This window comes from Hydra vulgaris, chromosome 06, assembly GCF_038396675.1.
Source record: "Hydra vulgaris chromosome 06, alternate assembly HydraT2T_AEP".
NCBI classification, from domain to species: domain Eukaryota; kingdom Metazoa; phylum Cnidaria; class Hydrozoa; order Anthoathecata; family Hydridae; genus Hydra; species Hydra vulgaris.
This window is the reverse complement of record NC_088925.1, coordinates 51,409,132-51,481,220: the sequence shown is the minus strand read 5'-3', so window position 1 is coordinate 51,481,220 and position 72,089 is coordinate 51,409,132. Positions and strand designations below refer to the sequence as shown.

Here is a 72,089-nt window from a genome sequence, read left to right as displayed (position 1 = left end):
GCCCTTATTATTAATACTATTAAAGATTCTCCAGAAGTCACGAGAGCCTAATTTTTGAGATGAGATACGAGATTTCATGACCTAAGAAAAGTGGGCTTTGGCATTAGACAAAACCTTTTTACAATGGTTTCTAGCATTTATAAACAGACGTCTGTTTTCTGGAGAATTGTTTTGCTGATAGATATGGAAGTAACAGTTTTGATTGGCAATCACAGCAGCACAATGTGAGAAAAACCATGGCGGAGAGTGAGGCTTGACCTGGAGTCGTCGAGAGAGAACAAAAAATCCATGCCAGCCTGAATCCACGAAGTTATGTAGGAAGCACATTTGTCGACAGGAAGGTGAAAGATTTCTACCCAAGGGCCATCACGAAGAAAATCATGGAAAGAGTCCCAGTCAACTTTAAGATAGTTGTAAGAGGTACAATGATAGGGGGATTCTGATAATGAAGAAGAATGATATAATAGTTTCAGAAAGATTAAACAATGATTAGAAACACCTAAGGGTGAATGTGGAGAAACTGAGCACTGACTAGGATCAGAAACAAGACATATTTCGAGTAGAGAAGCTAAATGATTTGGGTTGTCTGGAAAGCGAGTTGAAAAGTTGACTATTTGAGTTAGGGATTGAAAAATGCAAAAGTTGTGGGCTTTAATGCTTGCAGAATCACTGACACTAGAGCCAAGCCATTCAGAGTGGTGGCATTAAAGTCACGGACAACAACTATATTAGCTGATGGATAAAGAGAGAGGGCTTGGTCAATATGATCAGAAATAATATCAAAAAGAGTGCAGTCTTGAGATGAAGGAGAGCGATATAGAACAAAGAGAAAGGCAATAGAGTGAAGTGGTGCTAAGAGAAAGCACATGAAAGAATAGTCTGTGGATTCAAATCTAGTTTCACGACAAATGGGTGAATTCTTACGAATGTAAATGGCCAGGCCAAGCATGTGACTTTTGGAGTCTTTATGAATTAAAGGAAGATAACCATCAACACTAATATGGCAAGATGAGACAGCTGAACTCAAATTAGTCTCACAAAGAGCAAGTAGGTCTGGTGAACTTTGCAAAAGATAAGACTCAACAAAAGAAAAGTTACTTCGAAGACCACGAATATTAGTGAACCATAGGTTTAGAGAACTTGGTGATGACGATGGTTTTTTGTGTTTTATAGCTTTTGGTACTTTATTCATTTTAGATTTGATTGAAGAACTTGACTCAATGCATAGATAGTACTCAGAACACTTTTTAATAGCCCAAGCAATCGCCTCATTACTATTAATAAACCCTAAGCCGTAACAAAGGGCTCCAAATGTGGCCTCCGCAATGCACACCAAAAGTACAAACAGGGACACCAACCATGCGCAACATGGCACTGTTAATACTTTGATATTTTTCAGCTGTTGATGGAATCAGCCTCTCTGAGAGCTACCACAGAGTTCAAGAAACCTGACTACCAGCCGGCCTCAGAACCATAGAACTGTGTTTTAGAGCTGTACCCTCGTTAAGAGATAATAGAATGATTTGCCTAGTCATAAAAACAGAGACACAAGCAAAACCCATGCATTGAGTCAGGAAGATCCAGCATTCAACATCCTAAACTGGAAACAATGTATTAAAAATACATCTGCGCTAGCCCAACAGATGAAGAAGAGGTGCGAGGCTGGTCAACAGAGAGAATCTGTTTACCCCTTAAGTATATATATATATATATATATATATATATAGCGTGCAAAATTAACCTTGGCACTCAGTTTTTGCCGCGGGTTTTGTAGTATTTCGATAATTTGCTGAGGCAAATAAGTGCCAAGTCAATTTATCGAAATAAGCCTATCTGTAAAGCGCGACTTATTGCAATTTACAGACAGGTACCTCATTTTTCTTTTTAATTTTTATGGTCATTAACTAATATGAAGTTAGTAAATAAAAGTTATTGAATAACTTTTAAGGAAAAGGAGGGCAATATTCTAATATAAAAACTATAAAAGAAATCATTTCTAAAACCAAATATAATACTATGTAATAAAAACCATTTTTCATTTAATTTCATTCATGAAATAATAAGAAAATAATTTATTAAAAGCGCATAACTTTAATTCAATTTTAAAAATGTTGCTAAGGTAATGCCGATGTAAATGATACTTTTGGAGTCAAATTATATATATATATATATATATTTATATATATATATATATATATATATATATATATATATATATATATATATATATATATATATATATATATATATATATGTGTATATATTTATATATAAGCCTCAGTGGGAGTAAATGAGTGCAAGAGTGGAGAAAAGCTCCCCTAAAACAAACATGGCAAGCCATGTGAGCTGATCCTCTAAACAGCTTCTTACAAGAATTTTTGCACAAGCTATCTCTTTATTCATTGAAAAAATTGCTTATTAAATAAAATATTTGGTTTTATATTCGCTACAAGCATATGTTTGTAATGGTAATGTCGCAAAAATATATACATAACAAGCATCATTTATTGCGCGGTGAAAATTTTTTTTGACAAACGTTGTCTTTGGGTTTTCACACTAGCTATCTATTTATTAACAACATTATTTATTTGATAAAAAAAATTTGATAAAGAGCTATAAAAGTTTGTACTGCTTATAAAAAGTGTTTTATATTTTCTTATTGTAATAGAATGCATTCATTTTAAGAAATATTACAACAATTAAAAATTCTACAATTAAAGTGAATTATATATTAGTAATTGATATCTAAAATGTATAATTGATTACATAAAATAAAGATTATATTGCAATAATTTAGAGTGTAATAATTTAATATTTATCAAACAGTTCAATCTAATCAAAAACATTTTGCATTTAAATCTGCGCTCTTTTTTTTTTTTTTGGAACAATCATGCCTTTTAAAAAGCATTGGGTTTATTATGATTTTATTTATTTATAAACATGACTTGTATTTTTTAGTTACAATGATAATTGTACTTTTAAGAGAAAAATTATACTTTTGCGAGAGTCGTAAATTACTCCCATAATCCGTTTTAGGGGAGTGTGAACGAAAGCTAAAGCTCTCACTCACACTTCCCTATAAATATGATAAATATATATATATGTATATATTTATATATATATATATATGTATATATATATATATATATATATATTATATATGTGTGTATATATAATATATATATATATTATATATATGTGTGTGTATATATATAATATATATATATATATATATATATATATATATATATATATATATATATATATATATATATATATATATATATATATATATATACAGCATAGAATTCTTATTATAATAGAAAAAGCCTTAACTCAACCATCACCTTTATTTAGACATATTCCAGTCATATCTCATCAGCCCAAATTACGAAAACCTATCTAATAAAGTTTATCACTAACCTCATTTTTTGGGGAATTAATTCATGCTCACTAAATCAAACAAAAATTAATGAGCTGAAAGCCTGAATACAATCAACCATTGATCATACCCGCCCACATCCTATTTTTCTTGCTGAGACCTGGTTTACTGAGGCTTCAGATACTGCTATTGCAGAATCTAACATTCACACATCAAACAGGTTCAGAAAGATGGGAAGTGGCATAACTATCTATGTTAAAGACTCGAGTGCACACTCACAAATATTGAACAACTTAACAAAAATTCCATTGAACAGTTGTGGATAAAGTTGAAGCTTAAAAAAGAATCATTCTTTTTAGGGTGCATCTACCATCACATAAAGATAAACAAGTACTCCTAGAAATAACCAAATCAGTTCAGATTGCCACAGAGGCCCTCAAAACAATTTATTACTCTACAGTGACTTTCATTTTAGACACATTAGCTATGAAAGTGTCGGCGTTAGAGGAGATGTTTTGGCAGCAGTCAACATACTTACCAAAAGCTTACCTGTCATTAAGTTCAAGTCTTGTTTAGAGAAAAACCATCTTACGCAACTTGTCACTTTTCCAACCTATCAAAACTCGTGTGTTAAAGAATCAAAGTCAATCTTAGGCTAATTAGTGAAGACAGCAGTGGATCAGTGACTGATAACTTATATAACATAACCACAAAGACTGCTACCTCATTTTTCAAACCAATTTTCTGTCACTTGTGACAACAGAGTTGATTTCATCACTTATGAAATAGCCCAAAACAGATAGCTGAAACTTGATCCTTCTAAAGCAATGGGTTCTGATGGAATCCATCCTAGAGTCTGGAAAAATTGCACAGAAACTCTATCCCTTTAACCATTTTATTTAGGTCTTCTATTTTAACCTCCTTTGTTCCAAATGGAAAAAAGCAGAAGTAACATCTAACATGTGATTACAAAAAATCTGGACAAATTAAATTCTAAAATATTTTTAGAAAGATGACTTAATTTTTAAGTTTTGAACGATGTTTTAAAAAGAGCAATGTTCATAGAGTAATATTACAAAAAATTACAAATTTTCCATTCCTTGTCTGCGAACTGTATCAACTCTTGTAAAACTCTCCTTACCAAGTTGATGTACGCGCTCAATGTCGACATGTTTGAAGCAGTGGTTGATACGATTCCTCAGTTGGATCAATTTTTTAGCTTCCCAACAATTAGCATATACTGCTCTTTTGATTTCATTCCAAAAATCTTCAATAGGTCGCAATTCTGGTACGTTTGCAATATTTTGACTTCTGGGCACATATTCGACATTTTTGGACCTCAAAAATTCTTGAACTTTTTTTGAGTAGTGAGATGATGCAAGGTCAGGCCAAAAAACCATTTCATCATCTTTATGAACAGTCTCTATAAATGGGAACAAACATGATCTCAAACACTTGTCTATGTACACATTTTCATTGTCAGCTTGACCAGAAGCTGCAACATAATGCTTTGACAATCCCTTTGGAGAAATTGCAACCCAAACCAATAAGTTTTGTTCAAATTTTAATTTTCTTTTTAATTTAACATCATTTGGTGCCGTAGTAACATCTGATGAATAAAATCCACTGTTTCCTGAAATATTACAATTACTTAATCCAAAATATGATTCATCGTCAATGATCACCTGTTTTTTTCGAAAAATTTCAACCAATTTAGAGCACTTTGGATGAACAAGAGATTGTTGTTCAGGAGTTCTTTGGAGCCTTAATTTTTTTATGATAATGAATGATTGTCTTCTGCTTTATCGTTTTGCATATGTATGATTGATTGACTTGAATTTTTTAGCAAGAGAACGTTGACTGATTCCATGTTGATGGTCGATTTTTTTTTCCAATTGGTTGATCTTCTTTTTTGTCATCTTAACTGCTTTCCTACTGCTTCCTACTTGTCGTTCAGGTAATATGTTGTTGTCTTTTCGTTTTAGAATATTGTAGAGCGTAGATCTTGGAATACTTTCCATCATAAAATGTTTTACAATTGCGTTTTTTGAAAGTTCTGGTTTAATTTCAATAAACTCGCTTTCTTACGTCATCTTGTTTCAAAGTAACTTTTTTCATCATTTCAAATTTGTTGCTCAGTATAAAATTAATGAGTTTTGTAGAGAATTTAATTCTCTACAAAATGGCGTGCGAGCCAATCAAAATTGATAAATTTATGCAGAGAAAAAATTGGCGGGAAGTTTGTCCAGATTTTTTGGAATCACATGTTATATTCAAAAAAGGAAGTTAAAGGTAAGCAACTACCGACCAGTTTCCAAAACCTCAGTATCTTGTAAAGTGTTAGAAGGTTTAATTCATAATTGTATTATGCAGTATTGTTTCAAAAACAACCTTTTTATACCAGCTCAGCATGGCTTTCACTTTCACTCAAAAGTTTCAAATGTAGACTTCAATAGTACAATTTATCCAGGGAATTTGGCTGGTGCAACTATAATTGCAAATGTTGTCAGAAAAGAGGGGTCTTAACATGCCTCTCTCCGTCAGTTATCAGGACATGCATTTTAAGCAAGTATATACCACAAACTGTTTTTATTATGCACATTCTTATTTAATTTGCAAATAATTACTATTGATAACGGAATACATATATATACATACCTACATACACACATACATACATACATACATACATACATACATACATACATACATACATACATACATACATACATACATACATACATACATATATACATACATACACACTCTATGACATGTTTCCGTTAGATGATCAGGTATGTGAATTATGAAAAGATGAAAAAAACTAAAATGATAAATTTTGCAGTATCATAAATATAAATGTTTGTAGCAAAAAACCCAGACCGAAGATTCTTTTTTAAAAAAAAAATCTTCACTATCACTTGTCCAAATTTGAATAAGATTTTAAATAAATACATTTTTTAGATGAAATGAACATCTTAATTTAATAATCTGTTCTGATCGTTTTATTCATATACCCAGAAAAGTACTTCATTCGATCTGTTCTGATTGTTTATTGGCAATTTTTCTTAATTATTGATAGAAATATTGAATTTCAAATAAAAGAATTAGAATAATTTGTAAATCACCTTAACTACACCGAGTACATACATAGTGTCAGTAGATTCCTCAAATGTGTGAAAATATATATATGTGTATATATATATATATTTTTATTTATATATATATATACACACACACATATATATATATATATATATATGTGTGTGTGTGTATGTATATATATATATATATATATATATATATATATATATATATATATATATATATATATATATATATATATATGTATATAAAACTCCTAACTGGTTGTCAGAAAGTTTTGTTGACAAAAGTAAAAATTAAAAAGCAAGACCGGAATTTTTTTTTTGTAACTTGATAGACTGCCTACCCCAACCAAACCCTCAGTCAATGTAGCAGCACTCCCTTGCGAGTCAGGTTATAAGGTAGTCGATGTAGCAACACTCTGTTGCGAGTCAGGCTTTTTGTCAGTCAATGTAGCAGCACTTTGTTGTGAGTCAGCCTATAAGATTGTCGATGTAGCAACACTCCATGCATGATTTATAGTAAAAAAAAAAAAAAAAAAATTTTTTTAAAAAAAATAAAAATAAAAACATTGTTTATATTATAAAAAATATTCAGAATGTTTTAAAAACATTCAGAATGTTTTTAAAAACATTCTGGTCAATTAAATTTGCGTTTTTGCGGGTTTTTTAAAAAACAATTAATTTGTAATTAAATTAATGGTTTTAACTTGCTGACAACACGCAAATGTTGGACAAAAGTCAAAAGTAATTAAAAGTGACGTATTTATTGACATAAGAATCATTGTTTTCTTTCTGTACTCCCAAATGCAACAATCTATAGAACTATATATATATATATATATACACACACACACACACACACACACACACCCACATACAAATATATAAATATGTATGTATGTATGTATGTATGTATACAACAGATAATATGTAAGGATGCAATTTTCTAATATATTTTATGTGTGTCTTTGTGTGTGTGTATGGGTGTAAGATTATAATATTCCTGTATTAAATTTTTTTTTACTCTACTTTTAGTTACGATTGACTTGGATTAACCCTCCTTGGTTTTCAAATGGTGAAGTTAAATATTACTTGTTAAAAGCATTAAGTGTTGCCTCACCTTTTGCAGTGGATGTTCCACACAATACTAGTTTGCTTTTATTGGACAATTTGCCTAGTGATATAAGTAAAACTTTAACTATAATGAATAATGATGATCTTTTTAAGTTATGGATGACCTCAACAACATCTTTTGGAGAAGGACCTATGAGTAACTCTTTTCTTGTATCTAAGAATTCTTTGTGGGACAAAGGTTTTTAAAATGTTTTGTTTGTTACATTTACAGCTGTGTTCTTTTTATAAATGTTCATGTAATATGTGTGTATAGGTGTGTGTTAGGTTGGAATGCATAATTTAAAGTTGGAAATTTGAGACAAGCGCAAAAAGTTTTCTCAACTAAAAAACAAAAAGTTATCAATTAATGATTCAGGAAAGTGTTAGGTTTCAAGGATTAAACAATATCTTCCAAATTTTATTGTACAAAATTACTGGGTTCCTAATATTACCAATATAAGTTTTTCAAAAGTATTCATTCTTAGCGCCATACTCAGGGATAGTTAGGGCGGTGCAGGTCATGAATTTCTCCCCCATAGCCCCCTTCTCAAAAGTGACTGTTTTAAAAAAATAATTATGTATCTAAAAAGCCCCAACTCTAAATAGATTTTTGAAAGCGGTTTGTTTTAACCAGTTTTAACCAGTCACAGGCCTGTTTTTAAATGTCTAAAATTTATTTTAGACATCTTGTGCTTCTACTTAAGTTCAGGCCTTGTTAAGAAACATTACTCAGTATGCATTTTATGAATGTAATTTAACTAAATGTTCAGCAATTTATGTTTAGCAAAAACTTTTATCCATTGGAATATTTAAATTGTTTTTTATATTGTTTATGCAGCCTTTATTTAGATTAAATTAATTATTGTTAAAACATGTTAACCGCATTTGTGAAATAATTTAATTTTTTGTTTAAAATATAAAAACGGTTAAATAAATTTTTTTTTCAATTACAATTTTATCAATTAATATGATTTTGAAAATTAAAAATTTATATTTAACTATGAAGAAATGTAAAATGATTTTGCAATGCTTCTTAAAGAAATAATTATTTCTTTTTATTTGTCAACAAAGTCATTACATAATAACATTAAGATTACTGGTATTCTAAATTTTCTGAGGCTAGATTTCATAAGGCTCTCATTTTATGTGTGTAATAAATCCCATAGCTATTTTCCTTAAAGAAGTTTCTATATTATTAGTTACTACTATTACAGTACCTTGCAGCTCCACCAGAATTTTATGACAGGATTTGTTTTAGTACAAGGAACTCTTTTAATAAATTTATGGCCTGATTTTGATGAGTGTTTGAAGTCAAAAAATTTTTTTTAGAGAAGTTGCTAAGGTCAACAATTTAGAGAGTTGCAGTGTCAACAATTCATTAAACATATTGATGAGTTAGAGCTTGTCATTAAAAATACTTATTATCATCTCAATCCTATTGTTGAAGTTTTAACCAACCTAGTTTAGATATAAAAGAATGGAAGTTCAATCATGGCAAAAAAAATTCTTAGCAAATCTTGAACATTTTGGAAGAATTATCCTCTTAAAATCTTTTTTTGTTATTATTTTTTTTCCAATTAAAACAGTAGAGCCTTTTATTTTAGTGTGTGACTATATTACAGGGAGTCCACTCGCTCGAAAAACAGGAAAAACTGCAAAGTTTTTCAAGCGGGTGGCCACCCTGTATTATCACTTTTAATGTAAAAAAATTTAAAATAACAAAGAGAAAATTAAAAGCTCTTTTTTTAAACTGTTATTTTAAAACTGAAAAATAATGGCAGACTTTTTATATACTCTTTTTCTGACTAAATTATAAGAGGTAACCAACCATAAGTTATTTATAACAACTTATAGATATATCTCTGATGTTTGGTTGCCTCACACTTTAAGATAAATCAGAGTTGCCCTAACTTATTAATTTAGTCTCTAAAGTAGTGAAGAAAAATTAGGTAACCAATATGCAACAGTCATTGATTTTAAAAACAACTTCTAAAGTTGTTTCTGTTATACTAAAGCACAATTTATTTGAGTGACACAAACTTTTTTTGCTGTCAAAGTAAGAAACAGCAACACTAGTATTACCTAAGTACTAACATACTTGTACTTAAGGAAACATATATTCTCGTATTTAGTCAATTGCTAGTTTTCAGGTTTTTTAGTTAACAAAAATAGAGATAGCAAAGTTTATTTTGTATTATGTATATATTTATATTTAATTTTTAGATGTTTACAAAAGAGATTCATCAGTTAATTGGGAGTCTCCATATGATCAAAAAGATTGCAATGCTGTCGTTGAATGGAAACATGAGAATTTTTTTCCAAAGAACAAAGTTATTGTTGCTTGGTTAATATATTATATACCAATACCCTTTTCCAACTATTGGAAGTCTGTAAAAATTAAACGTTATAATAAAGATAAAAATTATGTCATTCTTCGTAACTTAAATTGTACTGTTTCATACAGAGTTACCATAGCAGCTGTATTGGAAGAAACACTACAACTTAAAAAACTTGAGTTTTTAGGGAATGTAACACATTTAATACTTGAAAAGGTTAAGTTTAAAAAATTTAATATCAAAGATAAAAAAGTGTTGATTCAGCCACCAAACTCTTTAAAATGTGTCGGTATTAATGAGAATGAAATCTTGGTGTCCTGGTCAAACCCTCCAACAATTCATAAAATTTTATATTATATTGTGTATATTTCCAATGAAACATATATGAGTTTTAAGACCATTTACCAGACAGATGATCATTATTTAAAAGTTGATTCTCTTCAGCCGCATACATTTTACACAATTAGAGTTATTCCAAAAGGTATCCTGACACAAGATTCCAATATTTCCTTTTTACCAAGTCAGTATATATCATGTCAGACGAAAATTTTGGGTTAGTTTTTCTATATTACTTTTATATGTTAAGTTGTATTTCATGCATTTTAAAAAAATAAGTAATTGGTTTATACTTGTTAATTATTTTTATGAGCTACTAGTAACTTTTAAATACAGTACAACTACAACAATATACAAATATTACTATTTTTATATTTCATAAACACTATAATTAATATCTTTTAACCATAATTAGTTCTGTTGTTTCTGTTTAAATAGTATTATTAAGTTCATGATGTATGGACTAAATAACTTTTAATATTTTTAGTTTCTTCTGCTGTGACACAAGCAGAATATTATTTTTCTCAAAGAAATACAGATGGCTGGTACAAATTTTATTTAATTGTACGTTGGAAAGAGCCTTTACTTACTGGAGATGGGGTTTATATTTATAAAATTTATCTTCAACCTTACACACAAAAGCATATTCAAAAATATATATTTGATCATGAAATCTATTATGTCTTTGCTAATAAATCTATTGATGGCTGGATTTATTCTCCATCCATTATTGTGCATCCAAAAACATATGCAGAGGTTTCAATTATTCCTATTAATGGAGCTGGGGAAGGGATTTCATACAAGTTAACTACAAGAGGTTGTTTATTTTTAAATATTTTAAAACATTCCTTTTTTAATTTTTGTTTTTTTGTTAATTAGATTTTTTTTTAATTAAAGTTTTTTCATAATAAGTAATGACTGATAGTGATTAGTTAGTAATGACTGGGAATGATTAGTAAGTTATAACTGATTATTATATAATCTTGATTCACTCTTAAAAGGCTGCAAGCAACCACTATTAAGTTGCGAGTTACTAGAAAACAAAGATTAGAGTTAAAGAGTACGAAAAAGGTTAATAGAAGACTTAAAAAGTTGTAGCTTGTTTGAGTCAAGAAAACATGAAGTTGGAAGAGAGTTTCAAAAGGATGAAGTGCAAGGAAAAAACTAGACAAATAAAAATTTTTAGAGCATGCAGGGACAAATACAATAAAAGGATGAGACTTTGCTGAATGATGTCTTACAAGAATGAGTTTTGTTTGATGGAACTAGAGATGATAGAGATAATAGCTTATTTGAGCAGCAACCATAATAGAGTTTGTAGAAAGAAATTCATTCTTGTGTTACTCGCATTCAATTAAGTCTCATTCTTTTATGTGATTGTTCCTAAGTGCTCCAAATCTTATTCATTTAGTTTTTTTCCTCGAACATCAGTTCTTTGGAATTCGCTTCCTTCATCTTGCTTTCGTGATTCATATAATTTGCAATCTCTTAAGTTGTCTGTCAATCGTTATCTTGCTCTACAATCTTCATCTTTTCTCTTCCAGTAACTTCTAACTCTAATAGTAGTTGCTTGCAACCTTATTGGAAACAAAAATGTTAAAATATATATGTACATACACTTATACTGCTGATTTAGGTAAAAAGTGTGATGTCATACTGAAATAGCCTGCTGCTGGGGGCTTCAGTACATACATCAACTGACAAATAGTCTGACTTACAGTAAAGTGCTATATGAATCAGGAAAGATTCATATAGCACTCTACTGTAAGTCAGTCCTTCATCTTTCCTGATTCATATAATACAGTAGAGTATTATATGAATCAGGAAAGATGAAGGAACCGAATTCCAAAGAGCTGATGTTCGAGGAAAAAAACTAGACGAATCAGCGTTTTTGGAGCACTTAGGAACAGTCACAGAAAAAAGATGGCACTTAATAGAATGACGAGTAACACGAGAATGAATTTTAGTAGATGGCACAAGAGACGCTAGCTCTTTAGAGCAGTGCCCATTATAGTATTTGTAGAAAAGAGAAACAGAAGCAACATTACAATGATGTGATAATGGTTGAAGGTCGGCTGCAAGAGCAGGTCCAACTATGTTTACAATGCGTTTTTGTACCTTGTTTAAAAGAGAAAGGGCATCATTAGAAGATTCGCCCCAGATATGGCAATAGTATTCCATGCAAGGCCGGATTTGAGATTTATAGAGATAGAGAATAGAATCCGAAATAAAAAAGTGACGAGCTCGATAAAGAGATGCAACCTTAGCAGATGCTAATTTTGCAACTGATTTGGTATATAGTTTCCAAGAAAGATTGGAAGTAAGAGTTAATCCTAGAAGATGAAGAGTAGGTGACTCATCGAGTACATCACCGTTCATAAATATAGGAAGATCTAAATTATTGCGATGATGATTGGCTGAAAAAATTGAGTTTTATCTGAATTAAAGTTCACCAGCCACTGTGAGTCCCATGCTGTAGCAGAAGTGAGATCCTTTTCAAGCTCAAATGCCCCCTCCAAGCAATCAGAGGGTGTTGGTTTCTTATCACGACAGGAATAAATGGTAGTATCATCAGCAAACAATGCCACCTTAGATGTGAGAATATCTGGAAGATCATTAGTGTAAATTAAAAAGAGTATAGGGCCAAGGATAAAACCTTGAGGAACCCCTGAAGTTACAGAATACGAAGAAGAATGTCGTCCATCGAGGACAACTTTTATTCTACGATTGGAAAGGAAGGATTCAATGATCTTAAAGATGTTGCCAGATACACCATAAGAAGAAAGCTTATGGAGAAGACCAGCATGCCAAACTTTATCAAAAGCTTTTGAAATGTCAAGTGCGATGGTCTTAACCTCTCCACCTTCATCTAATGCACGATAAAACCTGTCCGTTATTACTGTTAGCAAATCAGCTGTAGAACGAGAAGATTGAAATTCATATTGATGGTCAGAAAGTAAGTTATTAGATTCAAGATGAGAAAATAAGTGTTTGTTAATTAATGATTCAAAAACCTTGCTTATGATAGGAAGAAAACTAATGGGACGGTAGTTAGACGAATCAGATCGCTCTCCAGAATTTTCGAAGATAGGGATAACAGATGCCACTTTCCAGCAGGCTGGAAAACAAGACTCTGATAAGCACTTGTTGAATAGTTTTGAGAGTATAGACAACAGCTCCAGAGAACACTTCTGCAAGACAATAACAGGTATGTTGTCCGGGACACAAGCTGTAGAAGAGTCCAGGCAGGAAATCACTTAAGATACAGATGCTGGAGTGATATGAATGTCAAGCAATGGATCAACCTGTTTGTTGGCAATATCAGGTAGAACGCAACTAGTGGAATCAAGAGATGATATTGATGAAAAGTTTTTAGCAAACAATTCGGCTTCGTCTTTAGGTAAGGTGACAAAGTCTGAACCATGCAAGAGAGGTGGAATTATAGATTTGCCCTTATTATTGATATTATTAAAGATTCTCCAGAAGTCACGAGAGTCTAATTTTTGAGATGAGATACGAGATTTCATGACCTGAGAATAGCGGGTTTTGGCGTTAGGCAAAACCTTTTTACAATTGTTTCTAGCAGTAATAAACAGACGTCTGTTTTCTGGAGAATTGTTTTGCTGATAAATATGGAAGTAATGGTTTCGATTTGCAATCGTAGCAGCACAGTGTGAGGAAAACCATGGAGGAGAGTGAGGCTTGACCTGGAATTGTCGAAAGGGAATAAAAGATTCCATGCCAGCCTGAATCCACGAAGTTATGTAAGAAGCACATTTGTCGACAGGAAGACGAAAGATTTCTAACTAAGGGCCATCACGAAGAAAATCACGGACAGAATCCCATTCAGCTTTACTGTAGTTGTAAGAGGTTCGATAATAGGGGGATTCAGGTCATGAAGAAGAATGAGATATTAGTTTTAGAGAGATCAAACTGTGATCAGAAGAACCTAAGAATGAATGTGGAGAAACTGAGCACTGACTAGGATCAGAAACAAGACATAAGTCGAGTAGAGAAGGTAGATGGTTCGGGTTGTCAGGAAAGCGAGTTGGAAAGTTGACTATTTAAGTTAGGGATTGAGAAAGGCAAAAGTTGAGGGCTTTAATGCCTGCAGAGTCACTGACACTAGAGCCAAGCCATTCAGAGTGGTGAGCATTAAAGTTACCGTCAACTACTATATTAGCTGATGGATAAAGAGAGAGGGTATGGTCATTATGATCAGAAATAACATCAAAAAGAGTGCAGTCTAGAGATGAAGGAGAGCGATATAGAACAAAGAGAAAGGCAATAGAGTGAAGTGGTGCTAAAAAATGAAAGCTAATAAAAGAAAGCACATGAAAGAATAGTCTGGATTCAAACCTAGTTTCACGACAAATGGGTGAATTCTTACGAATGTAAATGGCCAGGCCAAGCATGTGACTATTGGAGTCTTTACGAATTAGAGGAAGATAACCATCGACATTAAGATCACAAGATGAGACAGCCGAACTCAAATTAGTCTCACAAAGAGCAAGTAGGTCTGGTGAGATAAGACTCAACAGAAGAAAAGTTACTTCAAAGACCATGAATATTAGTGAATGATAGGTTTAGAGAACTTGGTGATGATGATGGTTTTTTGTGTTTTATAGTTTTTGGTGCAAGAAATAAGACTCAACAGAAGAAAAGTTACTTCGAGGACCACGAATATCCGTGAATCATAGGTTTAGAGAACTTGGTGATGATGATGGTTTTTTGTGTTTTATAGTTTTTGGTACTTTATTTATTTTTAAATTAGATTGAAGAACTTGACTCAAAGCATAGATAGTACTCAGAACACTGTTTAATAGTCCAAGCAATTGCCTCATTACTATTAATAATCCCTAAGCCGTAACAAAGGGCTCCAACCATGCGCAACATGGCACTGTTAATACTTTGATATTTTTCAGCTGTTGATAGAATCAGCCTCTCTGAGAGCTACCACAGAGTTCGGGAAACCTGACTACCAGCGGGCCTCAGAACCATAAAACTGAGTTTTAGAGCTGTACCCTCATTAGGAGATAATAGAATGAGTTGCCTAGTCATAAAAACGGAGACACAAGCAAAACCCACGCATTGAGTCAAGAAGATCCAGCATTCAACATCCTAAACTGGAAACAATGTATTAAAAATACATCTGCGCCATCCTTATAGATGAAGAAGGGGTGCGAGCCTGGTCAACAGATAGAATCTGTTTACCCCTTAAGTCTTTGCTTAGGAGGCCTTCTACAAGACAGTAGCCGAGTGCATTTAACATCTGCCCAAGATGAGTATTTTTATCGAGACACCATCTCTAGTCTTTACTCAACCAAGAGCCCCAAGGCAGGGGGTGTTTTAAATCTGAGTTGGCATCTTCTAGCCTTTTCCTAAAAAGGCGTATCCTACAAGGCAGCAAGGCATTGATATAGATAAGGAAAAAAAGTGAGCAAATGCTCATCTTTGTGTTTAAAAGTGACAAAATTAAGTACAATTTATATAAAAACTATTAAATTTAGTTGAATAAACTTGTTAAATTTTATCATTTTTCTAAAAAATTCAAAACTGCATGTAAATGCAAATAAATAAAAAATGCAAAAAATGCATTTTTTATTTATTTATTTTTTTTACTGTTTACATACAACAAAAGTTTTTTTAACTTTTTAAACTTTTTATGGTCTTCTAAACTAGTTTTTTTTTAAAAAAAAAAACGTAAAGGTTACATTATGTGTTAAAAATTAAAGTCATTCAAGGTAGAGTGTGTGTGTGTGTGTGTGTGTGTGTGTGTGTGTGTGTGTGTGTGTGTGTGTGTGTGTATATATATATTTATATATATATTTATGTATATATATAATGCATTATCCTAGCTGTCCAAACCCATAAATTATAGGTCTTTACTAAACTGACCATTCCTACACCAATCTATTCCAATTCATTTTAAAAAGAAACTTTTTTTCTCATATGTATATAAAAAATTTAATATTATTTTATTATTTTTTTTTACACTGTTATAAAAAATGTCAGATTAAAACAATCAACAAATTTTTCTTCTGTTACTGAATATTTTGATTTAAAAAATTAACTTAATAAAAGTTAAACTTTCTTTTTTTAAATTTTATTTAGTTTTATTCTTTTTATAAATAATAAGTATATTTTACCTAATTCAAACTTGTGTAACTTTTGTAATGGCATATAGTTTTTAAAATGTTAATTGCTTCATTTAAACTGCCTGAAAAATATCTTGAATTAAATATTTCCAGAAAAAAACAAAGGTTTTTAGCATAACATAAATTGCATTGCTCTATTAAATTTGTTTATCATGTAGAGGTAATGTGTGTTCTTTTAACGCTTTATCTGAATGGCTAAACTTTGTCTATATGATTAAAAGTGAATTTGATATTATGTTTTACATAGTAGGAGTTCTTTGTGAAAATGATAAAAATGTCATGGGTGTTATTTGTAGAGTGTATAATGGAAAGTGTGGAAACTGTTCAGTATTAGTAGCATCAAAACATTTGTAAAAAAGTTGGCATAAAATGGAGCCACATGTGTTCCTATGCTAGTCAAATCTGTGGTCAGCATGAAGCAGAAATATATAATCTGTTACACAACTAGGTGCCATCATATATTGTAGAATCTATGATATAAATTAGATGTCTAGTTTAGACACTCGTGCATGGAGATTTTTTGATTTTAGATTTTACCCATTCATATACATATGTGAATGCAGTATTATATACATACTAATGATGTTATAGTAAAATATGGAGCTGCGTGGGCAGCTCCATATTTTATTATAACAAGGGAGTTATATTTTACTATATGCAAGGGAGTTGCTGCTACATCAACTAAGGGCTTGGGTTGGCACAGCAATAAATTTTTCATTATTTTTTTCTTGTTTTTATGAAAGTTCTTCTATTTTTTTCTTGTTTTTATGAAAGATTAAAGTGCACATTTTAAGAATTAATGCACACTAAATATACAAGTAAATTACGTTCTTTGATAGATGTTACCCATTGTGTGTGTGTGTGTGTGTGTGTGTGTGTGTGTGTGTGTGTGTGTGTGTATGTGTGTCTGTGTATATATATATATATATATATATATATATATATATATATATATATATATATATTTATATATATACTAAAAGCTGACATCTTCAATAGGCTTTAATTGTATAAATATTTTAAAATAAAACTTGTTTTTTGGATTTGTTACTATTTTTTATAAATATATTTATTTTTATGATATTTCGAGCAATTTTTGGCCGCAATGGCTGCATGGTATTTAATCAACTCAAACAAATCCTGTTGATTAGTTGGCTTGCAATGGATTATTTTATTTCTTAACGAGCATTCAAAAATGTTTGGTTTTAGGTTTGGAGATTGTGACGGCCATTCCAAGACCCAAACTTTCTTTTGGAAAATACATTCCTTGACTAGCTTAGATGTGTGCTTTGGATCTTTGTCATGTTTGTCAAACCACTCAACATTTTGTGTTTAACATTGTGTATTTGGTTGTTCCTTTATACATGTTTTGTCTCTAAAAGGGTTTTACTTTAAAGGGATTGATTTTTCAATGAAAAGCAATTATTTTATGCCTAATTTAAATATTTTACTTAGTTTTTTTTTTTAAAAGCAAAAAATGCATCAAATAACATTTTTATCACAAGAAATTTGAATCTTTACTCAGAAACCAAATCATCAAAAAAGTCTATAACCCCCTCATTATTTTTTTTTATTAAAAAAAGTTTTCTTTTTTTATAAGTTCTTGATTATAAAGTTATGATAAATATGTGTAAAATTCAGGAGGCAATTAAAAAATTGATTCTAGAACACTATAAAAAGTAGAAAGCCTAGTAGTTTAGGAAACATTATTAGAAAATATAAAAAGTGGGTACCATTAATTTGCTTAAAAGGTGTTGTGTTAAGATTACCATTGATTGATCGAGAAATTATTTAGTTATTAACAGTTAAATCATCTCTTTACCAAGAGATGGTATAACTGTAAATCCTCAAATGCAATTGGTTCAAATTTGCGAATTTGTAGTAGCTTAAAAAATTAGGGTTTTGTAGGTTGAGTTGCCACAAAAATAACATCTTGAGGAAAAGGAATGAAAAGAAAATATTAGCTATAGCTAAGAACATTCACTATGGACTCCTTTATTTTAGTTAAGTTCTGATGGTATCATATGCAAATGGAGAAAAAATGGTGAATACTTAAATCCAAATGACAAAAGAAATGTATACTGATATTATAAAATGAAAACTGAGATAAATCATCAGTGGTGGACACCTATCTTGTTGTCATCTTTAAACAGAATAGAGATCCAAAATGCACATTAAATTTAGCTACTCAGTGGTTCAAAACAAACAACATTATGTTGTTTGGTTGTGCTCTTCAGTTACTAAAGCGTGTACACGAAATAAATGTGAAAGTAGAAAAACAACTAAAAAAAAGTACTCCTCAATTTTTATTTCGAACCAAGTAATAATTTTAATACAATAATATAAGAAGATCAAACATTAGAAAAAAAAAGTTATTCCTGTGGGAATCTAATTAAATTTCAAGCTTTTGCTTTAGTGTTACCCATAAGCTTGCGCACAGAATAAGAATCAAAACTATTTGATGCTGTTTTAAATGATATTTTAATATCTTTAATGTTTCTGCAAAGCTTTTTTGTTTTTTTTCTTTTTTCTTTTAATAATAGCCCAGTACTTTTCAATAACTCTCAATTCTGGGCAGTTTGGAGGATTTTCTGTTTAGGCACAAGTTTCACATTATTCTTTTTATACCATTCCATAGCTAGTTTACAATAATGAATTGAAGCTAAATCAGGCCAGAACACAGATCAGTTTTTGTGTGATTTAATGAGAGGAAAAAGGCGTTTTTGTAAACATTCTTTAACATATATTTGACCAGAAAGTGTGCTGATTTTTTGCAACTGCAAATGGCTTGCCAAATCAAAGCTTTTTTTAGCGAACTTGTCATGTTTTGTGTATTTAAATTTCTTATCTGCTTTTCCTCTATATTTGGCAATATAATAAACAGCACCAGGAATTTGTCGATGGTCGTACTTGATATAAGTTTCATCGTCTTCAATAATACAGAAATTTTTAGAAATAAAATTGTCATACAACTTTCTGCCGCGGGCTCTTGCACTTTTTTGTTTAGTTTCAGAACGTAAGACACTTTTTGCGCTTTGAAAGAATGAAAACCATGTTTGTTTCTAACTTTTGCAACAAAACTATGAGAAAATCCATATATTTTTGCGCGTTCCCTTAGTGAAAGGCTTGGGTTATTCTTAAAACTGTTAACCAGTTCTCTAACTAGTTTTATATCTTTAAAACCTTCCTTTCTTCCACCACCAGATTTGCGTTTGATTGATTTTTGTTTGAGAAAAACGTTGAATAACACGACTAACGGTGTATGGATGTATTTGCAACAATTTTGCTATCGAATTGTAGCTACTATTACGATTTTGTAAATATTTGCCGTGCTTATTCTTTCACATTTATTTCGTGTACGCGCTTTAGACCTTTGATTGAAAATTTATGAAATCTTCTTAAATTTCTCAACAAAAACTGTTAAGTTTGTCTCAATTAAAGACAGTTCTTATTAAGGATTGGGAAAAATATGACCAACAATGTATGTTATATACAATTACTATAGTGGTTGCTGTTGAAGCAACCATTATAGTAATTGCTTGCTCTAATTGTCTTGCTTTTCTCCATGTAACATTTATCATTTAGGTATTGATGAACCAGATAAAACTTCTCAGGTATCTTTGTTAACCACGCTAACACCAGAGTCAAGTTTTCATATAAACAATGGCATAGCGATTGGACTTTCAATTGCAGGATTTTTTATGCTCGTTTTATTTGTGACTTTGATTATAAAAAATCCATGCAAAAGCACGCACTATTATGAAAAGCGGGCTAATGATATTAAGTCTAATTTTCACAAAGAGTTAGTATATCTTAAACCATTTGATGAGCAGAATTCGGCTTCAACTTCGGCTGCTTGTCAAGGTTGCGGAGGAGTGTGCACTGCCAATATTTGTGGTAAATTTTTTATGCTGAATTTCATCAAATTTATCTTAAATTTTATTAATAAAATTTATAATTTTCTTTTTATATAAAAATTTTAATATAATTTAATAAAAATTTTAATATTTTCTTTTTCAGAGAATTCAAGAACTACTATATCTAAAGTAAGCTTTTTGTTTATAAGTAAAAATTTATTTTTGAATATTAATTTTAGGAAATAATATTGTTCATTTTTATGTACACAATTTTTTTCTGCTTTTAGTTTATTGTGCCACTTTGGCGTTTGCTTGGAAAACCAATACATTTAAAGATTCCTAACGGACAAACGAATCAAATAATTTCGCCTTACTCACAATATGACGTTAGGTATATAAACATGTTTTTTTGTTGTTTTTTTTTAATGGTGTTTAATGAACTACTTTCATTTGTTTTCTTTTTTATCTAGAAGTATTCAGTTCTCAACTTCGTCTGTAAGTACTTTATTTTATATTGAAGAATTTATTTTTAAATATTCACTAAAATATAAAGATATATAATCACTAAAGCAATTTAATTTTAATCAATTTTTTAAATTTAAATTTTTAATTGGTATTTGAAAAGTTTCAAATAATTTAGAAAACTGGCGATAGTTTTTTATCCAATCAACAACGTAATCTTATTTCTACTTCAAGGTCATAATCCTGCTTATGGCTTTGTGTGTTTGTATATATGTGTGTATATATATTTCATATGTATCTAGTTGTAAATATTTGAAATTAGGAAAATTGTGAAAGCATTCATGTAAATAAAGCAAACTCTCCGTGACTTTCGTGGAGCTTTTTTTTTTTCCTTTCTCATTATCAAGATATTGGCACACTCAAGGGCGTAATTTTTGGGGGCGTCTTGGGCGTTTAATTATGGATATGCTTGATTTTTGTTTTGTAATCTTATAAGAGTTATGACATTTAAAGAGCCCTATGGTCTTTAGATGCCCTAAAAATAACAGGCTTACGCCCCTGCGTGTAAAAAATCGTTTCAATTGAAATCGTTATTTAATAATAGAAAAGATATAAAAAATATTTTTTTTTTTTCAAATATTATATTTAATACAGAGAAAATTTAAACTATCGCATTTTATTTTATGTCGGTGCTTTGCAAATTTTTTTATTTGTTTTTAAGTCATACATTTTCCACAAAAAATCATCCTTTTGACTTTTTCTCAAATTTGCTTCTTTTTTTAAATCTATAACACAAGTATAGTTTTTTTACCAACTAAAAAGAACATTTTGATGTTTTTTTGAACGTCGTATGCACATCTTAAGTACGGGTTTTTTTATGTGTACTTGAGAAATTTATTTTAGACTAGAAATTTATGTACTGTGTACAAATTATTTTATATATTTTTATTGGTAGTTTTTTAGGATGCAACTGTCTTATTGAAACTAATAGATATGTTATGAAATGATTGAATTGAAATTTTTATACCTTATTTCAATTTAAAGGTTTTTCAGAGAAAATTTTACATAAGTAGTATACTGCATACTATTTATCATAACATAAAAATACGGAATTACGGAAGTAAAGTTTTCTTATATCAAATTCTTTTTCTTTTTTTAAATAATCTACATATTTCATTTCTCCTTTCAAAAGTTAACCAGGGTTACCATGGGTTACCACTCGATTTGGCAAAAGATAAAGCACAGGAAAAACAGTCGATTTTAATTTTAATTTTTTACTAGTAAGTTAAAAGCATAAATGTCTTCGAAAGGAAGTGTATTAACTTTATTTTATAGAGGTGGTACTTGAAGATTTTTTGTGTGTTTTCTATTTTGTCATTTGAGTGATATATTAAATGAAAAGTATTAAAACAGTGGTCATGGCCAGTACTATAAAGTGCATAAATAGAGAAACTATACCTTTACCCTGTGCATGCATCCATTTATGTCGGCAAACAAGGATTTTTAGTCACAAAGTTACCTTTTGTATTGATTAGCTGTCTCAGTGACAATAATGGGTTTTTTTTTAAGTTATCTATCAAAAAACATGAAGTTACTAACAAGAATTTGTTAGTTGTGATAAAACAAACATTTCCTAGGAATATTTTTTAAATTGCGTACGTACTTTTATATTGATCCCCCAGGATATAAAAAAAAAGATAAAAAGAATAATTTAACAAACTCTTGTAATGGACCTATGTTATCAAAGTTCAAGTTTTTTTTTCTGATTTTTCCACATAAATAGTTTTTTAGCTACAAAAACATTAATTTTATGTTTAATACGGTTAATCAAGAACTACAAAATCAAAACGAATGGTTTAAAACCCACAAACTCTCGCTAAACGTAGAAAAAAGCAAATATATTTCTTTTACAAAATCTTCTGGTTTAGACACCCTCCCCTTAAAACTTCCTGAACTGCTTATCGACAAAGCTAAACTTAAAAGAGAATACTCAATCAACTTTTTAAGTATACTTCTTAATCAAAGTGTTAGTTGGAGTAATTATATCAAAAAAGTGGAAAATTAAACAATTAAAATACTGGAATAATGTATAAATCAAAGCATCTTCTTGATACAACTTGTTTAAAAAATATAATTTATTCACAGCTGCATCAATTACTGTATCATAATCTGGGCGAGTACTTATCCAACAAAGTTGGATAAGTACTCGCCCAGATTATGTTACAGTAATTGATGATGATTACAATCCATTTTGTAAATGCAATTTACAAAAACATGGATGTCGCCTAATATTAAACGTAAACAGGTACACCAGTGCCAAACCTCGACCAAGAAATTTTGGAGTCCTTAAAGTCTTCGAAGTTAATATTCTTAACACACTATTTTTATGTTTAAGTTAAAGAATCTACAACTAGCAAACACTTTCCAATAATAATTTATTTCTATAAACCACAAATACTAAACTAAGTACTCAATTAACAACTTTGTTATACCAAAAACTTTATTAAAACAAGCTGGCTTCTCAATATCTTGCTGAGGGCCACGATTGTGGAACTCGTTTCTAACAAGTAATATAAAGACTACAAATTCCAGTCTACATTTTAAACGTGCAACAAAACAACATATTCAATTTTGATAATAAACAATTACTAACTTACTTCTAAAGCCTTTACTTAACCTTAGTTACTTAATATCTTATATATTGACACAATACGTTTTTATTCAGTTTTTTCAATATGTATTTTCTTCAATATGTATGGATTTCAAAGTTAAGTTATTATATTGACCTAAAAAATAAAATAAAAAATAAATAAGTAATAAGTTTATGCATGTGCATTATATACAAGAATATATATAAATTTGTAACAACGGGGCTGGATGATAAGACCATGTCTTCTGCCAGCTCTAGTTGTAATTTTTCAAAATTTTATATTGTTATGTTGTAAAACATTGTAAAGCTTATTTCAAAGGATGAAATAAATAAAAACTCTTTTAAATATTAATTTGCAATAGATGCAGGAATGCACCTTTTATTTGTTAAATATAAAGATAAAAAAATTCAAGTTTTATAATCCATGTGGTTATGTACTTTTATACTCGCATATAGTTGCTTATTTGCACAAATGAATTACTTTGCATCTGAATTAAAAAAATGCATCTTTTTCTTCAAGTTAAATTATTATTTACATACAAAATATTTTCGTTATATATTATTAAACCTACTATGATATGAATTCATTACTAATTATATTAATATAAAAAAATTATTAATTACAAAAAAACTTTTTTATCAGGTTTTGTAAGTCGTCGATAAATTATAAATTTGTGTATTAGAATTATCCTGTGATATCTGAAAGACAAATATGTATGTCGCTTGCACTTAAACAAAAAAAACCCAAATTTATTGAGACTGGCTATAAATAGGCGAAATATTTGCCTCCTTGTCTTTCGATTTTTTCGACCACTCTCCCCAAATATTTATCAAATCACGTTGTTTAAAAACTGAAACAAATTAGGCCTATTAAACAGGCTATTTAAAAATGATATTTTATTAAATTTGTTAAGTTAATGCCTGATTTAAAACTAAAAAAACAACTAGAATTAGACAGGTCCGTACCGAGCCAACTTAGCGCTTCGGGAAAGCAAGAAAAATTGTGCTCCCTTCCTCTTAAAAAAATTAAATGTTAGTGTCTTGACATAATTTTTATTTAAAGAGAAGGGGGCGCAATTTATCTCATTTACAGAACAAAAGAGCGCTCTTTTGTTCACTAAATGAGCTTTTATCAATTAGAGTTTATGTAAGGAGGCGCAATTTTAACTATTTTTCGTATCAACATCAAAGAGACCAAATTTATGCATAGTATGTAACAAAGTAACTAATGAAGTTAGGACATTTATGTTCATATGCCTTTACAAAACCATTCATAGTTGATAAAAAAACATCAGGGTTTTTTTCGTCAATGATTGTCTCTAAGATCCTAAAAACTTCTTCTTGTAAATTAGATGGACCAACTAAAGGAAGTTTATTGCGCCATGCACGTTTTACATGCCATTTGCATAGCAAGTGGCGCACATCTCCAAAAACATTATTAAAAGAATTCCAGCCTGACAAATCATCATCTGTCATAACAACATTAACTTTTACAGAATGATTGCATCTCCTTTTTATTTCCTCTAAGAATTGTGTTATGGTTTGTTCATCTGCATGGTTAGATATAAGAAAAGCTACTGGATAACCCCTTTTAAAATCATCTCAAACTAGTAAAGTTACAAGAGGAAATGCATAATGATTGGTGCAGTGTGTAGCATCAATACAAACAATTTGTGATGAATGCTTTTTAAACATTGATAGTTGATGCTTTGTTTGTATACCAACCACAAAGGAATCCTTATTAAGGTCAATGTCGTCATAAACTTTTGGGCCGATAACAGTTTGCTGTCCTTGTGGCTTATAAACCAGAATGCTATTAAAATTTTCAGACTTCAACTTTTGAACAAGTAAAAAAGTTGAAATGCTATCATCAGGGTGAAGTCGACATCCCTTTTTTACTGCTCTGTTGATATCAGAAATATTCTTTTTTGTAAGAAGATGTGATTTAGTTAAAACAGCATCTTCATAATTTCTATTTTGTCTGTCTCCAAAACTTTCCCTAAGATCACGATAAACCATATTTACAGGTACACCTAATGATAATTTTGCAGAAATATTTTTTTTAATATTACCTGGGATAGGTTGGTACATGGTATTTGTAAAACTAACACTGTGGTTATGCGTTTTGATATACTGCACATTTGTAACACCATTTTTTTATATTGTAACAATCATTCCGGCAGGGCAGAAGGCACCTGATTTAACACTCCCTCTGTAGTACCTTTTATTAGTTTTTCTTGCTGGTTCACTAACAGAGCGATGCGGTTTAAAATGACCATCATTTTGACAAATGAAATAACTTGTTTTTACATCTTTTTAAATATTTTTTCCAGTGAAAAAACTACCACTTTGTTTACTGAAAAAAACATAACTATTAAGTTCCTCCTTTTCCTTCCATGCTAAGAATTCAGATTCTAATAAAAAATTGTAGGATTCTTTGGAAAATATACCTTCATGACATTCCTCTATGTGTTTAATAAGTTCGATTTTTTGAAAAAATACTTGGCCGCAGTCTTGATAGTGACATGGAGTTCTTTTATCTTTGGATTGATCATCTCTAAAAATGGTTTTATGTACCTGTAAAGCATGTCTTTTCATATTATCTTTTCTTGTAAATGACATCATACAAGCAGAGCACATAAAACTAAAAACAACAATTTTTAATTAAGTCTTTATATACTTTAGTTACTTATTGACATCAATTAAGTATTTTACCTGGGTTTTTTTAACTGAATTTCTGTTAAACTATTCAATGGATCAATTGATGACAATGCTGAAAAAAAATAATGTAATTTTTGTTTTTAATTCACCACAGAAAACCACTAAAAAGTTTCATAATATCAACAAAATGGTTCTTTTAACTATTTAATTTTAAAAAGGGGCGATTTACTCTCGTATGAAAAAAAACCTTCAAAGAGGAGATTTATTGTTTAAAAAAAACTTGACAAAAGTAAAACTTACTCTTATAACAAAAACTTTAAAAAGGGGAGAATTACTCTCATATGAAAAAAATCATTAAGAGAGGAAATTTACTCTTTTAAATAAAACTTGACAAAAGTAAATATTACTCTTACAACAAAAACTTTACAAAAGGGGAGAATAACTCTTCCATACCGCGAAATAGGTTAATTTTATTAATAAAATGATTCTCTTTAATAATTTAATTTTGAAAAGAGGAGAACTACTCTCATATAAAAAAAATCCTTAAAAGAGAAGATTTATTATTTTAAAAATAACCTGATAAAAGTAAAACTTACTCTTAAAACAAAAACTTTAAAAAGGGGAGAATTACTCTCATATGAAAAAAATCCTTAAAATATGGGATTTATTGTTTCAAAAAAACTTGACAAAAGTAAAACTTACACTTTTAGCAAAAACTTTAAAGAGGGAAGAATTACTCTTCCACAAAACACCACCAAAAAAGTTCATTTTATCATTTAAAATGGTTCTTTTTAATAACTTAGTTTTGAAAAGGGATAATTATTCTCATATGAAAAAATCCTTAATTTAAGGATTTTTTTATATGAGTTTTAAAGCTTATAAGAGGAGATTTACTTTTTTATGGGACTTACTCCCACTATCGATAGTACATAATAACTCAAAAAACTAAAAACCCTACCTTCATAAGGATTTATTTCTGCAGCATTAACAAATGATAATTTATCACTAAGCTTGTTAAACATTTCTTTGTTTAATTTCACAATAAGTTTATTTACTTTAACAACACCAGGAATTCAAAAACTTTACTATTCACGACAAATTTTCACGACTAAAACATGCGACAAACTTTATGCAGGTCAATTTACGGGCTAATGTTTACGTCGGGAGTATTTCTCCCCTACGTAAAATTCATTTTATGTAGCTCACCTACACCACTACATGGCTGGGTTTTTATTCTTCGACACCTACTAGGTGTCGAAGAATAAAAACCCACCCATGAAAATAAATAGTATATACGTATATATAGATGTTATTTTTTTAGAAAAGGTTGCACTACAATAATATTTTTAGGGACGTCATTTTGCTTAAGAAATTCTTAAGCAAAACAACGTCCCCAAAAAAATTAAATTAAATAACTTTATCAATTCTTAAAGAATTGATAAAGTTATTTAATTTTAAATTTTTCAGTTTTGTTTATATACAAGTAAATTTAGCTAATTCCTTCGTCCCCACATAAAAATAAATTCTGCAACTATTTATTTATTATGTCAATCAGTTTTTTTTTGTTTTTTTGTTTGGTAGTCTAATAGGGTGGGGTTTTTGTTTTATAAGTGGAGATTTTTTAAATTTTCCTCGTCTTTATATATTTTTGAGTGGGATAAGGTAAATTTGCAATTTCTCTCTAACTAGTCTAAAAATTTTTGCACATGTTGAATTATATTTTTTTTTTAAGACCATCTTAATAAAATAAACATTTGCCGTAAAAAAACTGGCCTCTTAATTTTTTACGGAAAATGCAACAAATCGGTAAGCAGAAGTTAGTATGTTTTTAAGCTTTCAAAAAACGCAGACCAGACATTATATTGATATAATGAGAACTTGTAAGAAGACGCTGCTAAATCGACTGATTTAGGTAGAACATGCAAGGGCATGCTGCTACATTGACTGAGGTTTGGGGTCGGGGCAGGCATAAATCAATCAATGTAGCAGCACTCTTATAATTCTCATAGAAACAGTATGATATCTGGTCTGCGTTTTTTTTTAAATTCAAAACCGCATTTTGAGCCATACTATCTTCTGCTTACCCAACAAATCAGGCCGTATAATAACAGTAGGCCATGGACTGCTGCGTATTAAAAAAAAAAAAAGAAGTTTTACATTTTTGTATTTTAAATTTTTCAAATGGAATTATTTTTTTTTTTAAGAAAAGTCATTTAAATATTTTACCTTTTTCTTACAAAATGTTACAATAAAAATTCATTTTGATCATAATAAATTTAAAAAAACTAGTTTTTTTAATTTATTATGTATATTTAGACTAATGAACTTTAAATCAACAAGTTTAATACTTAATATTAGAGGTAACCAATAGTGATTATGCCAAATACCAAATATTTGGTATTTATAAATACTCTTCAAACAACTCAAAAAGATTACAAAAATAACCAGCGCAGGCATATTGTGCATTTCTGAGGTAATTTCAGAAGTTGCTATAGATAGATAGATATAACACAAAAAACTCAAAACTTATTAAAAATGATATTTTTACAACAACCTGAACCTAAAGCACGGTTTAACTTTAATGAGATTAATGTCAATTATAGGGTTGCCTTTTTTTTATGAACGTTTTTAAAATTAATATTGAGGGATTAGTTAAATCATCAGGCGCAAAACAAAAAAATAATTTCAATGCTCTAAGAAAAACAAAGTCAGTGAAAAATTAATCCATCTCAGTGAAATGCTGCTTGACATCGATAAACCGGTGTCTAGTAGTACCGGTTATGATTCATTTCCACTTCGTAAGAAAAAGAAATGTATGCACACATGTGAAGATGTGAAAAAAGTCCAATTACAAATAAACTTTGTATTAATGAGAAACTGTTAGCTTGAATTGGGCAGCAAACCTTTACAAGTGATAGTCAGCAAACTCAATATTATCCTAACAAAACTTGCTAAAAATTTTTTATTTTATGCTGGTGTCAGTGTACTTAGTGAATGAGTACTTTTTGAAGTATGCATAATTTATAAGAAAATGCGCTATCATCAAACTATGAAAGTATTTTCATCATAACTTACCACCTACAGAGTTAAAAAAAGAATAAAAAATTGTTATATGAAATTCTTTTTTATGTGTTTTTTTCGTTACAACCTGATGTTTGGTATTCCGAATAGTTTGTAATATTCGTCCGATATCGAATGGTTAAAAAAGTATCTGAGTAGGCCGAATACCGAATAGTCACCAAATTTTCGTGACAGCTCTAGTAAATATGTTTGTAATAATTGAAAAAGCTACGCAAAAACTTTATATAACTACATATAAAATTATTTTGTCTGGTATTGTTTATTTATTGCCATTACTGCATATACCTAGTAGAAACTCAATGTTGATAAATTTATTAGTGATTTTTTCCAAAATATAAGCAAATTGATAAAGAAGAGATAAATCAGTCACGATTCCATCAAAAGATAATAAATTTTGTTTTTGTTTTTTTGTGGTTATTAAGGTGTTTCCGAAAGTCTTTAGGGTCTTATTACAGAGCACCGCTCTGTGATAAGGCCCTAATTTCATAAACAATTTATAGCGTTGACATGTTTTTTTTTATATAGTTAACTTTTTATTATATATTATATAGTATTTTAAATAAAAATAAACACCTAAATATAAAAAACATTTTGCAGTAATAAAAATATGTATTTATAAGTTTTAAAGTAGCTAATTTCATGTTAATGCTGGAGATTTTCATGTCTACCTGAACTATGAACCAAAATTTCATCTTCTCAACGGTCCTGATATAAACAGTAAATTTTCTGTAACTAAGACACAAAGGTATGAAAATGAATTAAAATTAAATTCAAATATTACAGTAAAATAATTGAATGAGTAAAGACCAATAATTGAATCACGAATAAATTGTCAATAAAAAACGCCTTTGCTAACATCGATTTAACGCTTTTTTTTTTACACCTGAAATAATAGTTATATAACTGAAATAATAGTTATATAAAAAATAAATATTATATCGACTGTTTTCATGCAATAAACAAACTTTGATACTAGGTTCCATGGTTTTTTAAATTAATATTTTAGTATAAAAGTTCCTTCAATGTGTGCATTTTTATTCGAAAAAGCTGCGGAAATGTATACAACAAGCTTTGTTGCGCTGTTTTTTGTTTTACAAGTTTGTAAGTTTTTTTACGTGTTTTGAAGTATAAGCTGTTTGTATATGCGTTTTGAAGTACAAGCAAATTACTTTTATTTCTGTTAGTTTAAGACAATCTCTTTAAAATTAATAAAAATAATTATTGTTTGTTATATGTCAGAGTTTTATAGTTTTAATTGTTTTATACATTTTATTGCAATTAACTTTATTACAACGATTAAAATGTATTATAATTTTTATAAACTTTCTATTTCTAGCTGGTCAAAATACAAACTTTGTGCTTATAAAGAATCAAGATGGTATGAATAAAAATTTAAATTTATTTACTAATTAATATTAAGTAAATATTTATTTATAATTTATATAGTTTTTATAATTTATATAACTATTTGGCTTTACGCTATTTATTAAATTATACTTTTGTTTATGTTATATGCAAAAAGGAGGAAATGTAATGATGTAATAAAAGTATAATAACGTAGTAAAAATATAATAAAATATAATAAATATAAATTATAAATAAAAGTATAATAAAATATAACAAAAAGATTTTGACAAATTTTTTTTAATGGTTTAGTTGAATGCTTAAATAAACACAACGAACTTAGAAGTAAGCATCAAGATACAGGAAACCTTGAATTAGATGCAACAGTCACTGCAAGTGCACAAAAACATGCCGAATACTTAGCATCAACAGGAACCTTCACACATAGTAAAAATAGTCCCTACGGCGAAAACCTATATATGATTTCTGGTGGACCAGCTGAAGGAGTATGTGTCAAAGCTAGCGCTAGTTGGTATGTGACTTTACAAAAATGAGTAATCAAAGTTATATAGAAAATCTCTAAATGTTTATTTTATCTTAAACACTTTGAGAATTTTTAAATCATAATTTTTTAATATGAATTGCGTAGAATTTAAAACGTGTGTTCTAAATCATTTAGGTACAATGAAATCTCAAAATATAATTTCAAAAGACCTGGTTTTTCTATGAATACGGGTCACTTCACCCAGGTGGTTTGGAAAGAAAGCAAAAAAGTTGGATTCGGTATAGCAAAACATAAAAATGGAAAAGTTATAGTTGTTGCACAATACTTACCACGAGGAAACATGATGGGAGCTTTTCCGAAAAATGTTCTGCCACTTAAGCAGTAAAGCAAAACATTAAAACAATGTTAACGAAATTCACGAAATTAAATGCTTTTGTTTTTCAGAAATATACTTAATAAATATGTATGTAAGTTTTTTAGTAAACAGCAAATCTTGTACTTTTACTTGAACTAAATGAACCTAAAGGGTTTTTAAGAATTTAATTTAATACAATCCAAACTTGCGCAAAGTATGTAAAACCATCTTGAACATTTGCGGAGTTTTTTTTTTTTTTTTCCAACGTTGGTCCAATGATCTGTATTTATTAATTATAACAACGAAAAGATTAATACCGACGCGACTAAAAAGAACTTGCACAGTCACATTGGTCCAACGTATGTAAAAACATCGCAAAAGTTGATTGTTTTACGATCTAAATCCAACGTTGATCCATTGTTTTTAACCCAGCGTTGATTTAATGCATTCAGTACAAGTTTGCGAGAGCAAAGTTGTATATCTTAAATAAAATCTTACGTGAATATTGAATTATCAAAACACAAATAAATCAAATCTGATTGTCTATTAGGGGCGGGTTTTGACAAATGTCAAGGAGGGGGTGAAAAGGTCTTAAAAAACAAAAAAAAGCCCGCATATTTTCGTTTATAACTTTTTTTTTTTAATTTTTTGTACTTTAGTGTAATAATCATGTTCATAGATATATAATTACGTAAAATAGTCAATTTCATTTGTCATTATAATAGTCCAATTCTGTATAATAGTCAATTCACAATAGAATATTTCTGAAAAAAGTCCCAAGGGAGGGGCTACTACCCCATTAGCCCCTCCCCTAAAACCCGCCACTGCTGTCTATACTGATTGTAAATACGATTATATATATATATATATATATATATATATATATATATATATATATATATATATATATATATATATATACATATATATATATATATATATATATATATATATACATATATATATATATATATATATATATATATATATATATATATATATATATATATATATATATCATATATATATATATATATATATATATATATATATATATATATATATATATATATATATATATATATATATATATATACATATATATATATATATATATATATATATATATACATATATATATATATATATATATATATATATATATATATACATATATATATATATATATATATATATATATATATATATATATATATATATATATATATATATATATATATATATATATATATATATATATATATATATATATATTATATATAATCAGGGGCGAATCTAGGATTTTATATAGGTGTAGCTAATATTTGTGAAACTACGTCATAGTTGCAACTATTTGATAAGTCGGTTAGTCTACATCAAAAAGAGGTCCAATAATTACGTCATGTAGACGCTGTCAGATATTTTTTTATCTGAGCGTCTTAAATTTAAGGGTTGAACAGCTTCTGCAGTGTATAAATATGCCTACACTTTTTGTACACCTAATTTTTCATTTACTTTCAATAATTCTAATAAAATAATTAATGGTAAAATATAAAACTTGTCTTGGCTATTCTGTTCATAAGTTAGACATAAATTGTCTAACTTACTTAACGAAGTGCACCGACTAGAAGGTAGGCTATAGGACTTTGCACCCCATATGTAAGTTGTAATACTGCCTAAGGTTAGCTCTCCATTTCCAAATTCTTTCCTATTCTTAATAGGCGTCAATCTAAAAGTATTGTTATTGTTGACAAAAAAAAAGACCCTCTATTTCTGGGTTCTTTTTTTTATATTTTTGTTACTAATTGTACAACTGCAATTATTATTTTAATAACATTATAATAATATCGTGATATATTCAAAAATATCATGATATTGTTATATTGTGTTATTTTTAAAAAAATATTTACTTATTTTATACTACTATATATAAGTATATATTAAAAAAAAAACGATTTAAACAGTCTCACTATTTATAGGATCCTCAGGAAGCTAATTTATTACATCTTTTTTTTTTATGAATATCCAGCACTCTTTTTGCAGCATACACCAACAAAATTTACACACATATCTAAATTTTTTAACAAGTGGTTTACACCGTATCCAGTTTAGAGCACTTTTTAAAACATTTAACATTTTAGCAGTAAAAGATCATCAAATGTACACAAAATAGAAAATAAATTTATTTATTAAACATATAAAACAAATAAGCAATAAGATGCTCATAGAAAAAATTATAAAAATATTTCAATTGTCTCTCTCTAGAAGCTAAAAATACGCTGATAACCCTGCCTACATTTGAAACAATTTCTGTATAAATTGACATTAAGCCAAGGTCAAATGTTCGAAAAGTGATTGAATAACTTTGGTCAAGCCAAGGTTATTCAATCACTTCTCTTACATTCTACTTCTTGAATAAGTTTTTAATGTCTAGGTATTATATCTAGAATTGAATCGTTAAAAACATGCAAGAATGTTGGGAAAACCAGTCATTGTTAAAACTTTTATTTAAAAAATACAAGATGGGGGTTTTAATTGATATTTTCAAAGAGGCTCCCATCAATCCAACTCTGCATGAATAGAGGTTTGGTGTGAAAATAGAAATGATAGATATCCAGATATTCCTTAAAGTAGATTTGCTTATCTTAGTTAGCTTAGTTGGAAGTGCAAACGCTCCGTACAAACCAACATTTTTCAAACCAACAGCTTTCTTAAACTTATATAATTAATAAGATCATTAATAAGATGGTTCAGTAGAGGTAAAGTGAATCAGATATTAAAGATGACGAATGATTATCATAATTGATTTGCTTTCCACATTTTCTACGCTTTAGCTCTTTTACATTTAAAGCCAAAGCTAATTTAAAAGTAATATTAATCCAGTTATAGTGATATAAATCAATATTAATATAATAAATGCCCAGACTTTTTTATTTTTGAACCCAACAAGTACAACAGACATTGATTAGTTTTGCTTGACCAACAAAAAGATAACTATTCAAACATTTCTGCAATTTTGGACAAAGAGCACGTTTAAATAATTAAGGACAGTCAACAAACCTTGAAAAATCTTCACGAGTGTTATAGTTACTGTCTATATACCTAATAACAATAGACATCTGTTTAAGATTAGCACTATCAGATGTTTTTTCAACTAAAATTGAAAGGTATTTACTTTTATTAGTTTCAGAAATAAGAACCTTCTCAAAAGCCTAATCACAACACTCTATAAGTTGATTTTGTGTGTTTTCAGAAATGTATGTGGCATTTTTAGGGGCTGATATAAAGGTGGTACATCCCCATGAATTTTGGGATTTTTTAGAAAAAATCAACTTTTTGAAAATTGATTTTTTTAATTCGAAATTTTTCATAGAACAAGTTTATGAATTTTTTTAATATATAAATAAGGAAGTGTGTACAATTGTGTGTTTTGTGGTCATAGTAGATTGAGGAGCCCATAGCAACGCCATAGCAACGCATTAAAAAAAAATTTTTTAACTTGCTCAAGCTTATAAACATTAATAGCTATTTTTTCTGAAGCTTTTTGTTTATCTTTTGCTTCATGTTTATTTTAAAAACTCTAAGATGAACTATTAATGAGAACATGCATTAAATTGCTTGCATGCTGTTTTAATAAGTGACTGTTCTTGTAGATAAATTACTAAATAAGATATGGGTCGTTCTATTGCTCGATCTAAAAAAAGAAAGTTTTCTTTTAATCAACATCTAAAGTCTTCAAAGTTTATTCAGCTTGAGACATCAATTTCTGATCCAAGTTTATCAGCAAGCTCAAGAAAAATAGTAATCACTGAAATATCTGGAAGTGAAAAAAATTACAACATTATTATAAACTTTAATATTTTAAAACTAATGGTTAGTGAGTTTAAGTGTCCCGAACGTGGAAATGAAATTAGTTTAGAAAATGATTTAAAAAGCAAGAAAGGTTCCTGTTTTTATCTAACTTTACAGTGCCTTTGTTGCCCATTTATAAAAGGATAGCACACGTACCAGAAAATCTAAAAGTACTCCAAGTGTTCCTACTGTATCAGTTAATTTTAAAATTGTTACTGCTTTTCGTGTGATTTGTAAAGGTTATCAATCTATATGTAAATTTGCTGCAGTAATGAACATGCCATTTCCTATGAATTTTGAAAACTATAGTGCAATAAATAACAAATTGTTAAATATTTATAATGAAGTTGCTTCTGTAAGTATGTCAAGTGAAGCAGATTAAACTAAAGATATTATAACCAAAGATATTATTTTTAGATTAAGCAAAGTTAATGCTTACCAAGTTTCTGTTGATGGTATCTGGAAAAAGAGAAACCATCAGTCATTAAATGGTATTTTCACTGCAATATCAAAAGAGAATGGAAAATGTCTTGATTCAATTTTGCTAACTAAATTCTTCAAAGCTTGCAGTTATTGGAACAAAAAAAAGTCAACTCCAGGTTATCAAAATTGGAAAATTGATTATGTTTGTGAAGCTAACCACAATAAATCATCACGATTCATGGAAGCTTTTGGTACTGTTTCAATTTTTCAACAGTCAATTGAAAAGCATGGTTTTAGATACAAAAGATATATTGGAGACGGTGACAGCTCAGTATATAATGATGTTGTTGCAAGTAATCTATATCCGGGTTTTGAAATATACAGACTTCACTGTGTTGGACATTACCAAAAGAGATTAGGAAAACGTGCACGTAACTTTAGAGTAACACTTAAAGGTCAGTTTCTTTCAGAATTGTTAAAAGAATAGCTGGGAAAGGTCACCTGGCAGACAAAGCCATAAATACGCTTCAAAATTATTTTGGTATGGCTATCAGTCATATATCAGTCATAAATGTAAATAACCTGGGCTGTTTTATTTCACAACAGTGACATAAGTGAAGAGTCAGAGAGACACAAATTTTGCCCACGAACTAAAACTAGTTGGTGTTTGTGGCGAAGTAATAAAGTAATGGGTGAAAAAATATATACAAAACTAAATTATATAGCAATTAAAGCAGTACTTATGCCTATATTTACAGATTTGATAAGTGAAATTTTATTATCAAAATGTTTGCATGGACAAACTCAAAATAACAATGAAAGTCTGAATGGCTTAATATGGAAGAGATATCCTAATGATCTTTTTATTGGGAAAAAGTTCTTGAGATTAGTATGAACTCAGCTATTATAATATTTAATGATGGAAGCACAGCAGTTGAAAAAGTAATAAGTGCTGGAGGTATTGAACCAAGTATTTTACCAAATACATAAATTTTAAAACGCAATATTTTCAGTTTGGGACCATATGCTGACTTGAAATTTTCAGGGTGCTTTTATTATTAGTTGACTTAGGTAATGAACCAGAATTACAAATAACTAAAATGTATAAGTATGTTTAAAATCTTTTTTTCTTGTTTTTTTTTTTTAGAAAATTTTCTAGATATACAGAAAATTTCTTTTAAAATGTTCTATGCATCTTCAATGATTTTGGTTCATAACCTCTTTATACCTATTAGGATACATAGAAATGAAAATATCTTGTTTTAAATTTAAAACCCACTTTTTCGCAATTTGTATGGAATAAGTGAGGCAAAAATTGGGCAATCAAGATTTCTTTTTTTTAAAAAAAGTCAACGTACCTGTTTTCACTTGTGTAATGTATTTTTAATTTTGTATTCATTATTTAAAAAATTTTTTTTTTGAATGGGGGTGTACCACCTTAAATGATCTTATGATCTAGTGTCACCTGCATAAATTCCAAAATTAGGTAGTTTCATCAATGTTTCCTACAACTTTACTTTTTGAGGATTCTCCAATACTATAGGAGATTCTCCTATAGTTTATTATAGTTGATTCTACTGATAATAGAATCAACTAATAAGTTCTCTCTTTAATTGAAACTTAAATTTGAAGATGAAAATTTTTTTCAAGAAATAAAAATGTAATATTTTAATTGTTTACATTTAAATCAAATGAAAATAGAAATTGTTTACACAGCTCTGTGCTATCTTTTTATAATAAATATAGTATGTGAAAACATAGTTAAAAAATATACCTTTAAGTAGGTACGTGACATGAAATTTTTAAATTGATCAAACACTAGATTGTTAAATATCATTGGAAAGGTCTTCAATTCAATATTTTAAAGGTGAAAAAATTATCAAAATTAAACAATTCTACAAAAAGTTGGCATTTTAGGTAGCGAATTGTTGATATGGATTTCTTGAAGAAACTGTGATCAAATTTTATTTATTTTTAACTTAAAACGTCATAACTTGGTCAATTCTTATCGAAATGCATACAACTTGGTATCAAAAGAAAGGTCTAACAAAGAGCAATATGTAAATACAAAGGATGTACGAAGGGCGCTATAATGGCGTCTACAAAACCCTATATTTTATTGAAAAATGAAGATTTTTGAAAAGAAAATATTTAGTTAAAATTTATAATTTTTTATTTGTATTTTATAATATGTTCTAACAGAGTACCATCAAACATGATTTGGACACTTTAGGTTGATTGAATAGAAGTCCTTTTGGCTTCGGGCGCACCCTCTATAGCCTTAGCTACCCAATATCAAGTTTATTACTTACTGTATCTTTGTGCATTACTTTAAGTTCATTACTTTGTCATCTTCATGCTTTATATCTTTATCTAAATGCATGTAATTTAGCATCAAAATAATGATTTCCGGGATAAACGTAAAAACATGCGCAAGAGGATATTAGTTCGAAGCTCTCCACCCCTTAGACCTCGGGTAGGGTGGGTTAATACTCATATTATCTTTTTGTAATAGTAAATAGTATTTATGTGAAACACAAACTTTCCATACAAAAATCAAACTCAGCTGTATACAAAAACTTAATATAAAAAAAAAATTATATACAAATATCAAGTTAATAAGTATATGCATACATACACTATACATACACCTATCAATAGGCGTATATAGATTCACCAAGGTGAATCTATATACACTTATAAATAAGTTTATGTATACTTGTTTATTTCTAAATTCCCGATTCCTCTGCCACCCCTTCTGCCACCAGGAGGATTGTATTTAAAATGAGGCAGATCTTTACCTCCATTCTGAGCCCATATGTGGTAGGTCCTTTTTGATTTGGGCCCAGACTGGCTTTGGCGCCAAACCAAGAAATCACTCCTAGACATGCCTATACTTAAAAATAAAATAAAATTAGTTTTTGAAAAATTAAAACAAAAAACAAAAATTAAAATACAGTAAAAGACTTACTGAGGGAGGTCTTGGTTAGCATAGATGACAGTGATGACGTCGACGAAGCTGGTAAAGTTAATTTTTTAAATTTTTAATTTGAAATAAGTTTAATAAAAATTATAAAAAATAGTGTTAACCTATTTATAATTTTTTCTTTAAACAAATAAAGAAAGGAACAAATAAAATACCGGTCTGCAGTAAATGCTCTCCAGCAGCTAAATGAATAGAAACTATTTTAGCTCAATTTACAATTTATTGCAATTTATCATATATATACTAACGCAGCATTTATTGCAACAATAAATTTACAATTTATTGCAATTTATCATATATATACTAACGCAGCATTTATTGCAACAATAAAAATCCTACCGAGAATTTCTTTTCTTTTAGCTAAAAAAAGTTTTTGAAATTATTTTTATTTAGTAGAAAACCATTTAAAAAATAAATTTACAACTTCATTAAGATATATCTACCAAGTTCCTCCCTTTTGCGAGCTAAAAAAATATATTTTAATGAAACATTGGCAATATTATAGCATTTAGTTCAAAACTAATTAGTTAATTCTAAAATTGAAATAAAATATTTTTACCAATCTGCTATTTATCGCCACTAGAATAAAAGTTAATTCAACTAATTCAATATTTTTTATATTTAAAATATTAGAAAAAACAAAGCAAGTCAAAGACCAATACCTTTTTTAGGTTTTAATTATTTTTTGGTTAAACACACATAGATTATTTTAATACACTTTGTAACAAGATTTTTATACAAGTTTAAACAGATTTCATATCTTAAAACAAACCTATTTCATTCTCTTCTGCTTCTAAATATAAATAGCTATAATTAAATCTTATTGATTTCAAATAAACAAATTTACGAGTAAAAAAATAAAAGATTGAAAATAAAGAAAAGATGAAGAAAATTATTCATAACTTATTTACATAAATACACAATTCATACTGAATAAATCAAACTAACAAAAATGTGTAAAAAGAAAATGCAAACACAGGCATAAGGACAAATCTTTATAAATGCCAACTTGAAAATTTTACGAAAAAGTAAAGTGCATACAACGACCGAGTAATAAATTGAGTAGTAAAATAAAAGGGAAGTAAAGTACATATAACGACTAATAAATATAGACATACTATCATCAAAATTTACATACATACATGCTTTAGATTTTGGTTTGGGAAGGATTTACATTAATTTTCTTATATTTATTTATTAAAACTAAGTTAAAAATATTTGGCTCACGTACCAGAGAACTTACACACTTATACTTCACACTTATGAAAGTTCACAGTTATGAAATTCATTTTTAGACAGTAACTGTCTAAGTGCACAACTGAAATTCATTTTTAGACATTAACTGTCTAAGTGCACAACTGAAATTCATTTTTAGACACTAACTGTTAAGTGCAAAACTGTTGTGCACTTAAAAATTTAACTTAGTTAATAACCCTTACGCAATTCTTCCAGTGTCTCTTGGTCTAAATAAAAACAAATGTGTAGATAAACTGATGTATATTTAAGTATGTCTTTATAAATACTTATAAAAGCATAAAAATAAAGTTGATCATCATTAAACCATAATTAAAATCAAAATATGTCTTCCAAAAACTCTTCATCAGAGCAATCATTACAGTAGAGGTCTTAAAAAGAAGTTATTTTTATATTTAAACCAAATTAACAAATAAATTATAATAATAGTGAAGCCAAATTATCTAAGGATAATAATAGGATAAAACATTAACAAGTAAAACAAACAACAGAAAAAAATTAGAATAAACGGACTAAATTAACAATACTTAATAATTACATAATCTAAACAATCGGTTTCTGGAATAGGGGAGACCGGGGCTAGTTGCAACAAAATTTAAAAAACTGCATTTATCTCCTTAAACTTTAATATTTTTGAAATTTTTTTTTCAGGGTTATAAAATAGATCTTAGTGACATGTTAATCCAACATTGATAAATATAATATAAAACTTAGTTATTCCGCAATAGTGAAACAAAAATGAAAAAAAAAATGTTGCAACTTACCCCGCGTCGGGGCAAGTTGCAACAGTGAACGGGGCAAGTTGCAACACATTACTTTAAAAGAATAAGCCTTGTAGAGTTCACAGAAAAATTACTTGTCAATCTGTAATTTCTATTTGGCAACAAAAATTTTATAATTACAATAAAAGAAAGTAGTATTTTCCTTGAGTTGCAATACATTTATTATGCTAGACTTCACATATACCTGACTTGTTTAGTAATCTAAAAACTGTTTTTGAAAAAAAAAATTTCTCTTGGTCAAATAAACAACAATTAAGTTTAAAAAAAGACAAGAGGAATCTTTAGGATATTAAGTTCTGTTTTTTTCTGTTTTTAGGATATAAAAACACAATAACATTTTGTTTAAAAAACAATTTTTTTAATGCAAAAAATTACATTAATTCCATTTTAATTCACCTTTAATGTTTTTCTTTTTGATTGTTGGTGTGGAAGTATTAGACTTTCTCTTTTTAGAACTAACTTCTTTTTCAGCCATAAGTCGCTGTTTTACTGGAGTATCTGTAAGAATTTCTGCATACTTTCTCTTTGATCTAGTGAGTATTTCTTTCCTAGGTTGTGCTTTTGGCAGAGGTCTTACATTCTCTGGGGAAAATTCTAATGATGCCAGAGATGGAATTGCATCTGAGATTGAAGTTGATATACTAATATCAATACCTGCTTTAGATTGAGTTTCTGGACGATCAGTAACAAATGATGGAGCAAAATCTGCATCTGAAAATATATCCTTATCATATGGGAATATTCCTGCCACTCTAAAACCAGATGTTATGTTTTGTTGTGTAAGAGAATGTTGTAAGGCTATTTTTGCAATTTCTGGCAAATCATATATACTCATTGTTTTTCCTGGCCATTGTTTCATCCATGAGTCTTGTGCATTAGCTACGCAATTTTTGAATGGTCCGAATACAGATCTATCTAGAGGTTGCAACTTATGTGAGCAATGAGGAGGGAAGGAAAGCAAAACTATACCATTATTTTTACACAATGTTATTAATTGAACAGATATATAAGACTGATGGTTGTCTAAAAGTAATAGCACAGGACTTTCTTTTGTGGGCTTGACATGCCGAATAAAGTGGTTTAAGTAAGTAACAAAGCACTCTTCATTCATCCACCCTGACCCATTCGAAGCACCAATGCATTCATTTGGTCCATCACGAATAAAGTGATCAAAAAATTTCTTTCTCGGAAATAGAAACATTGGAGGCACACTATTGCCACATGCATTAACAGCTAACACCATTGTCACTAGTGTCCCCCGTTCTTGAGATGTTAATGCTCCAACTTGTTTAATACCTTTACGAGCAATTACCTTGTTTGGTTTTTGCACAGTAGTGATACCAGTCTCATCAACATTGTAAATATTAGATGCAGAAAAATGATTTCTATCTAAAACATCTGATAATTTTTGAAAAAATACACCTACATTAGCACGATTAAAACTAGTTGCTCATGCAAGACTTGTTGCTTCTGGAGTTCTAATAGACAATCCTGAATGTCGATTTAAAAACCCTCTCATCCAGTCAGGACCAGCCATTGAAAGTTTTAACCAAGATTTTGGAAAATTAAGGTTATACTTTATAGCACATTCAAATGCAAGTTTTCGTGCTTCATAAGGTGATAATCCAAAATAAATATCAGAAGCTGTTGATATATATAAAGCAATAGCTTTTTCTTGTTCTAAATTGAAAACTTGGCGCGATTTTTTATAACCAGGAATAGGTAGCGGCATTCCCATATTAATAGCTTTTTTTACTTTATTTATGTAACGAAAAAGAGTTGAGTAGTGGATTCCATACTTTTTTGCTGATGCTCTAATCGATATTTCTTTTCCATCAATAACATGGTTTGCTGCCTCTATTACCACTGCTGTTGGATAAAGTCCTTTTTCAGTTTTTCTCTTATAAGTTCTCATTTACAATTTTTACTTAAGCACAAAATAACAGTTTAATCAAATAACAATAAAATAAAAAAACATTAAAGTAATTTTACACAACTTAACCTACATCATAATTTATTTATATATGAATGATTAATGTATCTTTGCATATATGTATACATGTATATATATATATATATATATATATATATATATATATATATATATATATATATATATATATATATATATATATATATATATATATATATATATATATATATATATATAGTATATATATAAATTTAAAACAAAATTTTATGATAAAAATAAGTTTAAAAAAAAAAAATAATAAAAATAAATAAATAAAAGCTTATATAAGTTGTATATGTAAATAATATATATGAAACGTATTTATATATATATTTATGTATTATATATTATGTATATATATATATATATATATATATATATATATATATATATATATATATATATATATATATATATATATATATATATATACATGTATGTAATATGTATATTAAACATAATATGCATATAAAATACATGTATATATACATAATATGTAATGCATAAACATATATACATATATATACATATGCTTTATATATATTATATACATTTACAATTTATTTAAACTTGTCTTCATCATAAAATTTTTGTTTTCGTTTATATTTGTTTGTGCTGTTACATAAAAAAAGCGTCCATTATTTTAGAAAAAACTAGTTCAGTGCGTAAAATCAACAAATCCCGAGGCTAATTTATGATTCTACTTACCCCAAGCAATTTGATGCAACTTACCCCATAGGCATCATTATCACTCGAATCATTGTATATAATTATTTTTATTAAAAAAAAAATTTTTCTTTTGACTTATCGTGTTTGAAAAAGATTTTTTTAACTTACCATAACTTTATTATGGTCATATACCTCTAAGTTTAAAGTAAAACCCAAAAAAACTTCAAAAACGAAATTTAGAATTTTATATCGAAAAATAAAAAACATCAATAACTTTTGAAATTTTTATTGAATAACTGTAAGTTTTTTACAGCTGACGCGTTAAAGTTATAGTTATATTATTTAAGAAAAATTTAGGAAAAATATACAAAAACCATTCTTTAAACCGCATTGTTGCAACTTACCCCTGTTGCAACTAGCCCCGGTCTCCCCTATAGTAAAATCACAAAGTAAAACCTACATGGTAATGAAAGCAGATATGTAATTTTATCAGTAAATTTTTATTAATACTAAAAAACAAAAAAGTTCAGAACAAATATTTAACTAATTTATTTTTCATAACATAAACACTTTACATAACATAAACACACAGCAATACTAGCTTCAAATGTATTTCTGCTTAAATATATTCAAATAATATATTCAAAATACTTTAATATATTCAAATATAGCTACTTTAATAAAGAAGACAGAAAGAACTCATGTGTATTGCTGTTTATATTGTGTACGTATTCTAGTGTATACATATTGTATTCTTGTAAAAATATCAACAAAAAATAAAGATAGGAGTCGTCCATAAAGGATGTCACCATTTTTATTGCAATTTTAAACCCCTCCATCCCCCTTGTCACCGATTGTCCTTTTCCCATATACCCCCCTTGACAGGATATCATAAAATTTACATTACCTTATTTGACAAAAAAAAAAATTTTTTTTTTGATCTCATTCCATATTTTATGAACTTCTTTTTGACAATCGGCTTTTTCTTAGTCAGATAAGCATTATTATAAAATTTTAGAAGTGAATTTAAGATTATTTTTATCCATCTTTTGATATGGGCATTGAAAGTATGACGTAAAAATAAAAATTGCAGCAGGCAATATCAAGGTCTGATAACTGCTGCCACACTTTTAAAATACAAAATAAACAAATTCTTAAACAATAACTTCATAAAAATAACTGATTACATAGTTTCCGATGTAAATAAAGTTAAAACAAAAAATAAATGTCTGGGTATGCTTTTTTTTTTCAATGAAATTTGGCAGGTGGTAGGAAAAAAGGTTTTTAAGGCAAGAAAATATATTATAAAAATGAACAAGCTTTCCTTTCATATATACTTGATGTTTTAAAAACAAGCAAATCTTTACCTAATTGGGGTATAGTTTTAAGGTGTCTGAGTATACTTTTTTTTCAATGAAATTTGGCAGGTAGTAGGAAAAAAGGTTTTTAAGGGTGAGAGAATATATTAAAAAAATTAACCAGCATTTCTATGATATATCCTTGATGTCCAAAAAACAAGCAAATTTTTAACAACAATCAAACTTATAATAAATAAAATTTTACATCAAAAAAATTCATGCAAAATTAAAGTTCCATAACTCTAGTATTCAAAAAAAAGTCTATTTTAAAAAGTCTAAAAACAGAGCAAAACAAGCTCATACCATGCAACTTTTCAACAAACTTGAAAATGTGTGTCACAAAATTCGGCCGAAAAAACGGTTCCGTAAAATCCGGATTTACGCGTACCTACTTTAAGCTACAAAACTTTGATCCATTTTAAAAGATGTTATAAAAATATTCATGTCATGGCAACTTCTAGCCAAAAGCTTAGGCACAAAAAGACTGGGAAATAAGTACAGCCACAAGGCAAAAAACAGTCTAGCCACGGGCTTCGAGTGTTAACGGCATACGAGTTTACAATAAAAATATATTACTATAAAAAAATCATAATATAGTCAGCCTATGCCGTAAAATCAGGTCGTTTGTGGCTTAATCACAAACCGATCTGCAATGACCGATCTCTTTTTTTATTCCGATTTTTTTTTAGTTTTAAGTAATCGCTTTTAAAGCCGATTTACACAGCAAATAAAAATAAATTTATCTTAATTATTTATATTATTTTTATTTTAAAAATATGTTGGAATATCTTATTAATTTTTGTTTCGTTAAATATTTTAAGATGTAGCCACAACGGCTATACCCTAAATTCGCACCTGAACTATAATATATATATATATATATATATATATATATATATATATATATATATATATATATATATATATATATATATATATATATATATATATATATATATAAAAAGCGTCATTACTAGATAAAATATAGTTTAACAATAAAATGTAGTTTCAATGTATATCTTTAATATTATAAAAGAAAATGTAAATATATAAGCATAGCTTTTAAAATTTATAGTTATTCAAAGAATAAGATTTAATAATTGTTTTGTAAAATAAAAGAAACAAAATTTTATAAAATATTAAAATGACAAAAATAACATTTAAGAATTGGTTCGAAAAATAAGAAAATATGATTTTATATAAAACACATTTTATTGTTTGAGCAATTTATAGTTTAACTTATTTAATTAAATTTATACTTTTTATTGCCAATTTAGTAAAAGCAAATAATCAGTAAAAAATAAAAGTAAAAAATTAATAAATAACGCAAAACAAAAATAAATTTCTCAAAAAGAAGATTTCTCAAAAAGATCATTTAAAATAATAAAAATATATGTGCATATGTTGATTAATTATGTATTAATAATCTAAAGTAATTAATTAATTAACTATCAATTGATTTCTAATTTAAAGAAGCTTTATTAGAACAAATTTAATTCATCATTAGTTAACAAAAGTAATTGCTCAAGTTTTGTTTTGAATTGGTTTAGAGAATAATTAGTTTTCAGTTCATTATTTAATATTATGTTCCACAACTTTGGTTTCTTCGGTTTACAATAGAGAATTTAGTAGCGGAATAATAAGTTTTGGATTGAATGTAGTTGTATTTTGAAAATCTAGTAGGGTATATGTGATTAGTTTTTTCAAAAATTGAATAAAATAAGATTGGTAATATATTTTTATCAAGTTTGAACATGAAAATAAGAATTTTAGTTTATATACATTTAGGATATTGAGTTCATTTAATAGTGTTTGTGTGTGTGAGAAACGATCTACGTTTGAAACTATCCTTATAGCCTGTTTTTGTTTGCTAAGCAATTTTTTTATTTTCGTCGCGTTAGTGCTGCACCAAGCAATGTTCGCATAACTTAAGTTGCAATGAATAAAAGAAAAGTAAATGTTTTTTAAACAAGATTGATGTAATAACTGCTTTTCTTTGTACATTATACCTAAATTTTTTGGTATTTTATCTTCAACTACACCTATATGTTTCCTCCAGGTTACATTTTCATCTAGAAATACGTCTAAATAAATTTATTGATTGCTCTCTCTTTATTAATTGATTGTCAATAAAAAGGTCCGGAAGTACTTAGGGAATATCTGATTTTTTATGTCGACGATGGAATAAAGTGTATTTTGTTTTAGTAATATTTAAAGATAACTTGTTTAATTTAAAACATTGGGTTAGTTTATTTAGTTCTTTGTTTACTGTTTGAAATAATGTATAGATATCTTTATTGGAACAAAACAAGCTGGTATCATCTGCAAACAAAATTGTATTTAAAATGTTAGAAAATTTATTTAAATCGTTTATATAAACGAGAAATAGAAGTGGTCCGAAAATTGATCCTTGGGGAACAGCACATTTAATTGTCTCATAATTAGTTTTTCCTACATCATATACTATATACTGCTTCTTATTAGTCAATTGCTTAAATTCTTTTCTAAATTTTGGACCTATTCTTGGAGTCATGGAAGTTTAACTTGGAGTCATGGAAGTTTAACTTGGAGTCATGGAAGTTTAACTTGGAGTCATGGAAGTTTAACTTGGAGTCATGGAAGTTTAACTTGGAGTCATGGAAGTTTAACTTGGAGTCATGGAAGTTTAACTTGGAGTCATGGAAGTTTAACTTGGAGTCATGGAAGTTTAACTTGGAGTCATGGAAGTTTAACTTGGAGTCATGGAAGTTTAACTTGGAGTCATGGAAGTTTAACTTGGAGTCATGGAAGTTTAACTTGGAGTCATGGAAGTTTAACTATATATTTACTGCTCTATATACTCGGACAAACAATCAATTTTGCGTCACCAAAACGTACTCTATTTCAAATATATAAATGATAAACAGAAAAAGTAGATGACTTACCAACCTAATTTTTTCATAGATCCCCTAATGATTACAACAATAATAGTTAAATATGGTAAAAAAAATCATGTAAAAAAAGATAGCTAAAAAATATTTAACTAAATACACCAATAAATTTACAAATATTTAAAAAGAATATATAATATTTAAAAATACAAATAGTGAAAAAGAATACACATCATCTAAAAATAAAACAGTCACCAATAGTCGAAAACGAAAAAAAAAATTAAAAAATACAAGTTCTGTTTATAGTAATAGTTTCTGTTTTAACAAAATTCAAATTATGGGAAAAAAACTGAAAATGAATTGGTTTTACATTTAAACCTAAAACAAAGAATTTTAAAAATATTAAGCTCATATATATTAAAACTTTCGTTTCAAATAACGGAAACTTGGCATGAGTTACTAACGATGTATGAGGGTCATTGAAATATATAAGACGTGCTACATGCTTTTATTGAAAATAAAGAGGTTTAAGTTTACTTTTATTAGTACTACTCTAAGCAATGTTTACAATGCTTGGGGTTGGGTACTAATAATATTATTGCAATAGCACTAAAATAAATTTGTTTAAAACATTACTTGAATGTAATTATTTTCTAGTAAGATTTTCCTCTGTACAAACGCCTAAAAAAATTAGTTACTTTTGCATTTTTAATTTGTAAATTGTCAATAACAATTAGAGGTATGTTAATTAGCATTAAAATTTTTTTGATAACAGAATGGAAAAAAATTCATTTAGTTTTTATCCATAATAAATGATAAGTGATAAGTTTTTTAGTCTTAAACCAGTCAGGTATCTTGATTATTTCGATGCTCATACAATGCAATAGAGTAATGCTTTTGTGTGTCAAATAAATTACCATCAGCAAACTTAATTGTTATTAAATCCAAGACATTATATTGATCATTACTACAAATAAGGAAAAGGAGAAGTATAATATAGATCCTTGATAAATATAAATCCTTGAGGATTTACTCCGATATTTAACAAGTTTGATGAAAATGTTTCATCGACGTAAACATATTGTTTACAATTAGTTAAATAACTTTTTAAAGATTTCAAAACAATTCCATATTTTCCTACAATGTTTGAATTTTTTAGCAAGAACTTTATGATCAAATGTATTAAAGGCTTTCGCTAAATCAATGGCATGCTCTATCGAACAATTTTTTTTTTAAACCGTATTGTATGCAGGGGCGGATACAGCATTTGATGTTTAAGATAGCTAACTTCCAGATATTGAACAAACTCCAAACATTTATATGTTTATACTTATGTCAAATGAGGATGCTTTGCCAAAAATTGCAATGATTGGAGCCTGGGAACAAAAAAAGCCAAAGAAACAAAAAAACGCCAAACACATAAATGTTTGGTGTTTGTTCCATGTCCGGAAGTTAGCTCAAACATCAAAAAAATGCTGGATCCGCCCATGGTATGTTATATAATAAATTGTTTACCATTAAGTAATTGTATGTTCTGTTGTGCAAATTTTTCTCAAAAACTTTTGAAGCACAATAAGGATAGATATAGAAGTTTTTTACATTAATTTTTTCTATTATTTAATCATCAGGAAAAACTACCAAAATAAAAGAACATTTAAAATTTTGAAAAGTGTATCTTGTAAAACATCAAAATACAACAGCAATCCCATTGACATTATCAGGACCAACTGCCTTATTTGACTTTAACAATTTGAAAGCACTTTCAAACTCTTCAAAAGAGAATTTTAAAATTTAGATACAAGGTCAAAGGGACATTTCTTTTGTTAAACTTTTAAGTTTGGTGATGATTTTTGCTGGTTTTGGTCTTACAGAAACAATAAGTTCATTAAATTTGGTAGCAATTTTTTTGATCAAGAAAACGATTATCATTTACTTTAATAACTGTGGGCAAAGATTGCGATATTTTTTGAGTGTTACCAGCAATTTCGTTTATTAGTTGCAAAGTGCATTTTGAATTTGATTTGTAATTTTCAAGTAAATTAGTTTAGTTTTTTTTTTCCTTAGGCAAATAATCTAGCATACCTTTTGTAAATGGTTTGACTTTCAGTTGTTTTTGATTCAAAATATAAAGCTTTTGTTTATTTTAGAAGATTTAAGAAAACCCTAAGTGATCCTTGGTTATTTAATTTTTTTATGTCTGTAATTTACTTCTACTTTGGGCAGACTGATTTATAACATCATCATGTAAAAATTATATGTAAAAATTATATGTAAAAATTATTATGTAAAAATTTTTATTCACTGTGGAAATATTAGAGTAGTTATCAAAACATTTGAACAAGTTCACATTATAAAATAAGTAACTAAGTGGAAGAAATTGTAATAATTGATCACATATAGATGTCTATCTCCAACAGTAACAGGTCCTACAATTCTATTCGCAATAGTAATAGGTCAGATCAAACTCACTTTAATATAGCTAAAGTTTGCAATTGGGCCAAAAGTTATATTTGGCCGTAAAGATCTGAGAGAAAAGAAGAAATTGATTGAATTAAAAGAGTGTTAATTAAACAGTTATAACATTGCTTGAAGGTTTATACTCTCAATAATTTAATTTAATGCATGTAAATAGATTGCATGAGATTGGTTAAACAGTTTATTGTTGCTCGATAAAAAATTTAAATTTTAGTTTAAATTTTAGTAAGCAACAACAACAAAAAATTAATATAGAGTCAATGTTTTTAAACTTTTCTAGTAACAACACTGCATTCTTAATAGCAACAACAAAGCTAGTAACAACAAACCTAGCAATAACAAAGCATATAATTAAAACTATATGCTTACTTAATTGAAGCTTTTTTGGTTGTTATTTTTGTTTTAATCTATAGTGAATCCAAGTTAAAAATTTTTGTTCATTTGAAGCACTTTAAACAAACTTGAGTAAAACGCGTGTTTAATTGTTTAATTAAAGTATAACCTTGTCTTTTGAGATGCCTAGATTTTTAGCTATTTGACGTGCATTCAATTGACAATCGTCACACAATTTCAAACATTATTATCTGTTTTTAATTTTCTGAATAATGTGCTGTAACATTAGGGTGTTGACTTTTAGGTCTCTCCAGTTTCCAATATAAAAAACAGATGAACTTTGGTTTGAAAGTTACTAAAAAGTCATTGGTTTTATTTAATTTTTGAAAAAAGTCATCCACTCTTGATTACCCCTTGGCTCACATATATCAGTGAATTTTTTTTTCTTGAAAAGGATCAACCTGGATCTCAAAAGGACCAGAATTTCATAGAGATTTCAGAAATAACAATGTTTTTTAATGAAAAAGGAATTGCCTAAATTTTATAATCAAAAAACAACAATTTTTAACTAAAAATTGAGAAGGTCGTTTTTATGACATTTTGTTTGCAATATTTTTTTTTTAAATGTTTTAGTAGAAAAGATTATGAATTTTAAAATCACTATAAAATTTTGTTTTTTTTGAGACCCAGGTTAGTGTTTAATCAAGGGTCATGGTGGGTGACCTTTTTCAAAAATTAAACAAAACCAATGAATTTTCAGTTACTTTCAAACCAAAGTTCATCTTTTTTTAATATTGGAAACTGGAGATACCAAAAATTTATCAAAAAGTCAACACCCTATTGTGACATATTTGCAAATCATTTTTCAAAGCTTATACAAACACATTTATATTTAGCTTATTTTCATTCAATAATTTGTATTTTGTTGCCATTGAAGATGCAAGTGCACAGTGGCATAGCAAAGTTGTTGGGGACACAGGTTTAAATTTTTTTAAGGACCTTCTTTACTATGTGATCTTTATATGACAAACTATAATTTTTTTTACGTATTTTATATCATCTGTTGATTGTGCAATCTACAGATGATTGCTCATCATCTGTAGATTGCGCAAAGATTTTAGAACATCATCTGTAGATTGTGCCAAGATTTTTGGAAATAGAAACAACATGTTGAAATGACACAAATTATCTCTTTATTGGGTTGAGATAAATGTCATCAGTAATTACCCTAAACTAGTTACTATTAATACTAGATACCCTGAACCAACCCTCTACAGTTTTAAGGTGTTCAATGCTGACCAGTTGGTCATAAAAGTTAGTTGCAATTCTTTTTCATTTGTTTTAAAACTGTAAATCTAACATTCACTTGGAAGCAAAAGCTGTAGCCTCTTGATAAAATTTTGAAAATTTCTATATAGACTTGCCAAGTTAAATGTATCTTCATCCAGAAATTCAACTGCTATCAAAATGTCAGCTTAACGATACAGTACAACACCCGCAGATTGATAAACTTTCCTCCAAAAGACAGAAGGTAATTTGAAATTTTTAAAATTTTATTTTGTCGTTAAAGAATAATTATTATTACAATGTACATGAATAAAAAATTTCATGTCCGGGGCAAAGCAAAGACTATAGTTGTCTTATCACTAAGCCTCTTAATATAGACGGTAAGATACTTAGCTTATAAAAACCGTGTAACATAAAATACAAAATCAAATGATAAAATCTTCACTTTTTTTTATTTTTTTTTATTTTATGTATATACAGTTGGCTATTAATATCTCAAAATCTCAGGGGACCAGGAAAAAGGTTCCAGATGTCGAAAATTCAAGATTTCGAGCGAGTTTTGGCTCAAACGAGTGCGCAAGGGAACGAAAATAAAGTTTAAGATATCCAGTAGTCGAGATATCGAGAATCAACTGTATATAAAGTTATTAAATATATTTATTATGATAAAAAGTTAAAAAAAAAAGTTATAACAATTCTCTTATTTAAACGCCTTAGAAAAAATTTAATTCATTGACGTTTAGTAAAAGGTTTTCTTTGTTTCGTTTTAAATTGATCAAGCGAAGAAAGTGTTTTAAGTCGCTTAAAGTGTATTCAAAAATTTAGGTCCTCGGTTTGTGATTAAGTATTTAGTGACTGAATAATAGGTTTTGAATTGATTATAGCTATTGTTTGAAAATCTTGTACTGTATATAGGAATTATTATTTTTTAAATAAAGGGGGTTTAATAAAAAATGGCACCATTTTTTATCAAGTTTAAACATAAATATAAGAATATGATAAAAATTTAATTTGAAAAATATTTAGTATATTAAGTTTATTAAAGAGTATTTTTGTATGGGAGAGACGATTTTCATTTGTAATAATGATATAAACAGTCTGAAAAACTATTAAGAAAAAAGTTATCGTCAGGGTCAAAGTTTTCATCTGATAAAAAGGAGTTTGTTCCGTAAAAATTAAAAGAACAAGTTACAATTAATATTTGGCTAAATGTACTAATTGTCAATTACAAACACAAGATCACGTAAAATAAACTGGATTTTTTTTCAAAAAATAAACCGTTAAACAGTTATCATTATTTAGCGTTCCACAGTCTGTTTGCAACACTGTCCAACAGATACTTGATTTATGTTAATGAACTCCTTATAAATATTTTATTTTAAAAATAAACGTATGAAACTAAAATAAACTATAAATGTTATCTAAAATTTTCTTCTTCTTTTTATGGCTTCCGATAGTGCTCATTTTTATGGACATGAAGTAATGGGTGTAAACCAACATTTACGAACATTTAATATTCATGTATAAATATAAACATAGCCTCATTACTTCATACTTTAATAAGTTTTACGAAATTTTAATTAAAAAGTATTCAATGGAAACTAATAAATGTAAGACTTATAAGTTAATAGAATTTTTAGTTAGGGTAACGCGGGGCAAAATGAGACAGCCGGGCAATATGAGACAGTTCGCGTTTATTATGATGCCAGCCCTACAAATTATTAGTTTCAAGATTTTTAAATATGCAGTTGAGTTCAAAAACTATTTTGTATCAAGAAAAAATATTAAGTCACTTTGAAATAAAAAAGTTGAGTAGAAGGGGATTTCATCCCTCGGCTTCGCGAAAATTACGAATTTTTAAGTGTTGTAATTATATTTTTTCCTAGCCTTTCTTGATCTCACTGAGTGGAAAAGCTTTTTATGTTGAAAGTTTTTTTTTATTAGAATCTTTAGGCCTTTTTCTATCATTTCCATTCTTTAGTATTTTATTTCTTCAATAAAATAGTTAGGAAATTAGGCAATTCGATGCCAACATGATGCGGGGCAAAACGAGACATTCTGTTTATATTTGTTTCGCCAATATCTAATATTATGTTTATTTAATGTTTTACATTAAAACAACAAACATAGCAAATATTAATATTTACGTGCTGTAGATTTAATTTTATCATACTGTGTTTACTTACTTTTTATTTTATCAATTGAAATGTTTAGTTGTTATCCAATATAGAATTATGTTTTATATTTTGTTAACTTATATTTAAACATAATAAATATTTAATCAAATTGAAGCTAATAATTGCCTGAGGTTTATATTTACTATGTTTGTATTTTATAATCTTGTTGTATTGTATATGTAACTGTAATGTAATAAAGTAAGTAATATATAAAATATATAGTGAGTAGATTTAAGCATATAGGTTATTGCAGTAAACTATAAACAAAGTACAATGAATTTTATGTGTACTTTAAATACATAAGCTCAATGTATGCATATATGGTTTTATTAATTCTTGTAGTTGTTCTACGTATATAAATATATATATATATATATATATATATATATATATATATATATATATATATATATATATATATATATATATATACAGTATCGGACAAAACGAGTGCAACCAAATAATGCTATTTTAGTTTCTTTATATAAAAGTGCTGCATTTTTTCAATTTAGAGAAATAACTATGTAACTGTTTAGAGACAAAGTTCTTTAAGTTTTATTCATCACAAAGTTCATTATTTGTACACGAAAATTAATAAATTAATCAAAAGTATTAAAAAAAGTTGATTTCCTTCTGGACAAAACAAGTGCAACTCGACAAAATGTTGACCAAGCTGTATTTCGCTATCAATATTTCGTGGCGAATCCTTTGTTGTCGATCACAGCCTTGCATCTTCGAGGCATAGATTCGATCAGGTGATCAATGAAACTTTGTGGAATCGCTGCCCAGGCCTTTTGGATTTGTTCAAACAGTTGATCCTTATTACGAACACCTTTACGATTAATTCTGCGGTTGACGATCTCCCTCAGGTTCTCGATAGGGTTAAGATCCGGAGATTGAGGCAGCCAATCCATCACCGATTGGTGGTTGTCTTGAAACCACTGCTTGACTACTTTTGCAGAGTGTTTTGGATCGTTGTCTTGCTGAAAAATCCATTTTATTGGCATATTCCATACAGCATGAGGTAACATAACATCTTTCAGGATATTTTTATACATAAAACGGTCCATTATTCCATTGTTTCGATGTATTGGACCTAGACCGTTAGCAGAAAAATACCCCCAGACCATTACATTGCCTCCACCATGCTGCACGGTCTTATGGCAGTAACGTAAATTGAGGCGTTTTCCGGCCGGTCGACGTACACAGCAAATGCCATCGCTCCCAATGATGTTGAACTTCGATTCATCACTGAACAGGACAGTTTGCCATTTCTGCACATTCCTGTCAATATGAGATGTAGCAAATAGGAGTCTTTTCTTCTGGTTTTTTAGTGAAATCAGCGGTTTCTTTGCAGGGCGTCGAGAAAACAATCCGGCTTCAACACGTCGTCTGATTGTTCGCTCCGATACAGGCAGCTCTAATTGCTTTTGAATCTCAACTAATGATATCCAGGGATCCTTCTTGACGGATCTGACCGTTAAAGAATCTTCTCTAGAAGTGGTGGAATGCGGTCTTCCACCTTTGTTATCCGCTGCCAACTTCCCCGTAGAACGATATTTGGAACATAGTCTTGATACGGTCCATTTTTTCACGCGATATTTATCACAAATACTTTTTTGTGACATTCCACTTACGTAATCGCCAATAATTTTCTTTCTTTGTTCCAATCCAAGACTGTCGGGAGCCATTTTTGCACTTGAAGTCAGAAATGTAATAAAAATAAATAATCACGCTTCTCAAGGCTTACCGTGTTACATTTACCTTGTGATGATACAGTAATGCTCTGTGGAACACAACGTCTTGGTTGGATGTGGACTGTATTGATGTTATGAAACACTTGTTGTATTTCACTTCTTGTATTGATGTTCTTCGATAAAACACTTTGATAAAACTCACTTCGATAAACTGTCTTGATAATACTGACTGATTGACTTCCATATACTGACTGAATTACATGTCGATTTACATGTCTCTTATATAGTAAATGAACCTGTGTAAACCTGTTCTGGAAGATTCTAGATTCTTCTTTTTGATGCTTCTGGAAGCTTCTGGATGCGTCTGGATGCTTCTGAATATTTCTGGATACTTCTGGATGCTACTGGATGCTTCCAGATGCTTCTTCTGAAAACTTCTGGAAGCTTCTGCATGCTTCTGGAAACTTCTGGAAACTTCTGGATACTTCCTTTAATTATTAAAAAACTTCCGTGACGTTGACACGGACCAGACTTAAGAAAATGAAACAAACCAAAAAGTTGCACTTGTTTTGTCCGCTGCAAAATGGCACTTGTCAACGAAATTCTGCCTGTGTGCTGTCACCTGTCTGCTGATTGCTCATGTCATAGCATGCTATGACTCTAGACTCCTGAACTGTTTCCTGTGGTAGTATAGTTCGTTTCGTTTTTAAGACATGTAAAATTAGGAACACTTTTTAGCATTGTTCGATGTTGGTTGCAAATGTTTTGTCCAATACTGTATATATATATATATATATATATATATATATATATATATATATATATATATATATATATATATATATATATATATATATATATATATATATATATATATATATATATATATATATATATATATATATATATATATATGTATGTATGTATGTATGTATTTAGAAAGTAAAATATGATTAGAAACTATATAAGAAAAAACTGATCGTGGCAATTTTTCTGAGCAGAGCATGTTATTGGCAATCGACTCCGTAAAATTAAAGGAAATGTCACTGAGAAAAGCAGCTTTGACATTTAGTGTAAATAAAGACGCTTTACATAGAAGGATTCAAAGAAAATTAAAGAATTTAGAATCTTGTAATATTCATAATAGATCACTTGGTTCATTTAAAAAAGTATTGCCAGATGATACTGAAAATCAATTAGTTAGCTACATTAAAGAAATGGATTCAGTTTATTATGGATTATTGATAAGTGACATTCAACAAATTGTCTTCCAGTATGTAGAAAAGTATAACATAGTTCATCCATTTAATAAATATAATGGTGTTGCAGGAAGAGATTTTGTAAGTGGGTTTTTGAAGAGATATCCAGACCTTTCAATAAGAAAGCCTCAGGGGTTGTCTTTAAATCGTATTTATGGTTTAAACCGTAGTTCTGTGAACATAAACAATGTATCTTGCTAATCCTCTTAAAGATCTGTTTTTGTTTTTATTTATTTATTTAAATTACTAAAAAACAAAATCTCTGGTGATAAATGATCTCTGGTGACCAAACTATAGCAGTTTTGCAACTCATATTTTTAAGCTTCAAATAAGATGGTAGAAGATTTGAATAATATCAAGTTATTTTTTAAAAAGTTATTTCTTCAAAAGTATTAGATAAATTAGTGCTTAAGTGTCTCATTTTGTCCCTCGTTACGGTACCATGGTTTTCAAAAAAGTTTACACTTTGCCGGCTCGTTGTTTTTACTTTACCTAATAACATTTTCCAAAGACAATACAAATGCATATTTGTACTGTTAGGGGTTTTTGCCAATGCCAATTTAATGACTTTACCATATAACAACGTCATCAAACACAACTTTCTAACCAAAATTGCATTTTTTTTTCTTTTTCTTTTTCAAGTTTTCTTACAAAAATTACAAACTAAAAATTATTTAAGATATTTGAAACTTTAAAACTATTTTAATTATTTTGACTTCTTTATTTATTTTAATCCTTTATTTTATTAACTGAAAAAATGCAAATAAATTTATTTTAATCCTTTATTTTATTAACTGAATAGAAAAAATGCAAATAACTAGAAATCTTGAAGCACTATCTAAAAATATTTGTTGAAAATCTTAAAACAAATATTAGTTTTTTATAAAATGTTGATTTTTTTAAGGGTTTTAATTGAATTTTATTGAAACATGCTTTACATAAAAATTGAAATAATATTGTTTCCTTCATACCTTAAATTCCCGGTATGGTTGTTGAAATGTAATGTTGCTGTAGCAGTTGACTTTTTGGTTATTGTTGTTTGTAACTGTTCATCTATCTATCGTTTTGATAGTTGTCCATGAATGTATTGATAGAGTTTTTAAAGTTTCAAAATTCAAAAACTCAAAGTTGATAGAATTAATAAAAGTAAATTTAATCGTGGGATAGATAGCATTCATATATTCAAAAACTTGCGTTAGTTACGCAGGAGGCTAAAAGGAAAATAAAAAAATATATCGTCTATAAACTATTTATATAAACTTATGCAGTGTTCTCTTTAAAATGTGGTACAATTTTTTTCCGTCATACTTTTTTTCATTCCCGGTTTGCTTACTTATTTATAATTAGAAACTTAAATCAGAAACATAATTGTAAGTTTTAATCATAGTTGTTAGCACTAAAAAAATACGTTTACAAAAACTTTAAATAAAATGCATAGGAAACTTAAGTGTTTTAGTTCTTGTATTATTTAATCATATTTTGTCTAACTATCATATTTTGGTTTTCTCGAGAATTCGTATACAAAATGTCTGTTTTTACCTTATTAATGGTGTGAAATCTTTTTCGATAAACACAATTAATGTTAAACCAAAATGTATACTTTCTCAATATATTTCTTGACTAAGGATGTGAGCTTCAAATCTTTAAAATATTAGGTTAGACTTATTGAATTTTATTTCCAATAAAAACGAAATATCTTTGAAAAAAAGTATTTTGCACGTGCGACTTAAATAAAGTGTCAAAATATTAAATAAAATTTACGGATTAAAGATAAGAAGAGTCAGTTTCATATTACAATCTTTATTAAATCAGTTTTTATTTTTTTCTTTATTAAAAACAATAACTTTTTTGTTTTTATTGACGATAAAACGCCTTTAAAATTTTTTAAAGCTGCTTTGTCTAATTAGACGCAGCAGCTCTTATTACTGTTGGTTGTTGGTTTTTTTAATAGTTGTTTAGGGCGCATCGGAGTGTGCGCTCTCCTGTCAAACTCCTTTTTCAATGTTGAGAATTCTTCATTCCAATTTATAGGGGATTAGCTGGGATGTATAGGCATACGCCCAACGGATACTGACTTAAAAAGAAACAGACGCAGTGAATGTACATACGTGGGCTAATTTAAATAGGAATAGACGCAGTGAGTTTCACACGTCGACAGACTTAAATAGGAATTAACGCAGTGTGTTTACATGGTAATATAAAATCTTGCAAATGATTTTATTTTTATGTTTGAATTTTATTGTTATGAAAGAATTTCATTTTTATATCTTATTCAATTTTGCGTATTTTTATTTTTTATCTTAATTTTAATTTTATATTTCTACTATTTATATGTAATAATTCCTTTTTGCTTACTTTTCGATATTGAAAACTTGGTTTTGTGCATCCTAGATACTTTTGAAAAAAGTTAACCCGAACAACCAAACTAGTTAAAGATGAAGTGAAGAAAAATGTATATAAACATAAAGAGAAATAAAATGTTCAAAACGAAATAAGAGAAAAAAATGTAACGAAATCATTTTTTTATTCTATTTTTAAAATGAAGGATTTAATTATGAGAGACAAAAACTCAAATGACGACATAATTAGGCATACCAATGATTTCCGTTGGTATGCAAGTATAACGGATAAGTTCGTTGAACCTTTGCAAAAAATAATTTTTTATTTGCACATTAACATTTGTTTGTTGGCTCTCATTATTGCAAACAAAACCATATAATAAAGCAACAGTTTAATTGTTTTTGTCAATTCTTGGTCGTTCGTATTTGAAAATGTTCTGGCTTTAGCTTTTCTCCTCAAAGTCATATCAGTTTTTGTACTGCATAAAAGAGTTTCGAAAAAGCCCGTAATAAAATTAAAACGAAAATTGTTATATATTCCGAATTCTCTCATTTTGCTGATAACTGCAAACATAATCAAAATTATTGTTACACCATCGAACGTTTTTTCTTTAAACATAGATTAAATTACATCAGTGTTGCTTAACGATTTAAGCGTGTTTTTTTTTCAGTAAGTAACCTTTGATCTGAAGTTGTTGTTTTTTTTGTTTTTTTTTTATAAAAAAAGCGTTTCTCTCATGCAATACATTTTAACAACTAAAGAAAATATCTTTTGAAATGAACTCAATTAACAATAATTCGATTAACTTGATGTTCATAACTAATCACGTTTAAACAAGATTAACCATTCAAAGCAACAATATACAAAGGTTTGCTTACAACGTTGACGTAAAAGTGTTTGACAGTATTAATCTAATGAATTCGATTACTCTTATGGAGTTTGATTGCCGAATTTTCACAACTCCAAAAATGAATTTCAAAATCTACTGCTTCAAAGAGTTGTACACTTATGTAACTATGGTTACCGCGGTGTTTAAAAACGCCGGTTAATTTCTTTGAACTTTCAAAAGAATTTTTAGAACTTTTTAAATTCTTTCCTTTTTTTTTTAAATCTGTTCTTATTTTTGTACTATTAACCGTCAAAGAGCAGTAATATTGCATAAATAATAATGCTTTAAAGTTACAACCCTTTTACAAACTCTTAATTTGAGCGTGAGAACTGTGTGCACTTACGTTAAACTTTTTTGTCAGTTTCTTGTCCGAGTGAATTCCAAAAGCTATTTGCGTGGAAGTTTTTGTTATTTTGTTTTGGTCAGTTTGTCGGATTTCGTTTTGATTAATGTCTTTGGAATCAAACGAATAATCATTTTTTTTGTAGATTGGCTTAGGAAATGTTATACTAACACTGCGAATAGGTTTAAACTGTACACTTTTTTGGATTGTAGTCACTACATTGTCGCTTGGTTTAGTTTTAGTTGCTTCATAGGGGTTTATTACAAGCTCAGAATGAACTCTTTGACGAGGTACTGGATTATCTATTTCATCGTCTGAACTATAATCACTTAAGTTTTTCGTGGGCTTCAATAAAATTTTTCTTCTAAGTTTTTCAGTACTTGGTCGTTTCGGTAGTTCTAATACGTCTTTTAAACTTTTTCTCCGGCTGTGAAGAGCGTGGTAGTATTCGTAATCTCCTTGAACGGCTTTTGATAGAGCCTTGATGCGTTCCTTTTGATCGTTTATCCAATTTTCTAAGTATGTGTCCGTTCTTTCGGTTTGAAGTTTTATACGGTTATTGGATTTTGACGTATTGTTTTGTATTTTTCCACTGTAAACTGATAATTTTCTGTTATTGACGTCATCTTTTTCTTTAAATTGTTTTAACATTCTAGAAAAATGTTCTGATTTTTGCACATGTTCCATTTTTAACAAAAATGTATCTGAGTTTCTTCGTCCGTGTGTTTTCACTCCTTTGTTGTTAGAGGGTTTCTCGCTCACATTTTCGTTTTTCTCTTCTTCGACAACGTAGCAATGAAAAGAGTGAGACCGGGCTACTTTTTTAGAAGACGCCTTTAGTCCTTTCCTACGCGTAGAACTTTTATCAGATTTTTTTTCACTGAGTTCTTCGTGAATGACATCTATAAAGCCATCGGTTAACGAGGTTTCTTTAGTAGACATTTCAGATTCTCCATTAGAACATACATTTGTTTTTGCTGTAGGGTTCTCAGATGATTTTATATTTTTCAAATTGTCATCGTTCATTTTTTTATTTAAATTTTTTTTATCATTTAGCGAGCTTCGTCGTTTTTCATTGCCAAGGTTTTGAAATGTTTCGTTTTTTTCAGACTGATTTAATATTGGAGTTTGATTACCTATAGTAAAAGATACTTCTTTTGGGTTTTCGGTTATATTTAACTCACTTTTTACGGTTTTTTTTTCGGAAAAACCATCTCCAGTAACGTTGTCTTCGTATGTAGAAAATGTATAAGAACGACGTAATGAGCGAACCAAATCTGGCGGTTTACTACCAAAATTGGCTGATTGATCAGTACGTTTGACCTTTAATGATAAAGTTCTTGTTAGCGTTGGTTTAGTTTTGTCTGAACTCAACTCGTTGCCCATATTTGTATTTAACCCTACACAATCTTTGCCAATGTTTTCAAGTTCGCAGTTAAAACTTGATACGATAATCTTTTCACAGTTAATCTTGACTGCAGATTAAATTTTCAAACAAAGGTTTTACAGAAATGATCTCCTCCTTTTCAGCCAAAATAAAGCAAAAATTTTTCATGTAACAATATAATAATAATAACATCTGCGACGATTTTAGTTTTGTTGTTAAAATTGCTTCAATGCTAAAAATGGCAACAAGCTAATTTTATACTAAAATTAGCTTGTTGCTGTTTTTGTTGTAATTATGCATTGCGAAGCTCACGGAAAATCCTCTGTATATTAAAATAACAACTTAGGACTAGTTAAAATCCACATAAGTTTCAAACAATTGAAATTATAAAACTATTTCCTTTTTCGTGGTTGTCCGTTGCAAACCTATTTATGTTTACACGAAGAACCAATCGTAGATTGTTTTAATAAAATGCTTCAGAATTTCCTTTAAAACAAAGTAAAACAAACAAACTTCTATTAGGTTTTAGTTCAGACGCCATAAAATCATTTTTATCTATGATTAAAATATGATTGACTTGGGATAGAGTTCCGTAATAGTTTAAACAAAAACAAAAAAAGAAGCAATATATTTAAACTTATAAAAGATATAAATACTTTTTTATTGTTTTTTCTATTGTCATATTAAACCTGTTAAAACATTCACTGAACTTAAACATTAAAAGAATTTCTTTTCATTTTAATAAACTAAAGAAGGAATTTCTTTATATAAAAAAAATTTAGGAGATAAAAATTAACCGTTAATTGCAATCGGGTAGGATGAAAAAAAGATTTACTTATATGAGAGTAAATAAAAATAAATGATTAGCCGTTTAATTGCTCTAGAATTAATATAGAATTATCCATCTTCAATCAAGTCTGATGACTTTATCTTTTCAGTCATTAATTATTATTTTCAAAACTATGTTGTTTTTTAATTAAACATTATTTGACGTTGTTAATTAAACATGGCTTGACCTTGTTTTTATAATTAAACTTGGACATACTCTTGCTTAGTATCTCAGATAAACGAAGATTGCGTAAGAGCCTTTTTTTTAAAAGAGGGTAAAAACTTAACCAAAATAGTGAACAAAAAATGAAATTTAATTTTTATTCTTGTTTTCAATAATTCTGGTTTTAGTTACAGAAAACACTCTGTATAAAAAGTAAACATATTCCACACCACAACAATCTAAGTATATAATAGCAATGCCAAGTATTTCTTCTTAAACATCCCATACATATAAACAATAATAATATGAAATAAAAGTATATTCTTGGAATGTTTGAATTAATTATTTTTGTGCATTTGGAAGCAATTCTTGACATAAATACCGTATAATTGTATGCTGGAGCTGTAAGACTATGTTAAATGAGTATTGTTAGGTCAAAGTTTTTGTTATAGGAAACCAATTTTTTGTGCTAAAATCCTGTTTCATGTTTTAAGTTTGCTTTTTGTTAGTATTGTAGAACTGTGTTTTGTTGCTTTATTTCTTTAATCTTTTTACTAGCTTATAGTTTTTGAAAAAGTATAGCTTATAGTTTTTGAAATAGTTGAGATATTGAGTGGTTTTATTTATACTGACAAACGTTATAACTTCCAGATGTCAAAAACTTTGTTTCATTTAACAAATGTTGAAGATATGCTCCTTTTTTTCTATCCTATTCATACCTTTTAGGTTACACATTCTATGTTCCTGTCAAATTTAATCAATTTATTTTGTTTAGCATATACCCTATTACTTGCAGGACTTTTGGTACCTAAATTCATTTTTACCGCCAATTCGGGAGACGGGGGAGATAAAAAGCAATATAATATTTGCTTAAAATATAACAATTTCATTAGATTTAAGAAGTAGAAAAATTATTAAAAACAAGTTTGGGGAAAGGAGATAGAGAATGTTAAAATAGATTAGTTAATTTGTTTTTTCAAGAACCTTTGGCTTGTATTTTGATTTTTAATAAGTAATCTATAAATGAACGTATGAAATTTTAAAAATTGTTTACATAAATTTTATCGTTTTTAATTAATTTTTTTTCTATTTTTAGTTACAGTTTTTTAAAAAGAGTTTTACTCTAGTTAAATGATAAAAATGACTACACTTAAGTTTTATATTTATATAAAAATATAAATAATATAGTATAACTATAACCTATAGTGTCTTTATGTGAAAGTTTTATAACTTTGTCTTTCCCTAATATTTCTTTACAACTTTTTACTTCAGTGTTTTTTTTTTTATATTTCTTCTATTGTGCTTCTTATTGTTATTATTTTTATAATATCAAACAATGTGTTTGATATTATAAAAAATATAAATATAGCATTATATTTGGTTTTATTTATTTTAGCATTACTTTATTTAAGAGTTTTTTACTTGGATAATTGTTGTGTAAATGCTTTCTTTTTTAAATAAATTTAACTCTTTTTTTTATTGAAACTTTAAACAAATTATAAAGTTGAATTTTAAAATTAACATTTTAAAATGGATATTACTATTTTTCTTTAAATCTAACTCTCAACAAGGCTGCAAGTAACCACTATTAATTTGGAAATAACTAGAAAACAAAGAATAGAGTTAAAGAGCAAGGAAACGGTTTACACAAGACTTTAAAAATTTTAGGTTGCACGAGTCAGAGAAACTAGAAGATGAGAGAGAGTTTTAAAGCACTGAATAGCGGGGGGAAAAACTAGATGAATAAAAGTTTTTGAGCACAAAGAGACAGACACAGTAAAAGGATGCAACTTTGCTGAATAAAGAGTTAAGTGAGAATAAATTTTGTTTGATGGAACTAGAGATGATAGTACCTTTGAGCAGACACAATGATAATATTTGTAGAAGAGAGAAAGTGATGCAACCTTACAACGATGGTAGAAATGCTCAAGCTTAGCAGATAAAGCAGATCCAACTACTTTTACAATGCGATTTTAGATTTTGTCTTAAAGAGAAAAAGCTTCGTTAGAATGACTAGTCCAAATATGATAACAGTATTTCATACGAAGAGATTTGTAGAGGTAGAGATTAGAATTAGGATTAAGAAACTTGTAAATTAAGATTAAGAAGCGTGACACAAAAGCAAACTTAGCTGATGCTAACATTGCAATTGATTGTTATATGGTTTCCGTGAGAGGTCAGTAGTGAATCATAATCCAAGAAGACGTAAACTAACTTAGGACTAAGTGTGAGGGTTGCTATTTAATTATATAGGAATGTTGACAGTATTGCAATAGTTATTTGCTGTAAACAAAAGTTTTGTTTAAGTTTGACTTGCCACTAAATTCATTTTATGGAGTTAAAGTTCATGAACCACTGCATACACCAAGCTGCTGTAAAGAGAGATCAGATTCAAAATTGACTGCCTGTTTTAACCGAACGAAAAGAGAAAACTTTTGTGAAGACACGAGTGTAAAGTCAAATTGTTAGCAAGTAGAGCCACTTTATTGTCAAAAAGATCATTAATATAGATAAAATATACAGGATCAAGGTGAAAACTTTGAGGTATCCAAGAAGTTACTAAAAATGAAGACGAGTGATGGCCTTTGAGGATACAATTAGAAAGAAATGATTTAATAATCTAAAACATTCTCCCAGGTACTTCATATCTAGCAGGCTTATGGAGAAGACTAGCGAGTAAACTTTATTGAAAGCATTAGATATGTCAAGAGCAATCTATGCACGATAGAATCTTTCAGTCACAGCAGTTAGCCGTAGAATTCTACGGCTAAAAAAAATGTTTTTATATTTGGGAAAACAACTTGATCAAAATTTACTTTTTTACAAAATTTGTTATAACTTATAATTGTTATGTAGCGTTACGTTTCCCATCTTGACTCTAAAAGCCTACACTTTGACAATCAATATGGTTTTTGTACTTTTCATTCTAGAGTGAGATTTAAAAAATAATAATTAGTTATCGAGAACAACCTTGGTAGTTTTTCAGTGCTCCTATGTTTTATAAAAATATTTTCCAGAATCATTTTTTCAGTGTTACAAAATTTAAAAAAGTCTTAAAAGCAATTAATTAATGATAAGCTTAAAATAAGAAAAGCTTGATTAACAGTTCGAAAATGTCTAGACAAAAAGTTGTGCTCAAATTTTGTTAATTATTATATGATTGACGTTCATAAAGTTAGAACTTTATTATATGGGTGCAAAACTCTATAATGATCTACCATATAAAATTAAAACTGTTGAAAGTTTTACCCACTTCAAAAGCCTTATTGATAAAGACTTTAAAAATTCTCAAATTTAGTTCTATTCATATACTTTTGCTATTTGTTTTTGATTTTTTACTTATATATATATATTATATATATGTGTGTTATATATATATGTTATATATATATATATATATATATATATATATATATATATATATATATATATATATATATATATATATATATATATATATATATATATATATATATATTTATATTTATATATATATGTATGTATATATATACGGTTGCGCAAAATAAAATAGCACCACTGAGCGTATTTTCCTTATTGTTAAGAATGCAAAATAAAATTTTTTTAGCTTTGCTTTTTAAAATAATAGCTAACATGTTTATTTTCTAAAACAAATCATTTTGGGAAAAAAACTGCTTGGTGTTGCTCGATTTTAATCAAAAATGCCAATTCTGACCGAAAAATAAAATAGCATCACACACTCTTTTATTGTAAAATACTCTGATAACGGTAAAAGTAATTGTGAAAATAGCAAGCGTTGGGTTTTTTTTTGCTGTTTTATTCGTTTTATGTTAGTGCCTATTAGTAGGATTTTACATTTACATATAAAAATGGGACGCGGAGAGCATTGTAGTGCAGAAAAACGAAAACTGATCCGAAAGTTGATATCAGCAGGGAAATCTTATAGAAAAGTTGGTCGTTTGGTTGAGTGTTCCAATAAAATGATAAGAAATGCAATAAAATTTCAAGAAAAGCCTGAAACACGTGGTCGAAAACGTTTTATTTCAACATTGCTGGCCAATCGCATAGTCCGACAGGCTAAAAAGGAACCTTTTAAAACAGCTACCGAGCTGAAAAAGGACTTTAACACCGATGCAACAGTACAAACAGTTCGGAGTTGCCTACGAGTTAATGGATTAAAAGCCGGTAGGCCCAGAAAAGTTCCACTTCTAAGTACCAGACATGTTGTAAAGCGTATTGCGTTTGCAAAAAAACACTCAAATTGGACACTCGAAAAATGGAGGAATGTTTTATGAACAGACGAAAGTAAGATTGTGCTTTATGGGGGAAAAGGCTCTCGGGTGTATATCAGAAAACCGCCGAATGCAGAATACAATCCAAAATCTACCATCAAAACTATTAAACATGTAGGTTGTAGTATAATGATATGGGCATGCTTTTCTTATTATGGAGTAGGGCCCATTTATCACGTTACTACTATTATGGACCAACACGTTTATGTTGATATATTGGATAAAGTGATGTTGCCGTATGCAGACTATAAAATGCCGTTGTCCTGGGTGTTCCAACAGGACAATGACCCAAAGCACACTAGCAAGAAGGCGAAGAATTGGTTTGAGGAGCATAAAGTGAATGTTATGGAGTGGCCAGCACAGTCGCCAGATCTTACCCAATCGAGAATTTGTGGGCTGACGTAAAGGAGGTGGTTGCTGCTGCCAAATCCACCACGAAGGAGTCACTTTGGAACGTAGTTAAGGAGACATAGAGCGAAATTCCGCTCCATGTACTAATATGTTAAGAAATAACTAATATTTATTGTAAAATGTTTTAAACAATTGATCTCATAATATATCCTTATTTTAAAGTACACATTAAAGCTGTGGTGCTAATATTTTTTTCGTTTTATTTGATTTTTTTTTGAATTTTTGTTTAATAAATGAATACTATATATTAAAACTTGTATGTATTGTTTTTTATAAAAATTATAAGTCATTTTACTTTTAAATATGTATTTAAAAGATTTTCAAACTATCAAAAATAGTTAAAAATTCTAATTTCAAGCAATTTTTGGTAGTGGCGCTATTTTATTTTTCGCAGTTGTATATATATATATATATATATATATATATATATATATATATATATATATATATATATATATATATATATTATATAAATATATACATATATATGTATTATATATATATATATATGCATATATATTATATATACATATATATTATATATATATACATATATATATATATTTATATATATATGTATATATATATATATATATATATATATATATATATATATATATATATATATATATATGTATATATATATATATATATATATATATATATATATATATATATATATATATATATATAAGTGTGTTTTATCATCCTTTCACAATCCCGATAAAGTTATCGTGTAATCGGAAAACGTTCAAGCTTCTTGAGAGAACCATTATTTTTTAATCGAATTCTTCAACTACTGGCCACTAGATATACTTTTTTTTATTTTGTTTTTAATTACATTTTAAACAACTATTCGTTATTAAATAAAAAATATAATAATATAATAGAAAAAGTCTTGTCGTCGAGAACTGCTGAAATGACCGTGATAAAATAAGGTTTTTTAGATTTTGTTTTTTTACAAATAAAGTTTTTTTTTTGAGGACTAATCTGACACCTATTTAAATTTATCTAAACAGATGTAGTAAAAGACGGAGATGATAAACAGATGTAGTAAAAGACGGAGATGAGAAAGATATGTTCCACGACACATCAATCGGAGTAAATATTGTTTATAGTTATATCTAACACCTTATTCGAGGCACGCAACAGAAAAATGCTAAAAGTCAGTGCTTTGTAAATCTAGATCATGAAAATTATTTTTAGTTAAAAGCCAAAAAATTATCCCAATTATATTAAGAGAAGGGCAAAAAGATTACTTTTTATAGAAGGGCGTGAGTATGCACATTGATATGTTTTTGTCAAAACAGATAATGTTATTACCAAACAAGTTTGTCTCAAAGTAATTTTTTGATGTGGTTATTGGGGGGTAAATAGCCTTATCTGATCACATTCTATATCTGATCACATTCAATAGGAGTTCAAGAAAAACAATTCTGTAATATCAAAAATTTTCACAAAGTTTGATAATGTTGGTTCATATCAAGGAAACTATGCATTTGATTCACTTTTTAAAGTCTTCAAAGGTGAGAATCTTCAATTTTTGAGAATAGATTACTAAGAGCCATTAAAAATAAGGATCAATGCAATCCTGAGAGTGCGGCAGCAAAATAGTTTGATTAATGGATGTAATTAGTTGACTACAGAATGAGACTGACTACAGATGAGTTGATTACAGAATGAGTTGACTACAGAATGAGAAGTTTATACAGCATTAGACTATGAAAATGGTCTGAGTAACTCAGAAGTGCTTTTTTTTTTTTTACTATTTATTTAACAATAAAAATAAAAATTACAAATTTAATTATATTTTACAAAATTAGGTTTAGTGTCCCTCATATAGTTAAAAACTAGTTAATGGAGTTTCACATTAATAAAATACACAATGAAACAAAAAACAAACATCGATATTATTACTTGTTAAAACGATTTAAATATTAAATGTAAAGCAACCAAACATAAGTTTTAAAGTTTTAATAAGTTTTAAAAAGATTTAATAAGTTTTAAACAAGTTTTAATAAGTAAGTTTTAAAATAAAAAATGTCGATTAAATAATTGTAAACTATTGATAATATAGCAAATGGATAAAGATAGTAAACTAAAATAAAAAAATTAAAAAAAAAGTCATTAAATATCAGAACAATGATAATTAAAAAGCATGGTTAAGTAAGTAAAAAGCAAGAAAAAAAAAAGAGAATAAATGAATGAGAGATGACATGAGAGAGATTAAATGTATGGGATAACAGAACTTTAAATAAAATATGCTCATAAAAAATATTGCAAACAAACAATACATAAAAAGATAAAAAAAAAATTATACATACAATATTAACTCTATATTATACGTTGCGTATTTTGATAAAAAAGGAATGAACAGCAACTTTTTAATATAAGTTTAACAATTTCAAACCTTTTGCGATGTTTCACATTACAATTGCTTAACACTGCATTACATGCAAATTTTTAAAAAAACAAAATATGTAAATTGCATTCCTTTTGCAAAATATAGTTTCGAAATACAAAATGTATATTTCATTGGGTTGAAAAATTCTGTTTTTTTTTTTTGTCCATAAATTACATCACGCTTTATGGGGAAGGGGGGAAGAGGTTTATGGTTTTGTGACGACTCATACGGAACTTGTTACTAAAGAGTTACGACGTTGTAACAAGGTGGAGGGGGTGGAGGGGTCTAAAATAGTCGAAAAAAGTGGTTCTCTCAAATAACTTGTGAGTTTTCCGGTTTCACGATAATCTAGTTTAAGAATATTTTATTTTCGCTGATAAATTTTATTGGGATTGTGACTGTTTTTTAGATTTTGTTTTTTTACAAATAAAGTTTTTTTTTTGAGGACTAATCTGATATTTGTTGTAGTAAACACGTATATTTTTGGTGTAGTAAATACTATAGGATCAACCCAAACATTTTTGCTAAATGGTAACATGAAATAAAACGTTACTTTCCGCATATTCTTGTTTTTATTAAAAAATGAAACTGCAAATAATATTTCAGGTAGTATAATCAAAATAGTATGTATGATATCATCATGCTAGACACAAACAACCATTGTTTCTTTTGTTTTGTTGGTTGAAATTAATATTGAATTTTTGTTTTTGAAAACTTAATAATAAATAAATGTAGACAAAACATGATAATCTTAATAAAGTTAGATTATAAAATTAGCTTAAACAAGCTGTTATTGTTGCTGTAAAGCGAACATATTTTCTTTGAAGAAAAAATATGAAATAAAATTCCAGTTAGGCTAGCTATACTTCCTCAAAACTATTGTTATTAATTTGGATTTCTTGTTTGACCAGATTGTGGCGTATTTTATGTTAAGTTTTATATGTAAATATCTGTTAAAGACCAACCAACTTAATAAAAGTTGAGACGATGTCGATAAAATACAGTTAATTGTATTAGTAATAATCATGCACCACAAACGGAAATCAGAAAAATATTTTAGGAAATATAAAAGGTATATCGACAACGCTAAAACTTAAGTTGCTGATATATCAGTAACTTGAGTTTTAGATTTTAGCGTTGTGTTAAGTTAGCGTTGATGTGTATTAAGTTTTTGATACACATCTGTATTAGTATTAAACGTTGTGTTGAATTAAACCAATTTTTAAACTTCATTAAAATATATAATCCTCTTCCATTTAGAACTAACCCTAAGTTTAAATTTATAATTATTGCAACAAAAATATTTGTACCAAAATTATTTATGAAATGTCTTTTAGTGATGGAGTTTATTCTTGGTAATTTAGTTTCTTAAAACATTTCTTAAATAAAGTGGACGAATTCGTGACAAGTTTACGCCAACCATATTAAACGTCAACTATGATAAACATAAAGATAAACATCTTTTACCAAATCTGCAATAAAAATATAATATTACTTGTGATAGATGGGAAAGCGGAATAGTATCGAAAATTGACTGATTAAAAAAATGATTAGTATCGAAAATTAACTTACCGAAACTCATTTTAATGATTAAGATCGAAAATGTGATTTTCAGATTAATATCGAAAAGTTTTTATATCGAAATTCACAAATGGGGAACAATATCGAAAACAATAAAAACGAAATAAGATCGAAAACTCATTTTAATGATTAACATCGAAAATGTGATATTCTGATTAATGTCGAAAACAATAAAAACGGAATAAGATCGAAAACTCATTTTATTGATTAACATCGAAAATATGTCTTTTTGATCACACTTGATTTTTTTATTAAAACTAGTACTAGGAGGAAATCTTAAGAAACTTTTAATACTAAGTCACTTTTTAATGAGAAACTTATTTAAGAGCTCGATGAATATTTCCTAACTTTTCACCATAGTATTGCATCAACTTTACACTAAGTTAGCATTATCTACAATAGAAAAAGCAGTTTAAATAAACAGTTTAATTTGCACACGCAATAAACAGTTTAACTTGCACGTGCAATGAAATTCCATTCGATTTAAAACTTGAAATTTAAGAAACCTTTAAGAAACTCAATATTCCAAAATATTGTTAGAGAACTTATCAAAAAATTATAATGAAACTGAAGGAGAAAGAAAAAATTCAAAAGTTTTTTGGTCTGGTAATTTTGAAGACAAACTGCATCTTAAGTGCCGTTTTTTTACAAGAATGAACTGCAAAGGCAAAGCTTTTATTCATGAAAATAAACTTCAGGTTACAACTGTTCACAGTTGCAGTTCAAGAGAA

General features: G+C 28.3%; 2 protein-coding genes and 1 long non-coding RNA gene across 3 annotated transcripts in view; 2 read left to right on the top strand and 1 right to left on the bottom strand.

Annotated features, from left to right (window-relative positions):
• The window catches only part of LOC101236532 (uncharacterized), a 69,992-nt gene extending 48,874 nt beyond the window's left edge, over window positions 1-21,118 (top strand). The window contains exons 8-15 of the mRNA XM_065800417.1: window positions 7,525-7,801; window positions 9,826-10,491; window positions 10,762-11,091; window positions 20,018-20,329; window positions 20,453-20,478; window positions 20,577-20,680; window positions 20,760-20,784; window positions 20,930-21,118. Of these exons, the coding sequence (XP_065656489.1) occupies window positions 7,525-7,801; window positions 9,826-10,491; window positions 10,762-11,091; window positions 20,018-20,329; window positions 20,453-20,478; window positions 20,577-20,680; window positions 20,760-20,784; window positions 20,930-20,992 (1,803 nt within the window). The 3' untranslated portion in view covers window positions 20,993-21,118. The remainder of the gene's footprint in view (window positions 1-7,524; window positions 7,802-9,825; window positions 10,492-10,761; window positions 11,092-20,017; window positions 20,330-20,452; window positions 20,479-20,576; window positions 20,681-20,759; window positions 20,785-20,929) is intronic.
• An 8,971-nt stretch (window positions 21,119-30,089) lies between these two features.
• LOC100204650 (Golgi-associated plant pathogenesis-related protein 1) lies at window positions 30,090-31,517 on the top strand. The gene is made up of 4 exons (XM_065800416.1): window positions 30,090-30,244; window positions 30,480-30,521; window positions 30,800-31,019; window positions 31,167-31,517. The coding sequence occupies exons 1-4, from the start codon at window positions 30,166-30,168 to the stop codon at window positions 31,375-31,377; spliced, it is 552 nt and encodes a 183-aa protein (XP_065656488.1). The 5' UTR covers window positions 30,090-30,165; the 3' UTR covers window positions 31,378-31,517.
• Window positions 31,518-38,187: 6,670 nt separating this feature from the next.
• LOC136081957 (uncharacterized) lies at window positions 38,188-58,464 on the bottom strand. Its single transcript, XR_010639273.1, has 6 exons — window positions 58,281-58,464; window positions 57,713-57,952; window positions 38,948-40,071; window positions 38,764-38,790; window positions 38,594-38,641; window positions 38,188-38,513 (listed from the first exon to the last, which is right to left on the bottom strand). It is a non-coding gene; the product is annotated as an uncharacterized LOC136081957 (long non-coding RNA).
• Between the last annotated feature and the right edge of the window lie 13,625 nt (window positions 58,465-72,089).

Bases quoted from the DNA above. Each gene is read 5' to 3' on its own strand.
- LOC100204650 (XM_065800416.1), top strand. From the start codon at position 30,166: ATGTGTGCATTTTTATTCGAAAAAGCTGCGGAAATGTATACAACAAGC. The intron at 30,245-30,479 runs GTAAGTTTTTTT...TTCTATTTCTAG, and splicing joins GTTTTTTGTTTTACAAGTTT to CTGGTCAAAATACAAACTTT. The intron at 30,522-30,799 runs GTATGAATAAAA...TTAATGGTTTAG, and splicing joins GCTTATAAAGAATCAAGATG to TTGAATGCTTAAATAAACAC.